Genomic DNA, 57,203 nt, shown 5'->3' on the forward strand with positions numbered 1-57,203 from the left:
TTAAAATAAAATCTTTGACAGAAAATTACCTTCTCCTGGACATGTTTGGGAATCATGATTGTAAACAAGTATTTCCAACTTTCAAATTAATATCTCAAACAGTTCAGTCAAAAAGTAGACTGCGTACTAAAAAAACTTAACCCAAGATTCTAAGTCGCGATAAAAGGCCCTTAATTTTTAAAACAAATCCTTGACAGAGTTACCCTTCTCTTGCGTACAGATGGGGGGGTAATGATGTGAAATAGCATAAAAAGTTTCAAAGCAATATCTCAAAGGGTTAAGGCAATAAGTGGATTTTACCCATATTCAATGTATTTTCTAAGTCAAAAAGGGGCATAATTCTGTCAAAAACCTTGACAGAGTTATGTCCTCTTGTCTGTTGATGAAGGTCGTGATGGTTTAAACAAGTATGGTCAGTTTCAAAGGCAATACCTACAATGGTTTTGAAATAAAAGTGAGGTGGTACAAAAAAACTTAACCCCAAGATTCTAAGTCGATAAAAGGCCTTAATTGTTAAAACAAATCCTTGACAGAGTTACCTTCTCTTGCGTACAGATTGGCTGGTAATGATGTGAAATAGCCATTAAAAGTTTCAAAGCCAATATCTCAAAGGGTTAAGGCAATAAGTGGATTTTACCCATATTTCCAATGTATTTTCTAAGTCAAAAAGGGGCATAATTCTGTCAAAAACCTTGAACAGAGTTATGTCCTCTTGTCTGTTGATGAAGGTCGTGATGGTAAACAAGTATGGTCAGTTTTCAAAGCCAATACCTCCAATTGGTTTTGAAATAAAGTGAGGTGGCTTTACAAAAAACTTAACCAAGCTCAATACACTTTCTAAGTCAAAAAAGGGCCATAATTCTGTCAAAAAACCTTTGACAGAGTTATGTACTCTTGTCTGTAGATGGAGGTTATTTTTTTGATGCAAAATATGGTGAACAAAGTATGGTAAGTTTCAAAGCCATACTTGTAATACTTCTTGAAATAAAGTGGGGTTGGTACGAAAAAAACTTAACCAAGGTTGTTGACGCCAACGCTAACGCTAACGCTAACGCCGACGCCGACGCCGACGCCGGGCTTGCGAGTAGGATAGCTCCCCTTTTCATAGAAAAGATCGAGCTAAAAATCTATAATTATCTCATATTTCACAGTGAAAAGTTAAGAATCATAGTCACAATTTTAAAAACAATCTTTTTAATAACTTACCATTATTTGATGAGTTCGCACTCGTAAAAGTTCTCTTGAACAGCATCTTCACAATTTTTATCTAATTTAAGCACACTTGGGTAAAAGCTTGCTCTGCTTCTGGGAAACATCTGAAAAAAATAAACAAACCACCATTAGCAATTTCAAACTATAATTTTTTTTTATTTAAAAGGTGAATGAGGAATGATTGTAAGGCTGAACATTCTTACATATTGTCTGTGTTATATGAAAATGTTACAGGAGAGATAATAATGACTGAAATAGAAAAAATAGTCCATTAGTTCATATAAATATTCCTTCTCTTTTGATTATTTGTTTAGTATTGTACTATTAAAGGAAAGCCAGAAAGATATGTTTTTGTTTGCAACAAACATAATGAATGACTTTGCATTATCACATGTACAGGGCTTTTTCATTAGTAATAAAATTTGTTGGTTTCAAACTTTAAAACATTAAACTTTAAAACATTAAGAACTCACTTTTAATCCAGCCAGAGCTCGGCCTTGTCTAAAATAGCCTTTCGGCCAATCTTTTGCTAATGATATTGCTTTTTCTGCATCTTTTAATGCCCTGAAAAAAGAGTAAACATTTTAAAACCTAACTTCTTTCATTTAAATAGTTTTATAAACATACATGCAGTTATACTGATGAGTTAATACCGATGACTGTGAAATTTCTCATTTTATATAGAAATCCCTTAAACTCACAAAAGAAAGTTTCAACTTAAAAGCTACATAAGAAGCACATAGTACAAATTTAACTTAGCATTTACTATTTAACATAATGTTAAAAGGAATTCAAAACACATCCATAAGACACAGTTGCCCCGTTCATTCTGGTGTTTTTGTTAGTCTACAGACTAACAGCATTACATGACAGACAGACAAGAACAAAGCTATGTCCCCCAGTTCCCAAAGTTGGGGCAATATAAATCATATCCAGTACTATATAGTTTAAATGGTATAACATACTCTCTATTATCTTTCATCAAATGTCAGTACTTAGTACATGTATATCATTTTTCATCAGTATGACCTTGTAATAACATTCAAATACAATATTTTACTTACTTTTCATATTGTTGTATTCTATCATAGCAGTAAGATCTATTACCAAAAAATCTGCAATTCAACATTAAAATGTCATTAAGATTATAGTGATAAAAAAGATATTTTAAATCGGTCACAAGCTAACTGTAAATTAAACATATAACCCCAAATTTTGATTGATTTTCACCAAGTGCAGGATATCATTACATAAATTATCTTATTAACATACTCATACCAATTTTTACCAATCAGTAAAAAAAAAATATTTGTGTTATACAAACAGGGTGTAAAAACATGCCAACTGTTACAGTGACACTATAAGCATGTCAATGAAAAAGCATTTTTTTCTGTGGACAGTTGTTATTTTGGATATGATTCATTGAATATTATATTCGTGTAGCTTCATCACTAAATAAATCATGCTTGCCAGAGGCTCGCATAGTATAATTTCATTCATGTGTTCAATACTTTCAGTATTGAACCTAAACTTACTCAATATAACAAGTCACTTATCCTACATAATATCTAACCACCATAGGTGCAATACCTGTAACTGTCTTATGCTCCAATAACAGAATTATCTATTAACTTCAAGATACCGTTTTCAAGATTGGAGCTTTTGGCCATATTTGATTGCATACATATTTCAAAACTAGTCTTGACTTGACATTGTATCATAGTTCAAGAAATTCTTTAGACACAGAAGCAGTAGAACCGACAAGAAAATACACAATTATCAGGAATTTTTTCAATTGTTCTGAATTACTCTCAGCTCAATAAATAAATTCTTCTTACATTCTTCTTAATAACGACTTTAAATGTGTATTTTTAGACAGTCTTTATTTTAAAGCAATAATTGGGGAAAAAGCTAAGTTTATCAAATACAAGGTTAATACATCTGAATAACCTACCTAAAATCCTTAGGATCTAATTTTATAGCTTCGCTAAACAATTCTATTGCAGCATTATAGTGACCTAAATGAGCCATCTCGTTGCCTTTTACTGAAAAAGTAAAAATGAACATATTTGAAACAATAAATTTAAAATATCTTTTATTTCAATCATTTTTACTTGTGAACATATATGATAATTTAAATATTTAATTACATTTAACTGTAACAGATTAATCAAAGGCCCATTTATCCTAAAATAATGTACTCACTGGCAATATAGCTGCACCTGCTTTTGCTTATTTTGCTTTCAGGCAATTAGTACAGTAAATCAGAAATTTGTATAGAAGGTAAAATACTGAATATGTTTACGTTTTTGCTTCTTTTTTTGACAGATAATTTCCCATTACTTCTAGTAATAAGCATCTAATATACTTCAATTATTGAAATATAACTAAGACATGTCTGCCCCATTTAAAAAAGTAAAATATTTATTCATTGCTGAGGAATAATGTGCCTTTCAAATTCTTACAATCTGATTACAATTGGAATACACCTTTCTATGGTGTACATTCCCTTATGTGCAAAATTCCAATATTTTTTTTCCACAAATACACATTACCTATGCACAGAACATTTACAAAATGGAATATATATCACTGTATACTGAAGAAACTTACTTGCAAGTTGTCTACTACGTAGAGTTTTTGGATCTAATTCTTCGGATTCTTCATCGCTTTTATCTCCCTTTTCTTTCCTCTGCCTTGAAGGTGGAGTTTCCACGGATAATGGAGATTTCTTCTTTTTGTTCACGACTTTGGTGAAAAATGCTGAATTTGGATCGAAGCCCTGAAATAATCACAAGTATGGTAATAAAACATTAACAGTACAACAGTCCTTGAGTCATAACAGCATGATCAACATCATACAACAACATTTCAACTTCATTTTTATCTGAGGAAAAATATGTGCCAACTAAAACAATCAATTTGGGCAAGGGTCAAGGGGGATATTCAGGGTTTCTATTGACGCACATTTCCTGCGTCCTTGACGCAAAAATAGTAACCTAGGACCCTCAATTACTCTAAGTGTGCGTCCATGGGGACGCAAATTAAATTTTCCTCCGTAAATATCATTTGGAAATTCCTTCCGCTTCTTTAAAGGAAATGACGTAATTTGGTAGACGGGTTCTAATATTGAATACAGCAGAGTTATCTTTCTTTCAATTAATTACAGTTTAATACGGAATAAAACGGCGCACACTAGAATTTAGTCGACCTTAAAAAAGCGTCCCAGTCTATGCGTTTTTTGTTATAAAATAAATCGTAAAACATGTCGGCTGCTCCCCCAATTTTAATGAAAAGTGGCTAAGTTAACTTACCCGTGGCTCGTCCAAAACGAGACAACCACGGATATGAAATGCAGCCATTGCGTCTCAACCAAAAAATGTAATCCATTTGCCTCGGAAAATGGATGTTTGAACTTCCAAAATAGATACATTTGTACGTCATCAAGACGTAGAGCTATATGCAGTTAAACAATTGATAAAATTAGTCGGACCAGATGTGAAAGATCTTGACTTTATGCAAGTTGCACAAACATTCAGCCAAATGAAAAAATAAAAAGTAACAATAAATAATAAATGGTTTATATTTTTTATTTTATTTAACAAGGTCAATAAACAAGAGCTGTCGGAAGGACAGCACGCTCGACTATTCTAAGTGCTTGATAGTAAAAGAGCCTTGATAATGTTAAATTTTTTAAGTTCAAAAAAGGGCTAATTTTTTATATAAATTCATGTTATAGGCCTTAGAGAGAGTCTAATTATACAGTATTGGCTTGACTATTCGGAAGGTAATGTCACAAGGGTGTTTTATTGAGTATAATAATACTAATTACCTATAAAATACATAAATTTGACAGACAAGGTACAAAGGCTTGTTATTAAGATGTTTATCAAGTAAATCACTGCTTTATTATTATGAATGCATAAAATTGTCCCAAAAAAGGCACAAACCCTTCAGTAGTTATTGAGATAACAGCTTACAAACAAAACTTTACCATGAATTTCTAAGTTGAAAAAGGGGAGAAAAATCAGCCTATATGAAAGATAGAATTATGGATCTTTGTCAGTGACCTACAATTATGACCCTAAATGCATATGTGAAGTTTTAAATAAATATCTTTAATAGTTATTGGGATATGTAAAACTTGCATGTAAACATTAACCAAGAGACTAAGTAGAAAAGGGGATATGAATCAGCCTTAATGCAAGATAGAGTTATGGAACTTGGTCAGTGACATACAATTATGACCCTCCAATTATGACCCTAAGTGCATGTGTAAAGTTTCAAGTAAATATCTTTGAAGACCTTTAACCTTTAACCAAAATTACTAAGTTTCAAAGGGGCAAATAATTCTGCAAATATTGCAGACAGAGTTATGCAATTTTGCAAACTGATGTACAATATTACTACAACAAGAGCTGTCCGTAAGACAGCGCGCTCGACTTTTTTATTGCTTGCCAATAAAAAAAGTTTTTGCAGTAAAAGGCAATACAAGAATCTCTGTATTTTTAAAGTGAACAATGGCCATGAGCATTAAGATATTTAGTGAAGAATTATTTTACTGAATTGTGTGATACCCTTGAACACTGCAGCAAAGTTTGAAATGTTTAAGTCAAAAGAGGGCTGGTAAGAAAGAAAAAAAAACTGAGTTGAGCCTTAAATAAATTTAATAGTATTAAACCCACTTTGAGAGAATAAGGTATTTTTTACGTCACTCAGAACACCTTGGTAAATGACATAATAACATAATTTTTCAAGAAATCTATGCCAAGGAAGCAGTATATTTTTGTACAATCAGCATAATATATAGATTTGACTTTGTATGTGAAAGTATTATAGTTACCTTATAATACAAGTAATAGATAAATTTTATCAAGCTTTTTTAGATGTTGTCAGTTGGTCACAAGTGGATCTCTTTCACACAGGCTGTGGGTGACTGGTTACTTTTCGTGGGTCCACTATGTAGATAATGCGTTGTAAACTGATATTTGAATTACATGAAGGAAGTTCAATTCATTATTTAATGCCGGGGCGAGTAGGATAGCTCCCCTTTTCATAGAAAAGTCGAGCTAAAAAGTGGACTGGTACTAAAAACTTAACCAAGATTCTAAGTCGATAAAAGGCCTTAATTTTTTTAAAACAAATCCTTGACAGAGTTACCTTCTCTTGCGTACAGATGGGGGTAATGATGTGAAATAGCATTAAAAGTTTCAAAGCAATATCTCAAAGGGTTAAGGCAATAAGTGGATTTTACCCATATTCAATGTATTTTCTAAGTCAAAAAGGGGCATAATTCTGTCAAAAACCTTGACAGAGTTATGTCCTCTTGTCTGTTGATGAAGGTCGTGATGGTAAACAAGTATGGTCAGTTTCAAAGCAATACCTCCAATGGTTTGGAAATAAAGTGAGGTGGTACAAAAAACTTAACCAAGCTCAATACACTTTCTAAGTCAAAAAAGGGCCATAATTCTGTCAAAAACCTTGACAGAGTTATGTACTCTTGTCTGTAGATGGAGGTTATGATGGTGAACAAGTATGGTAAGTTTCAAAGCCATACTTGTAATACTTCTGAAATAAAGTGGGGTGGTACGAAAAACTTAACCAAGGTGTGACGCCAACGCCAACGCCGACGCCGGGGCGAGTAGGATAGCTCCCCTTTTCATAGAAAAGTCGAGCTAAAAAAGTATTTTAAATTTCAATTGAATATCTCAAGCAATAATTGAGATATTTGACTTTACAAAAAAACTTTAACCAAAATTTCTAAGTTAAAAAGGGGCATAATTCTGTCAATATTGTAGGCAGAGTTATCAAACTTGTCAATCTGATGTACCTTGTTACTATAAATAAGTATTGTAAGTTTAAATTGAATATCTCAAGCAATAATTGAGATATTTGACTTTACAAAAAACTTTAACCAAAATTTCTAAGTTAAAAAGGGGCATAATTCTGTCAATATTGTAGGCAGAGTTATCCAACTTGTCAATCTCATGTACCTTGTTACTATAAATAAGTATTGTAAGTTTAAATTGAATATCTCAAGCAATAATTGAGATATTTGACTTTACAAAAAACTTTAACCAAAATTTCTAAGTTAAAAAGGGGCAAAATTCTGTCAATATTGTAGACAGAGTTATCAAACTTGTCAATCTGATGAACCTTGTTACTATAAATAAGTATTGTAAGTTTCAATTGAATATCTCAAGTAATAATTGAGATATTTGACTTTACAAAAAACTTTAACCAACGCAGACGCCGACGCGGACGCTGACGCCGACGCCGGGGCGACTACAATAGCTCTCATATTCTTCGAATAGTCGAGCTAAAAAGCATATGCAGTTGAACAATGTATATAAATGTAAAGAATTAAACCTAGACAATATATATAAGTAATACCTTACTTTAAAGTAATAATGATTAGGACCCTCATATTTTTCTCTGGGACCCTCATATTTTATGAGCACGAGTCCCTGGGACTCTTAAATAAAAATTCCTAGTAGAAACCCTGGATATTTTAATATACAGGCTGAAAATACAACTCAATGTGCTAAAATGTACTTACTGCTTCGTCCGAGGATGTTGATGCATCACCCCTGGAAAATAGATAATAATGATGTTGACATGCAATACAATTTATATATTCAGAATATCAAGTAACAAATAAACAAGAGGAAACAATTACATTAGACTGATGCCTTATTAGTAACTATATCAAGGAACCTAAACTTTATTTCTAAAATAACCCATTGAAATGCAAAAAGCAATGCACAAATAATGTTATTTTTGGTGTATTTTATATGTGAAAAGAAAACATAGTAATATTGAAATGCAAGTCATAATTATCAAACTTGACACAAGGATTTGCCTTGTTATATGTAGTTTTAAGTTAATAGTTTAACTGTTTTCAGAGATATGAAATGTAAATTTTAAGACACCAAAAAGATGGGGACATCATCAAATGATCAAGTACAATTTTGTTAACTGAATTTTTTTTAGTTACTCAACTATTTAAGATTTGAACAAGTATAGTTTTTTCAATATTAAATATAAACACTTACATCATATCTGTTTTTTTATTTTTCTCTGGAATATTTTCAGAAATTTCTTTTACTTTTTGTTTTGATGATTTCTTTTCCTCCTACAATAACATTCAATAATTGATTAGTTATTTTGTGATGTTTCTCTTGCACTCATCCACAATTGAATTAATATTTTAAGGTAGCACTCAATTCTTACAATTATAAACTCTTCAACAGTAAGAACAAGAGCTGTCCGTAAGACAGCGCGCTCGACTTTTTTATTGCTTGCCAATAAAAAAAGTTTTTGCAGTAAAAGGCAATACAAGAATCTCTGTATTTTTAAAGTGAACAATGGCCATGAGCATTAAGATATTTAGTGAAGAATTATTTTATTATGACATAATTTATGGTAAAGTGAACAAGTGGATAGGAATGAATTTTTTTAGATTTTTTAAGTTTTTTAGTGCTTGCCTATAATACAAAACATTGACAGTTAAGGGCCATAATTCAAATAAAATCTTTGACAGAATTACCTTCTCCTGGACATGTTTGGGAATCATGATTGTAAACAAGTATTCCAACTTTCAAATTAATATCTCAAACAGTTCAGTCAAAAAGTGGACTGGTACTAAAAACTTAACCAAGATTCTAAGTCGATAAAAGGCCTTAATTTTTAAAACAAATCCTTGACAGAGTTACCTTCTCTTGCGTACAGATGGGGGTAATGATGTGAAATAGCATTAAAAGTTTCAAAGCAATATCTCAAAGGGTTAAGGCAATAAGTGGATTTTACCCATATTCAATGTATTTTCTAAGTCAAAAAGGGGCATAATTCTGTCAAAAACCTTGACAGAGTTATGTCCTCTTGTCTGTTGATGAAGGTCGTGATGGTAAACAAGTATGGTCAGTTTCAAAGCAATACCTCCAATGGTTTGGAAATAAAGTGAGGTGGTACAAAAAACTTAACCAAGCTCAATACACTTTCTAAGTCAAAAAAGGGCCATAATTCTGTCAAAAACCTTGACAGAGTTATGTACTCTTGTCTGTAGATGGAGGTTATGATGGTGAACAAGTATGGTAAGTTTCAAAGCCATACTTGTAATACTTCTGAAATAAAGTGGGGTGGTACGAAAAACTTAACCAAGGTGTGACGCCAACGCCGACGCCGGGGCGAGTAGGATAGCTCCCCTTTTCATAGAAAAGTCGAGCTAAAAATGTATATAATTTTATAAAATATTGAATATTCACTATAAGAAGTATTCACACTAGACATATTTTAGAAAACAGTTCTGATTTGTTCATAAAAAACAAATACATTAAGGAGCCTGTAAGTCATTCAGTATAAAACAATACATGTGTCCATGCTGCCCCCAACATTTCCACTGTTTTATCAGTCTATGAACAGCATGACAGTAAGATGAAAAGTATGGACAAGGGAGATATAATACTGCCATGAGAGGAAATGTAAATACAGATATATAGTTTAGACAATAACCACTAAATGATACTTCAACTTATATTATAATGGTTAATAACAACTAGGACCAACACTTAAGAGAATGTCATTTTTTCTACTTTTACTATGATAAAACTGTGAAGGTAATACCTGAGGTTCAAAACTATCGGTGTCTGTTTTTTCTTGTTTCTTCTTTTCTCTTCTTCTCTGAAAAATATACATATATAAACATTACTAGAAATTCTTCTACAAAGAAGACATAGTTTATATATCTATTTTTTTCTCTTATATTCTGAAGTAAGTATAAACTTGTGAATTCTTACATAAAACAAGAGCCGGTTGAATCGGGTGATGCTCCCCGCATAGGTTTTGGACACAGGAAGGTATACCCCTTGTAGTGTCAGAGTTATGTCACAGACAAAGTTCAAAGTGTAAAAACAACCCAAATGTTGTGCACAACACATTGTCTCAATATGGTGTTCATTTCTGTGAAATAGTTTTAAAATCCAACTTCAGATAACAAAGTTATGGGCCGGACACGATTTTGCTCCAAGGTCAAGCTGTGACCTTGACCTTCAAGGTAGTGACCCAAATGTTGCGCGCAACACATCATCTCAATATGGTGATCATTTCTGTGAAATAGTTTTAAAATCCGACTTCAAATAACGAAGTTATGGGCAGGACACAATTTTGCTGCAAGGTCATGCTGTGACCTTGACCTTCCAGGTAGCGACCCAAATGTTGCGCGCAACACGTCGTCTCAATATGGTGATCATTTCTGTGAAATAGTTTTAAAATCTGACTTCCAATAACGAAGTTATGGGCCGGACACGATTTTTGCTGCAAGGTCATGCTGTGACCTTGACCTTCAAGGTAGCGGCCAAATTGTTGCGCATGACACGTCGTCTCAATATGGTGATCATTTCTGTGAAATAGTTTTAAAATCCGACTTCAAATAACAAAGTTATGGGCCGGACACGAATTCGGGACGGATGGACGGACGGACAACCAGACGACTATATGCTCCCCTGAAATTTTTTCGGGGAGCATAACAACCCAATTGTTACTGCCTATGCTGGAATTCACTGTACACTACATATTGACTGTCACTAAATATATTTAAATTAGTAACAAATGATATGATTTAATTTGTTTAAATGTTAAGATATAACCGGATCTAATAGTGTAAATCATATACTCTAATATATATACAGTGAAATAGTTTTAAAATCCAACTTCAGATAACAAAGTTATGGGCCGGACACGATTTTGCTCCAAGGTCAAGCTGTGACCTTGACCTTCAAGGTAGTGACCCAAATGTTGCGCGCAACACATCATCTCAATATGGTGATCATTTCTGTGAAATAGTTTTAAAATCCGACTTCAAATAACGAAGTTATGGGCAGGACACAATTTTGCTGCAAGGTCATGCTGTGACCTTGACCTTCCAGGTAGCGACCCAAATGTTGCGCGCAACACGTCGTCTCAATATGGTGATCATTTCTGTGAAATAGTTTTAAAATCTGACTTCCAATAACGAAGTTATGGGCCGGACACGATTTTTGCTGCAAGGTCATGCTGTGACCTTGACCTTCAAGGTAGCGGCCAAATTGTTGCGCATGACACGTCGTCTCAATATGGTGATCATTTCTGTGAAATAGTTTTAAAATCCGACTTCAAATAACAAAGTTATGGGCCGGACACGAATTCGGGACGGATGGACGGACGGACAACCAGACGACTATATGCTCCCCTGAAATTTTTTCGGGGAGCATAACAACCCAATTGTTACTGCCTATGCTGGAATTCACTGTACACTACATATTGACTGTCACTAAATATATTTAAATTAGTAACAAATGATATGATTTAATTTGTTTAAATGTTAAGATATAACCGGATCTAATAGTGTAAATCATATACTCTAATATATATACAGTAAGAAATCATTTTTATTGTCAACTTTAACAGGTAATTATATACATTTTTCTGGGATTCTATGAATATGAAGGACATAACAGGTACAGACAGGATTATTGTTTTTACGTAGGTCATAGAATGTCTCTCAGGTGTTCATTTGATGTAATTAAGCAACAGCAAGACAACCATGTAATAATTATATAATAAACCTTTTTCTTTGCTCTTCTTTTTTCTGCTCTTCTCTTTTCCTTCTCTTCTTCTGTAATCAATTCTTCAGCATTACGACTGATTTCCTAAATATGATATAAAAATTTTATGTTATGTTTAAGATTAAGCTGTAAAATATTATTTAACAAGTTACAACCAATGTCTTCAAATTATATAAGATGTGAAGTAGATAAGGTAAGGATGTACATAACCATACAGTCTTAACTACATGTACTATTTAAAAGCAATATCATTTTTTCTTTATAACAAACTTCTTTTGTTTTTATTCTGCAAGTACAGGCTAACATCTAACATCAAAATTTAAATCAAATTATTAACTTGTCTAGCAAACCACAACAGAAGAGTCAAAATAACTTAGTAGTGAGTAGGGTATATAGGCATGATTGTGTACCAGGTTGATGGTTATAAAATAATGTTTCTGCTGCTCTTCCAGTTTTTTCAAATCAGTTATGAGAAAGAAAAAAAACAGTGATTTGTACAAACAAATACATAATCCAGAAACACTAGACAGGTCAGGACTGAAATGTCTTTAACTTGGTAAACCTAACATAACTAATCATCTCAACATAATTTATGACAAGGTTATAGTACCTCAGCTGATAATTTTTTGCCCATGATATCTCCCTCTTCCCGAGCTTTTTTCCAATCTTGCTTAAGTTTTATTTTGTCAGGAAATAGGTTAGAGTACTTCACTTCTTCTTCAATATCCTCATCATCGTCATCATCATCCGAGGAGTCATACCCCGAACCATTATAGGAATCTGTCAAACATATACATCATATCTTATAAAACATATCTTTTCAAGTCATGAAAAGTAGTTAAGTACTGGGGGGGGGGGGGGGGGGGGGGGGGGGGGGGGTAAGGGGGTAAACAACAGTGTTTAGCATGTATTTGATAGTCTTCAAACATTTAGTGCACAAAATTATGAAATACTTGGAGGACATATTACAAGCTTTAGAGAAAAAATTGGATGACACTTCACTTAATATTTGTAATTATGAAATATACTTAACCAAATGTAAAGAAAGCATCGTCTTGTTAGTAAAATATTTTCACTTTATATAAATCTACAAAATACTTCAAGGACTGGTCATTATGGTTAAACTTTTTACTTAGAACATAATCATTAATTGTATAATCATTAATTGTATAATAAATAGAGGATATTCAAATTTCCTTATAATTTATAAATACAGTATTTTCATTAAGTGGTATGAAAATAAATCTTTATTGACTAGCAGTAGCCACAAGTGGAACATGGTCATTTTCATATGCTTACTACAAGATGAAAATACATCCTGTAGTCATAGAAAGCACTTGAATTTTTGTTTGTTATATACTTTTTCTCACTCTTGTGCTTACAATTCAAAAGACTTTCCCTTTGTGTGTATTGGCGGAATTTAGAAGAAAGTGGTTCAGCAAGGCACCAGTGAAAATATAGAAAATATGCATTTTATTTCATTTAAATATTTCTCAATATTCCATAAATGCTACTATCCTACACATTGTAATTAAATTTGGGCGTTTTTGAAAAAAAATGTCATTAAAAGAAAAACATGTAAGTACAGTTTTTGCAAGTTCCATGCATATTTAATAACGGTTAACAAATATGTTGATGTTCTTAGGTCCGTTTTGTGTGGGAGAGTAGCTTTAATAAGTATATAATAAAAGATTTGTTAACATAGAATATCACTTTTTTCTATTACTTACTGATTGGTCTGGTAAAGAAAACTTCTTTGAAAAGTGAAAGCATCTGGTCCTGAAACATATATTACATTTATTTTTAATAATAATTTTAGTATTACTTTAAATTCACAGCTTCTTACTTTAATATGTCGGACAAAATACCTTTTCTAGGCCACTTTAAGTACAATTATCAATTAATTCATCAAATGCAAACATCAGTTACTAGCTATCACCAGAAACTAGCACAAAACTATCAATATTTTTAAAAGTGAAATATTTCATCTCAGAAATTGTAAACTTTATTACTAATCTTCTTTATAAAAAGATGGGTTTACTATACATGCTATATTAACATGTTCCAAAATGCTAAATATATTTATTTCTCAAAGTATTTGACAACTAATTATTTTCCCACATTTACTTAATATATGACAATTCAAAAATGCACAAATTAGATAGACACAGATCAGTTCAGAAAAAGGAAGAAAAACCTCTCATGTAGGACAAGTTCATTTATAAGCAGGGTTAAGTTCAACAAAAGCAACTGCATATTGGGGTCATGCTGAGTTTTTTTCCCCCTTTTTCTAAAGACAAATTCATGGAATGAAGCATATTTCAGTGGAGAATATCATTTACTCAAAGAAATTTCAGACTGATCTTGACCATGGCTCAAGTATTACTCATACATATAAGTGGGTTTGTCTATCAAATAACATTTATTGAAAATTCAACAATATGACCTTGATAGTCGAGATCATTTAAAGGTCAAATTCAATAAATTACCCAGATTGTCAAGGTAACATCAAGTTCAAGGTCATACATCAGTTATCAAGGTATCAGTTCTGTTATAAGATTTGATTTGTCAACATATGAATCATCTTCATTGACAAATAAAACAACATTAATAACTATAACTGAACCATTATATACTTTAGGATAATTGTAAAATGATAAAGTCTTACTAGTGTCATGTCATCTGTACTTTCTCCTGTAGTCAATCTTTTGTAACTCTTACTGACAAGCTTAAATTTCTGTAAAATATTCAAACATACATGTTTCATTAATAACTATGTATGGAACCACAATAACTTAACCTATTAAAACTTCTGCCTTTATCTTATCCCTTGTGCTCTAACAAGAAATATACAATATATATGACAAACTTGTAATGATAATGTATTAACATTAAATTAACACTAGAAATAGCTTGTAAAACAATTCTTTGAATTCAGTTTAAGATATCTTCAGTCAGTTTAATCTTACAAATGTATAAAGACTAAGTTATTCTAAATATTAATGAATTGTGTTAACAGATCAACATCCAAGGTGAATATCGTCTGGGAAATTATCCTTCATTTTTTAAATTTTTTCCTCAAAAAAAAGAATAATTACTTCTGAATCATGATAATCATTAGTGTGTGACTTGTACTCACAAGAAGATTAACAACACATCTTTAAATGGTCCTGTTTTGTTTTGCTAAAAAAAACTACACTTTATCTTGTTTGTAAAGTTTTAAACAGAACATTGCAAGCTTTAAGATAAACAACTTACTGTAAGAGCATCTTGTGAACCACTGTGTTTATCTGGGTGCCATTTTAATGCCAGTCGTTTGTAACTTGTTCTGATAGAATCCTGATCCACTCCTGAATTACAAAAACAATACTAAATATAATACAGTACAACACTTGCCTACCTGAGTAGTTTCAGCAAAAACAATCTTGTCAAGTAAAGAACATAATTATCACTGCATCATAATGATTAAAGAATGATTAAATATTGAATTAAAGCAACCAATGTCTATATAAGTAAATTACCAAGCATATTCATATGAACTGAATTCAAAACATTGTAAGATAAGATCTCAAACCATCTAGTTAGAAGTAGGTTATCTCTTTCATGTTCAAAACATTGCAAAAAATGATGAAAAGTCTGTGACAAACACGAGTTTCATTCTACTTTTGTTGTACTTTAGTCACAATCTAAAACAATTTAGGTCACATTGACATCATGATACTAAATTGAGACCCCTTCGGCTGGATTTCAGGACCAATTGACACCTTGGTTTAACCACAAAAATTCCTCACTTAAAGAATTTGATGTATCAAACATTAAGCAGTAAGGAAGAAACATGGATGTAAACCAGTTTAATTATATCAAATTGGAGGTATGCTTAAAATCTCTCAATAAAGTTTTAAGTTATTAAAATTGATGAAATTTCAGAATATGTCTATGCCTTTTCTTCCCCTTTAGAAATAGTTACTGTTTTCTCCTGAAAATAATTTTAAAAATCCTGTATTAGTGACCAGTTTAATCCTAGTGTGCCTTATTACAAAATTTAATGATTTCCTAATTTGAATTACCTTTACCAATGCTAAAAGCACAAGAAAGTCACCCAATGACTGCCAACATTTTTTAAAATAAGTCAATCATGTATTCTGTTAAAAATAGTATCATTTATCATGCAACTTCTATGGCAAATGCTTGATAACACTTGTCTGATAATTATTTGTTATTAAGTTATTACAAAAACAAGACCCATCAATTATAAGACTTAACACAAAGGTTCCCATTTTACTTTTATCAGGTAAGTATTTCTTATAGTATATCACTGACTCTCATCTAGTCATTATCTAGATTTTAAATCAAAATGAAACTCATGTTTCAATTTAATTGTGAATACATTAGATAGTGAACAAGCACCAACACAGCAAATATACGGAAATTTTCCAGCTTAACCCATTACTTCATGAGCATTTTGTGAAAAATGGCTGTTTTCATCGAAAAGTCTCCTGTTACAAGTTCAAATTGCTATAAAGCTATAAAAACTGCTTCACTACTAATCAAACTTGGCACAAATGTTGACTGGACCATTGCCTTCGCAACATGCTCAGGCTTAAATTTCCTGTTACCATGGCAACGAGAGGACATCTCAAAATTGCCAAAGATCACTATTTTGCTTTGATTTTTCCCATCAAAATTGATTTCAAAGTGCTGCAACTTCTCAAGGGATTGAGATAGAGTCAAATGCTTTTCAGCGTTGGTTACACGTTACCTTACCTTATGATCGATCTGGGGTCATTTTTAGCCTCTCACAAGTCCAAAATTTTCTTGGCGATGAGGGGGACTTCAAACCCCCCAAACAGAAGGGGGCACATCCCCCTTCTGGCAACCCCCTGATGCAGTGTTCGAAATTAGCAGTAGTCCTATAGCCCCTGACTACTAAATTTCTCCTCGGGCTACCAAAGTTTCAAAGTAACAAGCCCGACCAGGCTACTGTATTTTCAGAGGCAATATAAACAACTGTTTTGAACAAATGAATCGTGCTAGTGAAATGTCTTTTGGGCTAGAGAATTTTCCCATCTGATAGTCAGACCAGCCTAGTGGTTTCAAATCAGAGTTTCTTACACTGACTGATGTATGTTTTTGTTGGGGGGCCGCGCCGAAAAAGTGGTCACTTTTTTAACAACATTTCTCAAACAGAAACAAGTGTTGGGGGCCTAAATAAGGCATTTTTTCACCATTTGAGACAACAAAAGGGGGGGGGGAGGCTTTAAAAGTCGTGTATATCGCGTAATGGGTTAACTTATGCAGAAAGACCTCTGGTGTCTCTCCATGCATGATTTCAGGCATGAAGGGGCACATAAGTAGAACCACTAACTTTCCCTAAGCAGTGTCTGTGAGCAGGTGTTAAATTTAGATGTGTCTACTGTCAATGCAATACTGCGCCTTTGGCTTTATAAAATACAAACTGGTGAAATTTATATACAATATTATAGGGCCCAGTATTTAGTCCAGTTTTCGCTTATAACATGTTTTTTTCTTCCAGTTATGAAAAATAATCGGTATATTTATAATGTAAGAAGGGAAGAGGGCAGCAACTATGGGTGAGTACATGTAGCATTGCACAAGTACAGTAGAACTTCGGTAAGTCGAAGTTGAAGGGACTTGCGTAAAAACTTCGACACATCGGGACTTCGACTCATGAATCGCTCTCAATTTCATGACAAAATTTCGACCCGTGACTAGTCCTAATTATAAGCTCTATAACGAAACATATTTCATGTTTTTCCATCATTAATCTTATCTTTAAATTTTACAATGATAAATATAGCATGTCAAATTACGTTTTTCACGACTACCCAAAGAGTTACAAAAGGCGTATGATTACGAAAGGGCGATAACTAAACCAGCTTATAGTAAATATTTCGTGTGTTATTTTCACGCGACACCGGGTCAAGGATGTTTTCAAATGAAAGTAGTGAAGTAGTGCTTACTGTTTACTTTCAAATACCACTACGGCAATTAAAAAAGTTACGATTAACGCATTTTATCACACATTTTATCGCAAACAAAGGCTGTTTGAACACACGGCTGTGTTATTAACACCTATCACACAAGTTGATTGGAAATCGTCTTCGCAGCCAGATAAGGTGTGAAAAATGTCTCGAGGTCAAAGGTGTCAAAACAATCCAACGACTTCGACTTATTTGTGGTAAATTGCACTAGATTTACTTTATACGGACCACGAAAAAACCTCGACACATCGAAAAATTCGACACATAAAATTTCGACTCAAAAATAGGTTTTTATAAGGAATATATAGGGGGGAAAGTCGGGACTTTCATTTTTATTCGACACATCGAGAAAATCGACTAATCGAAGTTCGACTCATAGAAGTTCTACTGTATTACATATTCCAGGACTAGTATATATCAGAGGTTAAGGGCAGCCACGGCTTGTTATAGTTTATGATAGTCAAGCTTGACATAGATGTCATGTACACCTGTACCTGCAAGCAAAAAAAGGCCTACATAAGGAACTATTGAATTCTGATGACTTCATCAGTCCAAGGCATGCATAATTTGTTTGACAATTTATTGATTTTAACTGCGTTTCTGATGCATTTATGCAATGTGTTTGTCCAGTATTTTTTTTCAATTTTTAAAACAACCTGTGGCTTTCTGAAGGGGAAAATATTGCATGAAAAATGCAGAAATGGAACAACTCTGATTAACTAAACACCTGCTATTTTTCCTAAATGATGTAAACAATGTACATAGATGTTGGTGTTTAACCACAGGCACGAGTATCATACCTGGGAAGAAAAAATATGACCAGATTGATAAAAAAACAGTGATTTTGACCCGTACTCAGCTGACATACATGTATTAGTCTATGTTTATGTACCGAATTGTTGTGCAGCAATTCTGTCTACCAAGGATTTTTAGCACGATTTCGCTCGTTTCCTGATAGATATTTCATGAACGGGAAGGGCTAGAGACTTGGGGTCGGTCTCATTTTGAAGCTTAATACAAACGTGAAATAGTGATAAGTTTTTTTAATTGTCTGGCCAATTGTTTTCACAACGGCCCGGGAAATGAATCCCTTGCTCGTAGGCTCGAATCTGGAGTTTCCGGCCTTCTCTTAACTTATAGTATATTTTTAAAGGGGGTCATTATTTACATTTTTTTGGGGTTTTTTTGGACACTTTTAAGATGACCACAGGTTTTTTTTTATCAATCTGGTCATATTTTTTCTTCCCAGGTCCGATACTCGTGTCTGTGTGTTTAACAAGAATAAATACGATCTGCTGCGCCATTTTACTTTCATTTTGGATATAGGAAAAAAGGTATGTTATAGTTTCATATGATGCTTCGATTGAGCAATTATTACAAATAATAATTTAATTTTATCATATTTAAATACGCCATACAAAGAAATGTTCATTCACTGTGAATTTAGTGTTTTACAGTGCAATCAGATCTCTTCCTAGTTTCATTTGTTGACAGTTTGGGCTTGAATATATCTTGCTACATATAATCAGTGAAGGTGCCAGTGTTGTTTTCTTAAAGAGTATTTATTTATCTAAGATTTGACACTAGTAGTATTGTTAAGATCGGTGAAAAAATTATGAATATATGCGCTGATAATTGAGATGCTAGTGATATTTCTATGCAAAATGAAAGTAGAGTAAAATACCTTTATAATTTTTTTAGTCATAAAAAAAAACTTTTCATAAAATTTATTTTTGTCAATACTTATTAAAAAATAATGAAAATAAATAAAAACATTATCTTGAATAAAAATATTGAAATAATGTCAACAAATAGTACACGACTCTATTCTAATAGGTTCCCGCGAATAATGTCATACGAGGTCTCGCGTGACACCTAAATTGTCATGGCCGACTGTAGTCGGCGTAATTGATGTTGAATTCTGCTTAAGCCAGAGCTAGGGGGCATGGACGGTAGTTTGCACTTGACAGTACCTTCCATGAACAGGCTCAATCAAACCGAGCCTGCAATATTTTCAATTTTGTTGTGTTGGGCTTTCTTTAGGGATTCTTCTTTCTCTCTATTTAATCGTCACATCAGCGTTGTTTGTGCCATGTGGAGGCCGTAAAAAGTCGACCCGTACATTCAATCAGGGATGTTATATTTCCGATCCTTAAAGATCGTTCAGCACTACATAATTGTTGTGCTTGTGGCATTTCAGTTCTTTCTATTCGGCATCTTTCTTGTTGGGTGGTTCCAGTATTCCTCACTTGAATACTGTTGAATCACCCTTAGGGTATGTAGCCTGCTTTTTAAATTTGTCTTTTGATGTCATATCTGTGATATGCAGGCCTCATAACCTCAGATCCCCTTTCAAAATTCCATTTTATTTAGTTCCGCCCATTGTTTTCTCGTTTAGGGCACATGCATTTTCTTACTTGGGGACCATATGCCGCTTTTCATGGAATGGCACTAACGTGTCACATTGAAGGTTCAATGATAACCGCCATATGAACACATCTGCGGATGTTTCAAAATTCTAAATTTTACCAGTTCATGTTAAATTCTGCTTGAGCCGGTGCTAGGGGGCATGGACGGTAGTTTGCACTTGACAATTCCATCCATGAACAGGCTCTTCTTCTTCTTCTTCTTCCAGTATAAGAGCCGGGATCCAAACGGAACGTAATGAGGCTCTGCGAAAACTATGTACATGGTGAGATGGAACACTCTTCCGCTCAGCGATAAAAGTTGTAAAAACTGATAAAAACTTTATTTACAGAGACGTTGTGAAGTGAATTTAGACGGAGGCCGGCAGGCGCGTGCGGAAAGCATCCAATGTTTCCTCGGCGGTGACTGTTGATGCCAGGCCATTCCAATCAACAATTGTCCTGGGGAAGAAGGTATTTGTATACATCCTGCCAGTGGTGCGTTCTTGGTAGAAACGTATACGTGTTCTACTGTCACTGGTGTTCTTCTTGGATTGGTTACTCAGTGGTAGGTACTTGTCCTTGGGGATGTCTACTAGGTCATGTTGAATGCGGTAGAGCATGCCTAACCTTGCTTCCTTCCTTCTCTGTTGGAGGGTATTCCAATCCAGGCTCCTCAGCATTTCTGTCATACATCCGGGTGTTCTGGATTTATAGTCATTTTTGACAAACCTGGCTGCCCTTTTCTGGATCTGCTCAAGTGAATCTATGTGTGTCTGAAGATGAGGATCCCAGACTGTTGCTGCATATTCAAGACCTGGGCGTACAAAAGTGCAGTAACTTGCTGCTTTCAGTTGTGGTGTACAATCCTTCAAGTTTCTCCTCACAAATCCCAGTGTTCTGTTTCCTTTGGCAGCTACATTCTGTATGTGCTTGTCCCATGAGAGGTTGTTGGAGACAGTTACACCAAGGTATTTGCTGTGGTCCACTGATTGCAGGACTTGGCCATGAAGTATATACTGGTGTTGGTGATCTATCTTTCTGTTTGATGATATGTGTAATACATAGCACTTGGAAGCATTGAAGCGCATAAGCCAGGTTCGTTCCCATTGTTCCAAAGCTTCAAGATCCTGTTGCAGCCTTGTCTTGTCATTTGTACTCTTGATGACTCTGAACATGAGGCTGTCGTCCGCAAAGAGTCGGATGTCTCAATCAAACCGAGCCTGCAACATTTTCAATTTTGCCGTGTTGGGCTTTCTTTAGGGATTCTTATTTCTCTCTATTTTACAGTTAAATAGGCAATTTTAATGACAGTATTATTATTTTGATAATTTAATCGGTATAGAACAATGTTAAAATAATTGTTTTATCGTAAAATGCACAAGAATTGATTGGGTCAAGTGTATTTGCAAGTGAAAATAAGGTTAAATCAACTTATGTTATTCTGGTTAGGTTTCGTAACGGGTCTAATCCAAAACTTTAATGCCGCATCAGATGAAAAACAAAAATATTAAAAAGCCGCTTATAAAGTTTTGGAAGCTAGAACTATGTGCAGTTCTAAATATGTTGCAATCATATTCACGAATTCGAAAACCTAGCTAAACGCCGTTTTCCGGTACTTTCTGTACATAGCTCTGGGGAATTCACCTAATGGAGTGTAATAGCGAACTCGTTGTTTTCGGCCTTTTTTAAAATTAAATTGAAATAAAACAGTTATTTCTTTGTAAGAAAATAATTAAATATCATTGTATGAATAATTCCATACAAAAAATAAAGGAAATACACAAGTTTATGCAGAAAATAACTTTATTTATTATGGAAGATTCCACTACGTCTGTTTGAATTTTATTGATTTTCATTATATATAATTTATTTTTTTGAATACTTTGCAATAGATATGAAAGAAATATTGACAATTTTCAAAAACATCAATTTTTTTAACCTTAAACGGTTAAATAATGATAGAAAAATAGAAATATCACGTAACTGTGTTATGTACTTCATTGGGTGTAATTCCCCAGAGCTAAAACGGTAACGTACCGGAAAACGGTGTTTAGCTAGGTTTTCGAAAAGGTCAATTGTGTAGTATTAGTAAGTATAGTGTGCAGCTTGCCTATGGGTTTAATTACTATGGTTTTAATAGTTGAAAGATATCATTTCTGTCAAAAAGCTCAGTTTAATGCTTTGCAATATTCACACTGAAAATAAATATATTTTTAACACATGACCTACAAACAGCACAAGCTAGAATCGTAACTTTGCATAAAATGATTAATAAATCAGCACAAATGCAAGTGCCACCAAATGCCATCACTTTACAAACATAGGCAGACTCATCAGGTATGTGTTCCAAATGTAAGAGACAAGTTTGAATCATTAATCCAAGTTTCTACAAACCACAAATATGTTTCAATACGTTAACTTTTCGGAATCTGAAAATCCATTTTCGGTTAGATGTTTTTTAGCTTTCCTACAAATTTAACTTAAGTATTTTACTAACCGACTGGTAACTCTAATATTTCGTAAGACTCTTCTCGAGTTAAACCCATGTTGTTTTGCAAAGTTAGGCCAGAAATGAATAAAATCAGCAAATTTTGAATTTTTTGTGATGACTGTCGTCCATGTTAAATCTCCTTGCATGTGCGATATTCACGTGACCTTAAACGAGAACCTACGAGAAGCCACGACATAAACACAACTTGACAGTTGGCGGGAAAAGTTACGCATTTTTTAAACCGAAAACACAAAACGATTTTCTCCATATAGAGTAGATCCGGCAATTATCGGACACCTCCGGACGAAGCGGGCTATAATTGAGTTGATAGTAATCTCCTCTTTGTTCCGTTTCACCCGGTACATAAACCGTGCTTGCAGAAAGCATTCTACCGCTTCTTATCTACATATCTCGATGTTATGCGTATAGTAATAGGGTTAAAGTGTTCTGAATTAAAAACGTCTTGAATCGGACAGAAGAGCTTTGTATCGGACACTGAAGGCGGGGATCATCGGTCATACAATTTCTGTTCGGGGATTATCGGACAGGGTTAAGTTTTTTAAAATAATTAAGGTTTCAGACAAAAAAATAAATAAAAAATACACAATTTGCTCCAAGTCCATGACAGGATGTGTTATATCCAACTTAAATTTACTTTATACTCAATTTACACTGTTCTGTCGGACTCCTTTCCAACCTGTGTGTTTTGAATTTTGTTTTAAGTTTTGACACCTGTCACATCAAAGGCACTCACCGCATGCAGTGCTCATGCAGTTCAGAACACTGATTGACTCAAAGAACTGTCAGATGAAATATACGTCACTTTGGTACATGTTTCACCTAAGGAGTTTTTTTAAGTTGATGTCGGTAAATTATGCGTGGCCTAGATTGACCTCAGAGAACTTTAAACAGTTATACCCCGGTCACATATTCACGGAATACGCCCACGGAAGAGCCACGGATTAATTCCGGCATCGTCCGTAGCTACCCGTACTGGTCAGTAGCTCTCCGTATTGTAACCGTAATCAATCGTATTAGTCCTTGTATATCCGTAGCGATCCTTGACAATTTTTGAACATGCACAAAAATTTGCTACGGAAAAATCAACCGTAGCGTATCCCTACTAGTCCGTATTAATCCGTACTGATACGTACTGGTCCGTACGAAAACCGTACTAGTCCGTACTGATTCGTAGTCCACCAACTTGTCAAGGATTTCCACGGTTTTGTACGGAGAACTACGTATTTGTACGGTTACCCTACGTATAAGCTACGTTTTTAATACGGATTATTACGGCATTGTCACGGAAAGCCACGATCGTAATACGTTGTACTACGGAGAGGCAAGGATTAGCACGGTCTTATACGGTTTATTGCGTTGCAACACGAAACGGTACGGAATAGTACGGTCCACCACTGTTTAGTACGGATGAATTAAGTATCATGTACTTTTTCAAGGGTATAAATACTACTTTCTTGTTAAAAACAGACATATTTGCGGAAACATTTAATAAATGATAATTGCCATTTACTGGCTGCAACTTTATACTGAAATGGCTCAGAATGCAGAGGCAGTGTTCGAGCTGCTTGATGACATACATAGAAGTAAATTTATATTAATATCGTACTACAATTCATAAGTAATGGAATAACATTTAATGTTAAATATTTTACAAACATTGGATCGTGAAATTGGAGTAAATATGTACATGAAACGAAGTGTCTCATAAGCCTCGGAGGCTGGCCCTTGAGTGATAATAAGATTAATTAACAAGCTTAAAACATAAACATCACGATAATTAATGTAATTGTAAGATGAACAGCAAATCTCTAATCTGGTAAGAGAAGACAGACGAGATGGTGGACTCGAGATGGGCTTTTACGAAGACCGCTTCAAGTTTAGTATGAGGCTCTCATGGCCGAACTTGTTGAGGATCCAGCGTCCTTCAAGAAATACACTTTAATCGGACCTGATGTGTCTCGGGGGTCGGAGGCGATTAGGCCAAGTCCTCTCCGCCAAAATTATTGAACTCTGCAATTCGTTTTCAAGGTGTTCTTTTCTTTTAAGGCATTTTGAAAATGAGCAAGCAAGAGGTTGTGGACGGTTGTATTGGGTCCGTATAGATCCGTGGCAATTCGTTATTCTCCGTATCAATACGTTCTTCTCCGTATCAGACCGTACTTATTCGTACTAACCCGTGCTTATACCGTATTAGACCGTAGTGTATCCGTAGTGCGTCCGTATTGATTCGTGTCGCTCCGTATCAAACCGTGGTGGTCCGTAACAATCCGTGTCTCTCCGGGGGCTTTTGGTGGTAAATCCGTTGGACTCCGTACTCATACCGTTGTGTGTCCGTACTGGAACCGTAGTGGACTACGAAATTTCACATTTCCGTAGTAATCCGTGAACGATTAGACCGTAGCTCTTCCGTGGCATTATCCGTGAATATGTGACCGGGGCATTACACAATATTTTTCAGCATTAAAACTGTGAGTTATCAAAAAGGAGTATGAATTATTTTAATTCTGTTTATGAATCACACCTTTTAACTTCGCTCTAAGGTGAAAAAATTAAATTTATAACAGAACTTTCAAGACTATAATGGTGAATTTTCGTAAAAAAATTGCGAGAAAAAATTACTGTTGCTGAATTTCTGCACCAAAAACAAACTTTATAAACACTGGATAGAGTATGCATGAAATTTAAATAACCTAAACTTCTGAAAACCCGTTTCGTAGTTATACGGCCCGCAATTCTGATCAGCACGTGTTTGAAGTACACCACTTGTGAAATAAGTTGGCGATTCTACTTTCAAACCTTAATATAATGAAGTCATTGCATGACATAAACTTATTCTAGATTGTTTTTTTAGCCAAAACATTTTTGAAACAATATATATTATATCACAAACGAGTTGATGGACTGACCGTACAAAGAAAGAGTACTAGTTAATTAGCGTTTGGAGTAGATTTAATTGCCGCCACTTTTCTTTTCTTTCTTGAACCTTGCTTTACTGACATGTCGTTTCTTGAATATTTGTGACTTTATGTTATCAATTAAGAATATTTTTTAAAAATTCCCACTCCCAATTTTTTTTGGGGACCCCAAAGGGAATCCCCGGGTATTCCTTCCGGTTTTTTTTAAATTTAGGAATACAAAAATCCCTTTAAATCGTTCACCAAAAAAATATACGTAAATGCATAGAGGTTTACTAAATTTGAGTGTATGTTTAGTAAAGAAAAAGCACCAAAACACGAGGTTATCTGATTTGTACGGGGGGCGAAACCCCCCGAATAATAAAGATTCCGAGTTGTTTTGGGGTTCCTTTCCCTTCTTTTGATAAAGGGGCCCAAAAAAAAAATTGTTATCATAGTTTGGAGCCCTTTCCTTTTTGAAAAAGTTCAGGGTTAAAATCTTTTTCAAATAAACCCCCCCCAAAGTCCCTTTAACGGGGGAGTGCATTTATTAGTTACCCGCACCCCTGGGAAGCCAAGGGGCCCATTAAATTGGAATTTTTGCTGGGGTTTAAAAACTTTGTGACGACACTGAAAGTGAAATCAACAGAAATGTCATATTTAGATGCTCGGTCATTAGTTCATTTTTGCCGGGGTTTCATATTGTAACAACAGGGAACGTGTTTTTATGTTTGACTATGATACAAAAGAGAAAGAACACCAAAACACTCGGTAATCTGATTAATACTCGGGGGGCTACGCCCCCTCGTACAAATCAGATAACCTCGTGTTTCGGTGCTCTTTTTATTACTAAATTCATAAAAATAGCGTGGTAGGCAGTCTTTCATGGCCTGTGACCGATTTTTTTTTTGCCGCTTGAATTTTATTTTAGGCGGACAAATGGGCCGCTGGCTGCCTCGTAATGAAATTCAGATCGAGCTAGGTTTTTTTTTAAAGAATTGATTTGTGTTAAAAGTTTTTTAAATGCGTTTTGGGCAAAACAAAAAGCTCGTACACAAAAAATTAAAATTTTAAATTTTTTAAAAAAAGTCCGTTTTGGCTAGAAAAAAAAAATTTTAAAAAAAAAAAAATGTCTTAAGTTTTAAAAGGGGTATTCAGCCCTTTAAAAAAGAAAATTTAAAACTGAGTTTAAAATTAAAAGGGGGCCGATGTAACCGGGGAAAAAATTAAAAGTCCCTTTTTCTGAAAAAAAAAAGGTAATATCGGACGATTTAAAGGCAAAATTTATAAAAAAAACACCCCCAAATTTTTTATTGATTTTTCCCCAAACCAAAAAGGAAAAAAATTTAAATGCATATTTAAAATGGCTATAAAGTATTTCAAATTAAAAATTTTAAAGTGAAAAAACAAAAAAAAAAAGGGGAAGAAAAAAATCCCAAAAAGGTTCCCCCGAATTTTAAGGTATGAAATAATTAGCCATCCCAAATATCGAGCCAAAGGAAGACCGTTGGTCTCTTCTTGGCTCACTAATGACATCGAAAGGGACTGCAAACTATAATGAAAAATTTAATATGAACTTCCCTTCAAAATAAGGGGGGCACCAAAAAGTATCACATTTGGGGAAAAAATGAGAAAAAATACGGAAATGCTAAATAATTAAATTAATAAAAAACCAAAGTTAAACCTGCTAACATTTGGGACGTTAACAATGATATGAAAAAAATAACATCTATAATATTACTAGAGGGTTTTGGTAAAATAAATGTTTTGCGAAATGTCACCTCGTAAAATTTTTTTATACTAAAATCTGAGACGGAAGATAGTTATAATTTAATTATACTGGACCACAGCAAATTTTGCAAAACACAAAAAACAACCCGGCCCCCAGGCCCATGTTTTAGATCTGATTATTTGAAATGTAGTTCTGATATATGAGACCAGACTGTCCTTGGTGAAGTGCGACTCAACTGGTCTCATGTACCACATCTGATATATGAGACCAGACTTTCCTAGGTGAAGTTGGTCTCAACTGGTCTCATGCACCACATCTGATATATGACTCTTTATGAGACAAGACTGTCCTAGTTGAACAGGTGAACTGGGTCTCTACTGGTCTCATGTGAACATCTGATATATGAGACCAGACTGTCCTAGGTGAAGTGTGGTCTCAACTGGTCTCATGCACCACATCTGATATATGAGACCAGACTGTTCTAGCTAAAGTGGGTCTCAACTGGTCTCATGCACCACATCTGATATATGAGACAAGACTGTCCTAGCTGAACAGGTGAAGTGGGTCCTCTACTGGTCTCATGTGAACATCTGATATATGAGACCAGACTGTTCTAATTGAAGTGGGACTCAACTGGTCTCATGTACCACATCTGATATATGAGACCAGACCGTTCTAGGTGAAGTGGAACTCAACTGGTCTCATGTACCACATCTGATATATGAGACCAGACTGTTCTAGCTAAAGTGGGACTCAACTGGTCTCATATACCACATCTGATATATGAGACCAGACTGTTCTAGCTAAAGTGGGTCTCAACTGGTCTCATGCATCGCATCTGACATATGAGACCAGACTGTTCTAGGTGAAGTGGGACTCAACTGGTCTCATGTTACACATTTGATTTATGAGACCAGACTGTTCTAGCTAAAGTGGAACTCTACTGGTCTCATGTTCTGCATCTGATATATGAAACCAGACTGTCCTAGGTGAAGTGGGACTCAACTGGTCTCATGTACCACATCTGATATATGAGACCAGACTGTTCTAGGTGAAGTGGAACTCAACTGGTCTCATGTACCACATCTGATATATGAGACCAGATTGTCCTAGGTGAAATGGGTCTCAACTGGTCTCATGTTACACATCTGATACATGAGACCAGACTGTTCTAGCTAAAGTGGGACTCAACTGGTCTCATGTACCACATCTGATACATGAGACCAGACTGCCCTAGGTGAAATGGGTCTCAACTGGTCTCATGTTACACATCTGATATATGAGACCAGACTGTCCTAGGTGAAGTTGGTCTCAACTGGTCTCATGCACCACATCTGATATATGACTCTTTATGAGACAAGACTGTCCTAGTTTGAACAGGTGAACTGGGTCTCTACTGGTCTCATGTGAACATCTGATATATGAGACCAGACTGTCCTAGGTGAAGTGGGTCTCAACTGGTCTCATGCATCACATCTGATATATGAGACCAGACTGTTCTAGCTAAAGTTGGTCTCAACTGGTCTCATACACCACATCTGATATATGAGACAAGACTGTCCTAGTTGAACAGGTGAAGTGGGTCTCTACTGGTCTCATGTGAACGTCTGATATATGAGACCAGACTGTTCTAATTGAAGTGGGACTCAACTGGTCTCATGTTACACATCTGATATATGAGACCAGACTGTGTTCTAGCTAAAGTGGGACTCAACTGGTCTCATGTACCACATCTGATATATGAGACCAGACTGTTGTAGCTAAAGTGGGACTCAACTGGTCTCATATACCACATCTGATATATGAGACCAGACTGTTCTAGCTAAAGTGGGTCTCAACTGGTCTCATGCATCGCATCTGACATATGAGACCAGACTGTTCTAGGTGAAGTGGGACTCAACTGGTCTCATGCTCCGCATCTGATTTATGAGACCAGACTGTTCTAGGTGAAGTGGGACTCAACTGGTCTCATGTTACACATTTGATTTATGAGACCAGACTGTTCTAGCTAAAGTGGATCTCAACTGGTCTCATGTTCTGCATCTGATATATGAAACCAGACTGTCCTACGTGAAGTGGGACTCAACTGGTCTCATGTACCACATCTGATATATGAGACCAGACCGTTCTAGGTGAAGTGGAACTCAACTGGTCTCATGTACCACATCTGATATATGAGACCAGACTGCCCTAGGTGAAATGGGTCTCAACTGGTCTCATGTTACACATCTGATATATGAGACCAGACTGTTCTAGCTAAAGTGGGACTCAACTGGTCTCATGTACCATATCTGATATATGAGACCAGACTGTTTCTAGGTGAAGTGGGACTCAACTGGTCTCGTGCTCCGCATCTGATTTATGAGACCAGACTGTTCTAGGTGAAGTGGGACTCAACTGGTCTCATGTTACACATTTGATTTATGAGACCAGACTGTTCTAGCTAAAGTGGATTCTCAACTGGTCTCATGTTCTGCATCTGATATATGAAAAGACTGTCCTACGTGAAGTGGGACTCAACTGGTCTCATGTACCACATCTGATATATGAGACCAGACCGTTCTAGGTGAAGTGGAACTCAACTGGTCTCATGTACCACATCTGATATATGAGACCAGACTGCCCTAGGTGAAATGGGTCTCAACTGGTCTCATGTTACACATCTGATATATGAGACCAGACTGTTCTAGCTAAAGTGGGACTCAACTGGTCTCATGTACCATATCTGATATATGAGACCAGACTGTTCTAGCTAAAGTGGGATTCAACTGGTCTCATGCACCACATCTGATATATGAGACCAGACTGTTCTAGGTGAAGTGGGACTCAACTGGTCTAATGTTTCGCATATGATTTATGAGACCAGACTGTCCTAGGTGAAGAGGGTCTCATGTACCACATCTGATTTATGAGACCAGACTGTTCTAGGTGAAGTTGGACTCAACTGGTCTCATGTTCTGCATCTGATATATGAGACCAGACTGTCCTAGGTGAAGTGGGACTCAACTGGTCTCCTGTACCACATCTGATATATGAGACCAGACTGTTCTAGGTGAAGAGGGTCTCAACGGGTCTCATGTACCACATCTGATACATGAGACCAGACTGTTCTAGATGAAGAGGGTCTCAACTGGTCTCATGTACCACATCTGATATATGAGACCAGACTGTTGTAGGTGAAGAGGGTCTGAACTGGTCTCATGTACCACATCTGATTTATATGACCAGACTGTCCTAGGTGAAGTGGGACTCAACTGGTCTCATGTACCACATCTGATATATGACACTTATGTTCATAGTATGGAACTGTAGCAGTGCTCTGTATTAGCCGCTGCCAGACCTTATGGAAAAATTTGAAATTAATAAAATTTTCTGAAATAGCAAATACTGTTCTTAAAATGAATAATCATTTTCTTGAAGGTAAAACATACTCTTAGCAAATGATTTCATAGCTATACTTTTTGTTATATATTACTTGTATATTATTTATAATTTAATCTTGTTTTTTACAATCCCTCATCATAAGGTGAGGGAGTTTTATACAATTTCCATGTTTTAATTATCCCAGGTCACTCTGTATACTTACAAACAGTGCGATAAGGGGGAGGGGGGAGTATCCATGTACTCTGGGCACATTTGTACCTCTAACTATATTAATTTATGTAATTATCATGTATTTATTTCAGATTGCTAAGTACAATGAAAAATACAAGTCAATGAACCTTTTGTGTTTTGGGGTACTGGATAAAGATATACAAGTTACAGGTAACCACTGATTATTCCATGTTTTAAAATCTTTAAACGTTTATTCAGTAAGTGTGTACTTACAATCATATTATCAAAAAATAATACAACGTACCTATTTTTTTTGTGTATTTATCATTTAAGATAACAATCATATCCAATACTAAATTTTAAGATGTCATTCAGCAAATTTCATAAAGTGTATATTTACCAACTTCAGGTCCTACAGAGGTAAGGACTAACTTCGCTTTAAAGACTGAAGTTCAGACTGCCTACAAAGAAGCTGTTTTGAATCACAGCTATGGTGAGACTGAAGGTTGGTTGTCTTGTACAGATTAAATTGAAATAAGTTTATGAGTTGAATGTGAGCATCCATGAAAGTTAAAATACACTTTTTGTTTGCTTTCTTGAAGAGGAAGCATATAGGTGTGGATTTGTCCATCCCTCTGTTTGTTGAAACATATACACATATGAAGGTTCTACAAGTGCTATGGCACTATTGGTGACTGTTAATTTCTTTTGATGGTATTATGGAAAAAAAATCTTATTTGGCTGTAAGTTTTCTTAAAGGATGTCATTCCTACCAACTGGCTTTATTAGTGATGCTCAAAATTTTATTATTAAAGTGACCAAGGTAATATTGAATTGATGTATATTTCAGAGGGCACATCTGAAGACTGTTCATACAAGGAATGTCTTGATAAACATGTTTTTGATCTAAATGTTGACATGATGAGATCAATATTGTCAACTGTTGCTGGTCCATCAAATTCATTATCAAGTTTGTATATTGAATTAGTACTTAGTATCATTAGATTTCTTATGTATCTACTAAGTAAAATTGGGTTTGCTTAAGGTACATGTATTTATAATATCTATAATGTACTGAAAAATGTAATTGTGAAGTATTGCATGTGTACTGTGTTATGAATGTGCAGTAGTTTAAATATGTAAATTTTAAACTACTTGGAGGTGAACTTTTGTAATGGCATGATGTTTGTCAATCTGCCTTTTTATAATGTGTTAATAAACAACATCCTTCTTAAAACACTTTGTGGATTTTGACTATCTTCACAGGAATGATCCTTACATGGCACTCTGTGAAAGTTACATGAATGATTCTAGTCTGATACATTAAAAGATTTTAAAATGAAATGTTTCAAGATCCTGTTATTTCTACAATGTCTAGAGCTTATATAGTTTTCCTGTAGCAGGTAAGCAATCCAGGACCATAATGCCCCTTGTTTTAAATCCTACAGCTGAGGTTAAGTATGATTGACCAATTTCAACTTAATTGATTAATTTTTGAGCAATGTATGTCAGTTGTTGATACAGGACCATCTATGCCCACTTGTTTCTAACTTCAGATAAAAGTGGAAGGCGAAATTGGTATCAGGACAGAAATTGCCCTGCATGGTGGAGACGTACTGGCATAGCTTTCCAATCAGTGAATCAAAGAGGTCCAGGTAGATGTATTCATAAAAACCCAAAATCAATTACTATTATGTTAAAGCAGCATACATCATTTAGCAATTGTGACACATTTGGATATATATGGTATTGTATTGGCTCAAGAAAATTGATGATTAATGATGACAATTTTAATTATTCTTGATTGCAATCATTATATTTTATGTCATACCTTACAAATGGTAAGCTTCTTGTGTTTCCTGCATTTGATCTTAGGATATTGATCTTTATCACACACCCGTGCTGATTTTTTGACTCCATAAATATGGAATTGCACGGCCGCGCATATATTTTGACGTGACGTCATAAGCGTTATACAAAAATAGTGTAAAGAAGCGCTAACTGTTAGCGTTATAACATAGGCCCATTGTATAAGCAATGTAACATAACCTGATGATGCTTTAACATGTATATGAAAGGTTTTTTCATAAATGTTTTGCTTTTCTTTTTTAATGTTATGTAGATGGTAAGAAGCTGGGTACAAATTCTCTAATGAAGCTGATTGAGAGCCTTCAACAACAATATGGCATTGTGCCAGGATGTCCAAAGTGTGCAAATAAAACTGGATACATTTCAGTTTTTGTAAGTTTTCTAGTCACTCAGATGAATTTTTCTCCAATTTTTGTTTTACTTATATCAGTGCTCTTTTGTTTGCCTTAATTCTACTGAGATACCTATATCACCTATATAACCCTTAGCAGATATTTGTTATTTCATTAATTGAACAAAAATTATTTTATGCCTTCTGAACATTTAAATAAATTAGAAAAAAAGGAATATACTATTTTAGCTTGACTGCACGAAGTATATGGAGAGCTGTCCTACTTGCCCAGCGTAGGAACTAGATTTCATATTAAAGTTATGGTGCAGTAAAATATTTTTTAATATAACTTTGTCATTTCTTCATACTTCATTATCTTCATACTTCAAATATGCATTATTCATTATCAACCACATTTTTTGTGACAAGGTTCATAACTTGAGAAGAAATGCTTTTTGAATTATCCCTCATTGAACTTTAATTTCCTAAAAAATATATTATTTTTTACTCTTTCTGCTTTTTTTCATCAGTGATCAACTTCAAACTTCAAACATATGTTTCTTATCATCAAGCACATCTTATTAACTCTGGCACCAATATTTCAAGAATTATTTCCTCATGAACTGACATTTTTTCCATAAAAAATGTTATTTTTAACTATTACTTCTTTAATAAATGCTTTTATTTTATTTCTCTAAAGTTTTTTATTTTTGGTTTATTTTAAAGTTTCGAAAAAAGTAACTCATCAGCCAATTGGCCAATTACGTGAACAATCTGTTTCTTCTTTTGCTTGTTCGCAATAATACAGATATAGCGATTTAGTATTTTGTATGGAAGTCAAATTACTACTTTCTTTACATTTTGCTACTTTTATGACATATTATTTCACATTTCTCGCTTCTTTCTTCAGATAGCAATCATCGAATAGCTTTAAAACCATTATTCAAATATATGTACCTTTTATTTCATGCTTTTCAGTGTTTTTTTGTAATATATCAGATGATTATATTCTGATAAACCACTAGTGAAATTTATAAAATATAATTTTCACTGTAGCCGGACTATATCTGAATGCGGATGAAAAGAAAATCAAACTAAATGGATTAACAGGCAGAAAAAATGCCGTCATACGTAAATGTTGCTTCTTTATGAAAAGAAAGTCCATGTCCCCATACATCATGTTAAAGATGTAACAAAATTAGAGAAATTTAACAGAACTATATTTCAAAATTGATGATGTGACGTCATAATGTGATGACGTCACAAAGGATAATGCGCGACGTTACGCGGCAAAATCAGTTACAATACCTAAAATCACTTTAAAAAGCATGAAATAAAAAGAAAATTTATTTGTGTTACATATAAGATTGCAATATATTTCATTCGTGAACACCAGCTATTAAATTTTCACTCGTGGCTACGTCACTCATGAAAATATTGCATCTGGTGTTCACTCAGTGAAATTATATTTCAATCTTACATGTAAAACAAACAAATATCCTCTATATCATCATCCTCATCTTATGTGACAAGGTTCATAACTCTAGCACCAATATTTTCAGATTTATCTCCCCTTGAACTTAGAATTTTCCTCAAAAAATATTATTTTTTACTGTTACTTATTTATTTCTAAAGGGATCAACTTCATACTTCAAATATATTTACGTTATCATCATCCACATCTTGTGTGACAAGGTTCATAACTCTAGCACCAATATTGCAAGAATTATCTCCCCATAAACTTAGATTTTTTTACTAGAAAAATGTTATTTTTTATTATAACTTTTTTATTTTTAAAGGTATCTACCTCAAACTTCAAATACTTATTCCTTATCATCAATTACATTTTATGTGACAATGTTCATAACTCTTGAAGCAATATTTACAGATTTATCTCTCTTTGAACTTAGGATTTTCTTTAAGAAATATAATAACTTCTTTACTTTTTAAGGTATCTACTTCAAACTTCAAATATATATTTCTTATCATTACACAAATGTTGTGTGACAAGGTCCATAACTCTAGCATGACTATTTCTAGAATTATTCCCCTTGATCTTGGAATTTATGTTAACAAATATTATAGCTTAGTATCTTACAACATTTTATATCTTTCTACTTGCAAAGATCTTCATGTGCCATGTTTAATCACTGTTTCATATTAGTCCATTTATTTTCCATTTTCTAAATCTTTTCTTTTGTATTCTTTTATTGATAGGTGCTGTTAAAAGTATTGATGATGAAAGAAGACATAAACCAACTTCTTGCTGAAATGGTTTTAATGAACCATATTTATATACCACATGGACAACAAAAGGTGTGCTGAGTCCATTGTACAATTTGTGGGCCTATGTTTGCTTATTCTCAAAAGTTGCTCAATCATTAAGTCAACTTGTGGATGTTGACTCAAAAATGACCTTGAATTTTCAGGTTTATTGTGCTTGAATGATCTTATTTTATATATTCAAAGTCTGAAAATGTATTTTTGAGTTATAACCCATTGTTTCTTTAAAAAAAAACAATTTAAATTTTAGAAAAATGTCTTTAGACATATAATTTACGTTTCAAAATTGCTGTAGTTAGTTAGTAATGAAAGTTATGAATGTATAAAAATGGAGATGTACAGTCATTTTATTTGAAAAAAAGGAGTGACAGATCGAATTAAAAATATGATGTTAAATATTAAGCAATTTATCACAAGTTTTCTTTTAAGAGTTATTATTTGTCTACTGTGAAATAGCTTCATTGACTCTAAGAAACAAATGTTTAATAAATGATAGGTTCAGAATCTTAATGATTGATATTAAAGATGGAGAGAAAATTTCAATTCTTATTTTACATTAGAAAATGTTAAGACAAAAATACATGGTAAATAAGTTTTGAAATACATTTAGTTTTACAAACACTTTTAATTCTTTTCAAATATAGATAACTTTGTGTGTGTATTGTTAATTGTTGTTGTTTTTTTAATTATTATTTTTATAGGCTTGTTTTAAGTTGTTTATTTTTTTCCCTATTATTAGTGTGTCTATTATTATATTATTGTGCATTTACTGTGATAATTGAAATATTGTTTACTTTCTTGGATCATTATCTACCTATGTCATACCGTGTTACTACTAAAGAAGCACAAAGTAAATATCATTTTATTTCAACTCATTTTGTGAAGTTGTTGATACATTTGACATGGTTATTTATAATTTCGTAAATCCTGTTCCTTTTTTATTATGTAGTGCCATGTTTAAACGTTTGGAAATGAAAGATAAAAACTTCCAAGAAAAGAATGTTCTACACTTTTTATAAAATGAACGATTATATGTAAATTCTGATTAATAGATTTAGATTTTTTCTCGGGTCAATAACAAAGTCCTTCGTACGAAGTTAATTATAAAATTAAAAGAATTATGCCATAGTGTAAATTTATTTTCTCCTTTTCCTGTTCACTCACTATTTACCCTTTGATCAGCATAATGTCACATTCATTGTAAGGAAATAATTATCAATTATTATTGAAATCAATGTGATTTTTGTTTCACCTCTACGGTGTAGTGGCGACATATAGGGATCACTTCTCCGTCATCTGTCTGTCTGTCCGTCTGTCATTCAATTTTGGAGTTTGTTTTTTTCTGTGTGTTGCCAGATACACAAAAGCTTGTCCGGACTACTCCTCATTAACTACTTTTGCAATTTCATCCAAACTTTACAGGAATGATCAGTACCAAGTCTAGTTGTGCATATTGTCAGCATTTTCCGGTTCAATGATTTTTGTCAGAGTTATGGCCCTTTAATAATTTTTATTTTTAAAGTTTGTCCAGACTGCTTCTCTTATACCACTAATGCAATTTCAATGAAACTTTACAGGATTGATCTGTAGCTCAATTCCTTGCGCATATTGCATGGGTGTTCTGGTTGAATGATTTTTGGCCGAGATATGGCCCTTTGATAAAAATGTGTTTTTTTTCTGTGTGTTGCCAGATACACAAAAGCTTGTCCGGACTACTCATCATAAACTACTGGTGCAATTTTATCCAAACTTTACAGGAATGATCAGTACAAAGTCTAGTTGTGCACTGTCTGTCCGTCTGTCACAAAACTTGTCCCAACATGAAATTGGCCATCATGAGGCGACACAAGTGATCACTGATCGCTCTTGTTTTCAATATGGTCTTTTGTAAATTGGAGAGAGGCACTATTTTTTATGCTGCCCAAAAGGAGAGCGTATAGTCGCAGCCTTGTCTGTCTGTCTTGCCCCACCGTTGTCTTGTCCGAAACATAACTTAAACACTCTAAGAGATAATTTGTTTAAACTTCATGCAGTGGTAGAGGACATCAAGGCAGAGTGCAGTGCACAAGAACTGTAACTCTGCCATACCTAATATTGCAGTTTGTTTTTTTTTACACTTAGAACTTTGGCAGGAACATTACTCTAAAATTGTAAAAAATAGCATAAAACTTTGTGAGATAGATCTCATTGGGTGGAAGTGCATGAAAAAGAATCATAACTCTTCTCACCCCTGTTTTTAAATTTAAATTTTTCCTTTTAGAAAAATTTTTGAAACTGGACATAACTTTAAAACTTTGTAGTTTTCCAGTGGGAAGGGGGGCGTACACAAAAAACTTACTCTGCCATCCCTTTAAATTTTGGATTTTTCCCTTTTCGTTCTTTTTTAAACACTTTTTCCAAAAAAACCTCAAAAATTATTGGGGATTTTCAAAATAAATTTTTGATGTAGATCTCTTTGGGGTTTAAAGTGCATTGAAAAAAAACCCTAACGGGTTTACCCATGAAATTTGGGGAATTATCCCCCCTTTTTAAAAAAGGTATGCTAGCATAAATAAATTTAAAAGGGAAAATTTCAACTTTGAAATTTTGAGGTACATGATCTCAATAGGTTTTTCGCAGTGCAAAAAGAACTGCCTTCCCTTTTTTTGGGGTTTTTTCCCTTTGTTAAATTTTTACATTTTAAACTTTGTCATGTACATAACTCCATAACGGAAGTCAACAAGAAACAGTGTAGATCAATAGGTCTCATTTATTTGAAGAACAGTTACTCTGCCTTGCCTTATTCTGGAATTAATGCACTTTGAACTTTGTCCAGGGACATAACTCTGTAACTACAAGAGGTGTACTTTCCTGTGTCAAAAACCTATTCGGGAAGCATCCCCAGGTTTCAAACCGGGCTCTTTATTTTAAAGATCCTGTAACACATTTTTTCATGGTTTTATTTCATAAATATGATGCTCAAATTAAAGATTTGTCAATATTGTAAGTTCCAATAAGCATTATTTATAAAGATATTTCCCAATTTAACATTTCGTGTAAATAAAGGGAGGTAAATTAGAAATTTATTTTCTATCAATTTTAAGTCAAATTTTCCAAAAAGAAATGAATGCATGTAATTTATGGATTAAAATATAATGTTCACACATATTTGCAGTACACATTTTAAATATTCTTCACTGTTTGAAAATTGTTTTTTATTTGCATAAACTATATACATATATAACTTTTTGCAAGTGTGGTTTACACACAGTAACAATATCAATCACAAAACAAACAGGATCTTTAATAAGAAGAAATTGATATTGTTGGGGCAGAATAAAAACCGACATAAAACTAAATCAAATGTTTGTAAGGGTCGATTGATTATATTTTGATGCATTGAATACCTGTTGATAATTGTTAGCTTAGTAATAAAATTTCAGTGTTTACGAAACTGTTTTTGTTTTTTGTTTGGTTTGTGTTAATTTTGTAGCTAAGTTCTAGAGCATAAATCATGTTATACATGTAAAAATATAATCTGTTGTCCATGAAGATGAGAAGTGATACTGGAATAGTATCCTATGGATTGCATTTGATTTGCTATACACAAGTGTGTCGTTCTGTCTGTATCGCAGAAAATGCTTCACTTTTCGTAGCCTTTCACATAGTTGGTAGGGGCGTACGTGGCCGAGTGGCTAAGGTCGTTGAATTCAAACCACTTGCCCCTCACCGCTGTGGGTTCGAATCCCGATAGGGACTTTGGATTCTTTCATGTGAGGAAGCTATCCAGCTAGCTTACGGAACGTCGGTGGTTCTACTCAGGTGCCCGTTCGTGCCTGAAATAATGCACGGAAGGGCACCTGAGGTCTTCCTCCACCAGTAAAGCTGGAACGTCGCGATATGACCTATACTGTGTCGATGTGACGTAATACCCCCCCCCCCCCAAAAAAAAAAAAAAAAAAAAACAACATTTGAAATCGGATAAAACCATCAAAGAAGTGTGGTTCTGCTTGGTTATGATAGATATGTCATGTAATTGGAAACTCCTGGATTTGTGTTTCTGGTTTAATACGCAAAACTATCTGTATCATTCATTATAATAGGGCCGTACCTTATCTTTACTAACTATCTTACGGTGTGAATACTGAAGACACAAAGAAGGCAGGGACTACGAAAGGTATGTTGGCCGTAAAACTCGCTTAAGCTTGAAAAGACAGACTGTTTGTTGACACAACAGCTTTAAGGGTTACAACAAGTAAGCATCATTGCCTCGGGTAACTCAGGAAAAGGTAAAATCTGTTGTTCAGCTATTTCAAAGCACCATAAATGTCAGCTGAGGAAATCAAAAAAAATTGTCATGATTATCGTGAGAATTCTATTGAATTGTAGACACGGCTGCTGTCAATTTATGAAGGAATCTCACTTTCTTTTCTTAAAAAGATGCTGGCTGTATCACAGATTTATATTACGTAATATAAATCCGTGGCTGTATTATAAAATCCGCCTAGCTGGTCGGTCATCGTATCCAAACAACCGTTATATAGGACCATAATGACCTGTCATTTTTTATAACTAATAATATATATGACTACACGCGGCCAGTTAACAGATGACCGAAGAGGAATCGAATAAATATTGCTCTTTTCAAAGGAAAATACTTTCCCTTTTTTTTTTGGACAAAGATTTTTTTTGCATTTAATTTATAATACTTTCAGTGGCTATTTAAAACGTATCAAAAGATTGTTTATGACGAAAAACGATTGATAATCACATCATACAGACGAACGAAAAACGTCGATTTTCTTTTTGACAAAATATGTGTGTATTTTATAATATCAGAGTACTTCACCCTAATCAATCAGACATACTAGTATTTTGGTTTAAGCACGTTAGAACGAGTAATATTTTTACATCATTAAACACGTACAAAGGACATTTTTACTCTCAAACATATGATCGTTGCAATTATTTAAAGAGGAAAAACATTAACTTGGCTTTTGCCATAACAGTTTCAATTTTCTTTTGTTTGTATTTCTAACATATTTTTATCATACTGACTTCAATTTATTGTGACTTTTTCGGCGAACGGTATCTTCGAACGAAAACAACATTAATTAATCAGTTGTAATTCTATTTTTTCTTACGTATTTTAACGTATTTTTTATTATACAGGTATAAAATGTATACTGACATTTTTATACTATGTAGCACACTGTCTCTTCCTGAAGAGACCATTATAAAAGTGACTGAAGAGACCAGACTTTATGTTTTGAACGAATACATCAATTTGTCTTTTCAAAATACTTGAACTATAATTTTGGTTTGTTTTTTCTTACGTATTTTTTGTTAATTTTCATCATAGTGATATAAATGTAAACTGATTTTTTTTTATTTTTTGGCACATGGTCTCTTCATGTAAAAAAGTGACTGAAGAGACCAGACTTATGTTTTGAACGAAACATCAATTTGTCTTTTCAAAATAGTTGAACTATAATTTTGGTTTGTTTTTCTTACGTATTTTTTGTAATTTTCATCATAGTGGTATAAATGTAAACTGAATTTTTATATTTTTTGGCACATGTGGTCTCTCATTGTAAAAAGTGGGACTGAAGAGACCAGACTTATGTTTTGAATGAATACATCAATTTGTCTTTCCAAAATAGTTAACTATAATTTGGTTTGTTTTTCTTACGCATTTTTTGTAATTTTCATCATAGTGGTATAAAAATGTAAACTGAATTTTATATTTTTTGGCACATGGTCTCTTCATGTAAAAAGTGACTTAAGAGACCATGCAGACTTATGTTTTGAACGAATACGATCAATTTGTCTTTTCAAAATAGTTGAAACTATAATGTTTTTTTTTGTATTCTTACGTATTTTTTGTAATTTTCATCATAGTGGTATAAATGTAAATGTAAATTATATATTTTTTGGCACCACAGTCTCTTCATGTAAAAAGTGACTGAAGAGACCAGACTTATGTTTTGAACGAATACATCAATTTGTCTTTTCAAAAATAGTTGAACTATAATTTGGTTTGTATTTCTTACGTATTTTTTGTAATTTTCATCATTTGTGGTATAAATGTAAATGTAAATTATATATTTTTTGGCACACGCGTGTCTCTTCAAGTAAAAAGTGACTGAAGAGACCAGATTATGTTTTGAAACGAATACATCAATTTGTCTTTTCAAAATAGTTAAACTATAATTTGGTTTGTTTTTCTTACGTATTTTTTTTGTAATTTTCATCATAGTGGTATAAATGTAAACTGAATTTTTATATTTTTTGGCACATGGTCTCTTCATGTAAAAAGTGACTGAAGAAGACCAGACTTATGTTTTGAACGAATACATCAATTTGTCTTTTCAAAATAGTTGAACTATAATTTGTTTTGTATTTCTTACGTATTTTTTTGTAATTTTCATCATAGTGGTATAAATGTAAATGTAAAATTAATATATTTTTTGGCACACAGTTTCTTCAAGTAAAAAGTGACTGAAGAGACCAGAACTTATGTTTTTGAACGAATACATCAATTTGTCTTTTCAAAATAGTTGAACTATAATTTGGTTTGTATTTCTTACGTATTTTTTTTGTAATTTTCATCATTGTGGTATAAATGTAAATGTAAATTATATATTTTTTGGCACACGGTTCTTCATGTAAAAAAGTGACTGAAGAGACCAGACTTATGTTTTGAACGAATACATCAATTTGGTTTTTTTCAAAATAGTTGAACTATAAATTTGGTTTGTATTTTTCTTACGTTATTTTTTGTAATTTCATTCATTGTGGTATAAATGTAAATGTAAATTATTATATTTTTTGGCAGCACGGTCTCTTCAAGTAAAAAGTGACTGAAGAGACCCAGACTTATGTTTTGAACGAATACATCAATTTGTCTTTTCAAAATAGTTAAACTATAATTTGGTTTGTTTTTCTTACGTATTTTTTGTAATTTTCATCATAGTGGGATAAATGTAAACTGAATTATATATTTTTTGGCACATGGTCTCTTCATAAAAAAGTACTGAAGAGACATGCAGACTTATGTTTTTGAACGAATACATCAATTTGTCTTTCCAAAATTAGTTGAAAACTATAATTTGGTTTGTATGTATTGCGGTTATTTTGTAATTTTCATCATAGTGGTATAAATGTAAACTGAATTTTTATATTTTTTGGCACATGGTCTCTTCCATGTAAAAAGTGGACTTAAAAAAAAGACCAGATTTTATGTTTTGAACAAATAACATTTAATTTGTCTTTAAAAAAAAGTTTTAACCTTTAATTTTGTTTGTTTTCTTTGCGTATTTTTTTGTAATTTTCATCAATAGTGGAATATATGTTAACTGAAATTTTTTATATTTTTTGGCAGCATGGTCTCTTCATGTAAAAAGCGACTGAAGAGGACCAGAACTTATGTTTTGAACGAATACATCAATTTGTCTTTTTTTCAAAATAGTTGAACTATAATTTGGTTTGTATTTCTTGCGGAATTTTACCTTTTACACACCCGTACTGTCTGATCATAGTCACCCGTGTTTGCTATTCAATCAGTGCATATTTATTTTATGGAAAGGCACAATCAATTTTTTATCATTCAATAACTGTTAAATTGAAATTTTGAGTATGTTTACACACCAAATATAAAAGTAATATATATGTAAAAACTATGTCCCTTGAATAGCCTAAGGATTTAGTTTGATGCAACAATGTCTTTTATTTTGAAAGATGCGCGTGTATAAAAAGCATTTTTTTTACCTTGTATTCATTTACTTACTTATGCTCGTCTTTTTTGTAACATTGATATAAAGCGTAAAATTAAATTCTTAAAAAAGTCATGTCTATAGTATGCTTTAAAGATACTGCCTATTACTTTTCTGGAAAGCCTGGGCTAAAATTAAAAACGTTTTGGAAAAATATGAAAACCCATACGATAAAATTAAATTTTAAAAAATTTACGGCCCACCCCCGGTGATAGAACAAAACTTCGAAATACTTCTAAAAGCCGGGTAAAAACTAACAGATTTACATTCAAGAAGATGGCATTGATATTTCAAAATAGTATATATATTTATACAACAACAACAACACTTTGTAGTCAAGGCATATATTTATTGGTACAGAGAAATGAGCAAATACGCATGCAACTATCCAGTAAACGGCATCACTCATAAAACAATAATATAAATACTTCCAAATAAAGGGCTCCAAGACATACATTAACAAGGCACATACGATATTGAGACTTATATGTCTATGGTGGTATTTTAATCACCTTCACTTATATATAAGCGAAATTCTTAGCACAAAAACGGAAATAAATATTTAACTATAAATGCTACACAAAGCCAAAATCATGTTAATTTTAATCACTTGACATCAACATGAGGACCATGATGGCCCTGAAATCGCTTACCTGAATAGGGATATTGATCTCTTTTCTTGTAAGTTAATGTGTATAAACATTGTTGTAATGAAGTTCACATTCAAATACAAGAAAACAGGAAAATTGTCCATTACAAATTGTAATCACATTTATAAAGAAACTTAGAAACTTTCTCCACTGATGACAGAAGCTTATGTTTATCGGATTCACTCAGAGGTGTTAACTTAACCCCACGAGCTGAATCTGCTGTGAAACGCTTCAGGAGATGTCTTGTGGTAGCATCTTCAAAAAAAGTTCGCTCAGAGTAGCTGAAATGAAGAAGGCATATCACCATATTATCATATTACCACCACACAGTAAACCTTTTGACATAATAAGTAGCCCTGAATTCGCAGTTGCTAATGAAGCGTACAAGGCAGCACAGTCAGAAATTAAAAGATCTGGAAAAGGGTCTGTCGACCATTATCCTAAAATTGAAAGACATTTTAAATCTGTAAATTTTTACCCACAGTGTTTTTCCTCCAAATACTCAGACAGGATTATTTGAATGGGGTTTTAAAAATAACTTTCCCCCTTTTAAACTTTTGGAAAACTAAATGAAAACTGTATTTCAATGACCAAAAGATACTTTAAAAAATAAAAATTTATCCCAAGGGGAAAAAAGGGTTAACATCTGCAAGGAAGGGGAAATAAAATTAAAAAAAAAATTAAATAAAGATGACATTTTAAGCTCTCTCGGGCCATATCCCCGGGAAACACGACGGGTTTTTTGATCTTCCCTTTTAAAGGGTAGATACTTTTATATGATAATATTTTTTTTTTAAAGGGAACCAAATTTGAAAAATTTTAAATGAATGACTTTTTTACTTGCTAAAATCTACTTTGGGCCCCATTTAAATTTGGTTTTCTAAACCATTGCAATTATCATTACTCCATTTAAAACTATAAAGTTATTTTGAATAATTAGTTCAATTACATAAAAAGTTCAATTAAAACATTGTATATTAAAGCTGCACGCCTCCAGATGAGCCAAAAAAATCAATATTTAGAAAAAATATGGTACACTAAAATTTCAAAAAAAAGGTGAAAACATTCAAGATCTAAAGGATATTTACATGCTATAGGCTGTTTTAAAACTGCTTTTGCAGTATTTTATCATATATTTGATTTCTACTGCGTTACTTTTGCAGTAAAGGTTGTTTTTGCATTTTTGGTAGTTTCCTTGGATTGTAAGTGCCGATTGTAATATGTAAATTGCTTTACTTGTTCACCTCACAATATTTTACTTTTAAATACAATTCCAAAATTTTTTATGAAAATTAACATGAATCTGGAGGCGTGTTGCTTTAAAATTAACTTAAAGAGTTTTTGGTTCCTGGTCCCCCTTCATGCAAGGAGAAAAGATATCTATAAATCATTTTCATGGCATGAAGTATTATCTGCTTAATTGCAGGGGTATCATTGGATGCCATCCAACTCATTGTCGCCAGGTTTAATCTAAGATGTCTATAACTAAGCAACACTACTTAAACCTACCAAATAAAAAATAACCATAGCCAAAGCAAACAATTGCATATATATATATTAAAGGCTCTACGTATTTTACGTTTGGGTTGAATAAAATGAAATCAAGTTCACAAATATTTTAAAGATACAGACATTTATTTATTACACAATGCACTGCACTTAGTCACTCACCTCCCATGAAGAAAGCTATGCATGTAGGACCTCAAAACATCATAACCAACAAGATATGTGCCAAGATTGAGCAGACATTTTGATTGTCCTTCAAATACTGCTGCAGCACCACAATCTTGGCAGGGTCTGTAGAACACTGGAAAACAAGAGATATTTGTAAGAAAAAATGATTGACTATATGGTAAACATGGATGATTTAAGAATAAAGCAATTATCATAGAATTGCAAGCAATCCATAAGTACTCTTCCAGTCAAAACCCAAAGAACATTCTGAAGGGCCACTGACCATTCAATTTTACCAGTAAATGAATGACATGAATGAACTTAAATCTCTTGAGTTCTTTGTTTGTTTGTATCATAGTAATGTGTTCAGTTTCCCTACTTAGAAGGAAATGTTGTATCTACAACAGATAATCAAATGATCCAATTTTCTCAGGATGAATATGTATTACTAATATTTAAAATTTTCTATATTTTAAGTAAATTTTTTGGAAAAGTTACAAGTTTAAAAGTGATCTCAGAAAACAGTTTTTAGGACGGAACAGACAGACTGACTAAAAGACACTCTGAAGGTAAATCTTTAAACAACCAATATAAATTTTTTTCACTTTTTTCTAAAAGCAAACAAGGTATATCCAAAAAGATTATTGTGTTAAACAGAACAAAAAAGTTAAAGCCACAAATAGCAAAAATAAAGCAAAATTTATACATTTTACCTAAAAGGCCTACTTAAATGTCTTGTCCTACAGATTGTTGTTGCCAAGTATGAAGGTAATACATCAACAACTTGGAAATTTATTATCAAGGTTAAAGTTTGCAGACAGCCACAGCAACGTAAACACCGCCATGACTGTAAAAAATACCTCTATTTTTTAATTTGAAAAAAAGTAAAGGACTTTCATTACATTTGTAGAAAAAAGGCAATTAAAACGGTTGAAAATTCAGTCATGTCTGTGAAAAGTACAAATTTAGTTCAAAACAATATTTTTCCTAAAAAATGATTAATGGAATACCATAACCATGAATAGCCCTGACATAAGATGATTTTGCTTTAATTTCTCTATTTGAATAATTAAAATTAATAATAATAATTTTAAAGAGGAAATCCTGAAAATAACTACAGTATGACCTCTTTAGAGACATCCTCTGTAGAGCAAATACTCTCAGCAACAAACAAAGTATTTGTTTCCCCAAGAGGTTTTACAGCAAAAGTATGTAAAAGTTACTGATAATAGAAGAAATACCTTTAATTGACATGTTCACATTAGTATTCAAAGAGGAAATCTGTCTAGAACTATTGCTGTCACAACTACACCAGAACACCCAATGACACTCTTCATTGAAATCAGTCATGGCCTGTCTTTGGACTAAAACATATTTCTCAGGCTGAAAACAAAAGATTTTATAATTAAACTTTACTTTGTTCTTTTTTTAAACTTCTGCATTAGAGTTTAGCATTATTTAAGTGTCATGTTCTTGTGGTAATACATTTCACATTACCCTCAGTTAGAAGATACAATGTATATTTGTATGGTGTCTAGTTGATGATAAACAAGAGACATTTTAAATAAATGTAATAGGTGTATGAATTAAAGTTCATTTGAATAATACATGAACATTATTTATCTGTTAATTATCAATTGAGTTGTTAAAAAAAGTTCAACTGAAGCAAAATAGCAAAGAACTGCACATGAAATGCAGTTATTATTTCATTTTTGTAATTTATGCAATTTTACTGGACCATAAGTTCAGACATGCATATAAATTTAGGATTGCTTACATGTAGTTTATTTTCAGAAATATGGTAATCTTTCAGGATCATTACACATCCAGATTCACCAAAAACAGATATTTCATTGCCTGCTTTAAGTAAGAGCAGGTATGCTTCAGCAGAATCAAGTGTACATGCTGTCTGTGCTAGGCTGCAGCTCTGTTACAAACAAATAAACATTAATTCATTGACATAAGCACATTCTTAACAAATGTACACAAAGTATTCTTATTTACAAGTTGAAAAATTTTACATGTAATATCAAAATCATTTGATGCAGTTCAGTTAAATGCATTACAGTATATATTATCTTTACATAGTGCAGTATTCCATTATAATAAATCTTATTATATAGCCTGTACCTCATATATAAGCGAAACAACGCACTTTCTACCCCTCCCCCTTCTTTAAGGCCTCAAATAGTGAAAAAATGTCCTGTTTGGGCCCCTAGAACAATTTACCTAGAACAATCTGGTCTCATATATCAGATGTGAAACATGAGACCAGTTGAGACCCACTTCACCTAGAACAGTCTGGTCTTATATATCAGATGTGGTACATGAGGCCAGTTGAGTCCCACTGCACCTAGAACAGTCTGGTCAAATATATCAGATGTGGTACATGAGACCAGTTGAGTCCCACTTCACCTAGAACAGTCTGGTCTCATAAATCAGATGTGGTACATGAGACCAGATGAGTTCGACTTTACCTAGAACAATCTGGTCTCATATATCAGATGTGGAATATGAGACCAGTTGAGACCCACTTCACCTAGAACAGTCTGGTCTTATATATCAGATGTGGTACATGAGGCCAGTGAGTCCCACTGCACCTAGAACAGTCTGGTCTCATATATCAGATGTGGTTCATGAGACCAGTTGAGTCCCACTTTAGCTAGAACAGTCTGGTCTCATATATAAGATGTGGTGCATGAGACCAGTTGAGTCCCACTTTAGCTAGAACAGTCTGGTCTCATATATCATATGTGGTACATGAGACCAGTTTAGTTACCCTTCACCTAGAACAGTCTGGTCTCATATATCAGATGTGGTACATGAGACCAGTTGAGTCCCACTTAACCTAGGACAGTCTGGTCTCATATATCAGATGCAGAACATGAGACCAGTTGAGTCTTACTTTAGCTAGAACAGTCTGGTCTCATATATCAGATGTGGTACATGAGACCAGTTGAGTCCCACTTAACCTAGACAGTCTGGTCTCATATATCAGATGTGTAACATGAGACCAGTCGAGTCCCACTTCAACTAGAACAGTCTGGTCGTTATATATCAGATGTGGTACATGAGACCAGTTGAGTTCCACTTTAGCTAGAACAGTCTGGTCTCATATATCAGATGTGGTAACATGAGACCAGTTGAGTCCCACTTCAACTAGAACAGTCTGGTCGCATATATCAGATGTGGTACATGAGACCAGTTGAGTCCACTTTAGCTAGAACAGTCTGGTCTCATATATCAGATGTGGTACATGAGACCAGTTGAGTCCCACCTCACCTAGAACAGTCTGGTCTCATATATCAGATGTGGTACATGAGACCAGTTGAGTCCCACTTTAGCTAGAACAGTCTGGTCTCATAAATCAGATGCGGTACATGAGACCAGTTGAGACCCACTTTAGCTAGAACAGTCTGGTCTCATATATCAGATGTGTAACATGAGACCAGTTGAGTCTTACTTTAGCTAGAACAGTCTGGTCTCATATATTAGATGTGGTACATGAGACCAGTTGAGTCCCACTTAACCTAGGACAGTCTGGTCTCATATATCAGATGCAGAACAAGAGACCAGTTGAGTCCCACTTTAGCTAGAACAGTCTGGTCTCATATATCAGATGTGGTACATAAGACCAGTTGAGTCCCACTTAACCTAGGACAGTCTGGTCTCATATATCAGATGCAGAACATGAGACCAGTTGAGTCTTACTTTAGCTAGAACAGTATGGTCTCATATATCAGATGTGGAACATGAGACCAAATGAGTCCCACTTAACCTAGGACAGTCTGGTCTCATATATCAGATGTGTAACATGAGACCAGTTGAGTCCCACTTCAACTAGAACAGTCTGGTTGTATATATCAGATGTGGTACATGAGACCAGTTGAGTTCCACTTTAGCTAGAACAGTCTGGTCTCATATATCAGATGTGTAACATGAGACCAGTCGAGTCTTACTTTAGATAGAACAGTCTGGTCTCATATATCAGATGTGGTACATGAGACCAGTTGAGACCCTCTTCACCTAGGACAGTCTGGTCTCATATATCAGATGTGGTACATGAGACCAGTTGAGTCTTACTTTAGCTAGAACAATCTGGTCTCATATATCAGATGTGGTACATAAGACCAGTTGAGTCCCACTTCAACTAGAACAGTCTGGTCGCATATATCAGATGTGGTACATGAGACCAGTTGAGTCCCACTTTAGCTAGAACAGTCTGGTCTCATATATCAGATGTTTAACATGAGACCAGTTGAGTCTTACTTTAGATAGAACAGTCTGGTCTCATATATCAGATGTGGTACATGAGACCAGTTGAGACCCTCTTCACCTAGGACAGTCTGGTCTCATATATCAGATGCGAACATGAGACCAGTTGAGTCCGACTTCACCTAAAACAGTCTGGTCTCATATATCAGATGTGTAACATGAGACCAGTTGAGTTACACTTCACCTAGAACAGTCTGGTCTCATAAATCAGATGTGGTACATGATACCAGTTGAGTCCCACTTTAGCTAGAACAGTCTGGTCTCATATATCAGATGTGGTTCATGAGACCAGTATGGTCCGACTTCACCTAGAACTGTCTGGTTTAATATATCAGATGTGGTACATGAGACCAGTTGAGTCCCACTTAAGCTAGAACAGTCTGGTCTCATATATCAGATGTGGTTCATGAGACCAGTTGAGTCCGCCTTCACCTAGAACAGTCTGGTCCCATATATCAGATGTGGTACATGAGACCAGTTGCGTCCGCCTTCACCTAGAACAGTCTGGTCCCATATATCAGATGTTGTACATGAGACCAGTTGAGACCCTCTTCACCTAGAACAGTCTGGTCTCATATATCAGATGTGGTGCATGAGACCAGTTGACACCCTCTTCACCTAGGACAGTCTGGTCTCATAAATCAGATGTGTAACATGAGATTAGTTGAGTCCCACTTTAGCTAGAACAGTCTGGTCTCATATATCAGATGTGGTGCATGAGACCTGTTGACACCCTCTTCACCTAGGACAGTCTGGTCTCATATATCAGATGTGGTGCATGAGACCTGTTGACACCCTCTTCACCTAGAACAGTCTGGTCTCATAAATCAGATGTTGTACATGAGACCAGTTGAGTCCTACTTCACCTAGAACAGTCTGGTCTCATATATCAGATGTGTAACATGAGACCAGTTGAGTCCCACTTTAGCTAGAACAGTCTGGTCTCATATATCAGATGTGGTACATGAGACCAGTTGAGTCCCACTTTACCTAGAACAGTCTGGTCTCATAAATCAGATGTGGTACATGAGACCAGTTTAGTCCAACTTCACCTAGGACAGTCTGGTCTCATATATCAGATGTGGTACATGAGACCAGTTGAGTCCCACTTTAGCTAGAACAGTCTGGTCTCATATATCAGATGTGGAACATGAGACCAGTTGAGTCCACTTTTGCTAGAACAGTCTGGTCTCATATATCAGATGTGGGACATGAGACCAGTTGAGACCCTCTTCACCTAGAACAATCTGGTCTCATATATCAGATGTGGTACATGAGACCAGTTGAGTCCCACCTCACCTAGAACAGTCTGGTCTCATATATCAGATGTGGGACATGAGACCAGTTGAGTCCCACTTTAGCTAGAACAGTCTGGTCTCATAAATCAGATGCGGTACATGAGACCAGTTGAGTCCCACTTTAGCTAGAACAGTCTGGTCTCATATATCAGATGTGGTACATGAGACCAGTTGAGTCTTACTTAACCTAGGACAGTCTGGTCTCATATATCAGATGCAGAACATGAGACCAGTTGAGTTCCACTTCACCTAGAACAGTCTGGTCGCATATATCAGATGTGGTTCATGAGGCCAGTTGAGTCCCACTTCAACTAAAACAGTCTGGTCTCATATATCAGATGTGGTACATGAGACCAGTTGAGTCCCACTTAACCTAGGACAGTCTGGTCTCATATATCAGATGCAGAACATGAGACCAGTTGAGTTCCACTTCACCTAGAACAGTCTGGTCTCATATATCAGATGTGTAACATGAGACCAGTTGAGTCCCACTTCAACTAGAACAGTCTGGTCTCATATATCAGATGCAGAACATGAGACCAGTTGAGTCCCACTTTAGCTAGAACAGTCTGGCCTCATAAATCAGATGTGGTACATGAGACCAGTTGACACCTTTTTCACCTTGGACAGTCTGGTCTCATAAATCAGATTAGTCCTATAACATAAGACGTTTCCGTTCATACTACGGAGTGTACGTAGTATGAACGGAAACGTCTTATGTTATAGGACTAAGTTGAAGGTGGCCAGTGGGGTATATTGGAAGAAGAAGAAAGAAGGGACTATCTTCCGTCTCAGATTAAGTATTAAAAAATACGAGTACACGCAAAACATTATTTACCAGATGTTATTTCATATCATGTAACGTCAAATATTAAAAACTGGTTCTTAATTATTTATATTTACATTTTCAAATGTGAACTCCTCCTATTTGAAGAGTAGCTTTACATCGGTTGCGTCCCTTCGATGTCATGTGACCAAGAAGAGACCACGGTCTCTTGCACGATATTGGAGACTAAATATACCTCGTACCAGAAGAAACCAGCTATTGGTTCTCATTCTCGTCATTACGCCGCAAAAAGCTAGAAACCAGTCTATTAATTACCAATCAGAGTGACTAACAGCATTTTTACCTAAACTATTAAAAATGGCGCTCGCCGACGTTTGTGGATTCCGTGATACATCATTTCAAACTAAAATATTTGGTGGAAACAGAGGAACAGATGCATCGCAATTGTTTCAAGACGTAGAATGTTTATCTCAAAATTTTTCGATGCCATACAACTTTGATGTAAGCCTTTCCTTTTCTCTTTAACTGGACCCGTTTCGAAAGTGCAACTCATTTCACGTTAAAAACCGATGGGTGGGGTAAATGTTACATTATATATGTTTTAACTTATACAACTGTATGTTTTCTCAGTGTTGTTATACTTTTTCTTGACCTTCATGGTCATTGCGCTCAATGCAGTTTTTCTTAATGAAATAGATTATATTTTGAATGATTAGCAGTCCTTAACAGGTTGATTATTTCTGCTAAGGACCCCCTACTAACGGTACAAGTCAACCCGGCCCCAAGTCAACCCGGCCTCAAGTCAGCCCGGCCCCAAATTGGTCAACCCGGCCCCAAACCAATGTTATTTCTGGTCAACCCGGCCCCATTTTTTTAAAAATTGATTTTGCTTTAAAATATAAACACTTATCAAGAAATAAATAAAAATTAACAACTAAAACAACAACAAAAGTTTAACGTGATATCTTTTATTATTTATTTTATATAAAAACTATCAATAATATGAAATTAGGTGCTACCTATGGCGCGGAAAGCTCTTATGTATTATGATTTTAGCATAACATGTTTAGTTTACATGTAAACAAGATCTTTTTTGCAGGTTTTTTGTAGCATAAACAAAACGAATAAATTGGTGGTGTTCAACCTATCATTCGGAACTTAAAGGGGGGCCACTGCGCATGCGTCGGCGTTTGGAAAATCCCGTCCGCCATTTTTGTTAATCTCTAATCACAGTTGTTGTTTAAACGTTATTTTTAATGTGCTAATTTATCAAAAAGGATATGTTGAAGTAATTTTTAATTTTTATAATCGTTACTTTAATTCTAATCAATGAAATGCAGGTTTATTATCTGATTCTGTACATCATTCTTTCACCGGAAGTTTTTACTTAGCATGCGTCTGCTAGCAATAGTCTGAATAATGTAGACGCTCATTAAAAGCACTCTGATATCTATATTTAGCTCAAAAGGATTTCAAAATGGCGGCGCCCATTAACTAAGGATTTTTTCACAGCTCATTAGGTATAGGATATATATATTTTTTCAAATTTTCAGTTAGTTTTAATTTGATTTCATTTGAATTGATACGCGTCATACATGTTATCTAAGAGCGCTACAGCCCTCGCGGGGCCTTCGCGGGGCCTTTGGCCCCGCTCGGACTTTTCGCGTATTAACAAACAAGCAACACATGCATAGTTTACTGTTTTTACCGTCGCGAAAATAAGGTGACGTCTGTCTTCAACCTTAACCCTTCTACAATAGAAGTATTAAGAAAAAACTAAACTTTTTTATTGACAAATCATGGAAAAGAAACCTTAATGAGTTCAAATCTGACATTACTATGTTATTGTATGTTAAAAAAAGAAATGACCAAAAGCACACTAAAGTGTTTCCATTAACAGTTTTTAAGTAAGATTAATTATAGAGATGCTGTCATCTACCACAGGTATCGCAGGTCACTGCCTCCTGTCTGTCACGCACAATATATCCACAATCAATACAGTTATCAGTCATAATGACATAAAATGATTTAACACAAACCACTATCAATTTTTCAAAACACTTAGTAATATGAAATTAGGTGCTACCTATGGCGCGGAAAGCTCTTATGAATTATGATTTTAGCATAACATATTTAGTGTACATGTAAACCAGATCTTTTTTGAATAAACAAAACGAATAAATTGGTGGTGTTCAACCTATCATCGGAACGCTCGGACTATTCCGAAAAACTCCAGACCTCTGCGCATGCGTCGGCGTTTGGAAAATCCCGTCCGCCATTTTTGTTAATCTCTAATCACTGTTGTTGTTTTTACGTTATTTTTAATGTGCTAATTTATCAAAAAGGATATGTTTGAATAACTTTTTATATTTATAATCGTTACTATAATTCTTATCAATGAAATGCAGGTTTATTTTCTGATTTTGTAAATCATTCTTTCACCGGAAGTGTTACTTAGCATGCGTCTGCAATAGTCTGAATTATGTAGACGCTCATTAAAAGCGCTCAAAAGGATTTCAAAATGGCGGCGCCCAGTTAACTAAGGATTTTTTCACAGCTCATTAGATATAGGATATATATTTTTTTGAAATTTTCATTTAGTTTGAATTTGATTCATTTGAACTGATACGCGTCATACATGTTATCTAAGAGCGCTAAAGCCCTCGCGGGGCCTTCGGCCCCGCTCGGACTTTCCGCGTAATATTCCAATACTTTTTTACACAGTAAATATTCTTTGAAAATAAGTTAATAAAATACGAAACAAATATTAATTATACTGATGAACGTATTCAATAAAAACATTCAAATGAACTGAAAAAAAGATTGTTGTAAACTTAATTTATACAAACCTTTTAACTTGAAATTCTATGCATTTCTTCCTAATTATCGCATGAACACTTATGAAACCATCTTTAATTTACATCGAATTTAAAGGATTTGTTTTCACAGCTATACCTTTTTTGTTAATTGATTGCTTTAAACTGTTTCATTATCACATCTGAAATAATGTTGAGTTAAATATAATTGTTGATGTTATATAATTATTCATTATCACTATTGCGTATTAAAGTCTTAATCGGCGCAATTTAATTTACCTACACTTTTATGCCAATTCGCGTTTTTTTACTATTGTTCTGTATTGTTCTATAGTTAATAATATTCAATTTATAATTTTATTCCATCATACAACAAAATGACCTGAATAGTTTTCTTTAAAAAAAATAAATATTTTGGGGCCGGAATGACCTATTTTGGGGCCGCACTGACCAATTTTGGGGCCGCATTGACCAAATAGAAATACTGTGGGGCCGGATTGACCAATTATGGGGCCGGGTTGACCAATTTTGAGGCCGGGTTGACTTGGGGCCGGGTTAACTTGGGGCCGGGTTGACTGTAATTCCCTACTAAAGGTATTCATAAGCGGGGGCACGAAATACCCAAATATACCCAAATATAGCAATATTTATCTTTGTTTGTATAATATATAGATTATGATGAGAAATAGATAAATATTTATAAAATAAAATGACTTAGCCTGCAATACCTTTCATTCATTCCGTTGAAAAGGGCAGTTCTATCTGTATCTGTGTGAATACGTAGGAGGACCACTTCTGGTATATGTCCTACGGGGAGTGGAGGAACTCTAGTCGAGTTTCTGGAGGGCTGATTTTAAGCCCCCTATTGTAACTGCATGCACCACTGAATCTTCCAGATGGTTCCAATCCTCAAGTGTTTTCACAAAGAAGGAGTTTTTAAATTGATTTGTTTGTGCGTTTATGGTTTTAAATGATCTAGTGTTATTGGCTACTCTTATAATGTTTTTGGTTTCACAGTCACTGAATCTCTTTGGTTTAATTAAGCGTCCTTCAACTTTCTGAGTCAGGTATTTATCAGGGTCCACTGCTGGCACCATACCCCCTGCTATCTTGTAGAGCATTACAAGGCGGCTGTAGGTCCTACGGTCTTGTAGTGAGTCGAGTTTCAAGCTGGTCAGCATATCTGTAACACATCCTGGTTTTCTTGACTTGTAGTCGTTCATAATGAATCTTGCTCCTAGTCTTTGTATATTTTCCAGTTTATCAATATCTTTTTTCAAGAACGGGTCCCAGATAATTGAAGCGTATTCTATTTTCGAACGTACAAGGGCTATAAAGGCTGTTTTTCTACAATCTAGAGGGCAATGTTTCAAATTTCTTCTAAGAAAGCCCAAGGTTGAACTTGCTTTTTTACATATATTTGTAATATGGTTGGTCCATGTCAGATCATTGGAGATAAGTACACCGAGATAAGGATTTGAGTCCACGTGTTTTAAGATAGTATTATTGAGTTCATAGAAGTGTGATATCTTGTTTTTGATGCTCAGTATATAGCATTTACCAGCGTTGAACCTCAATCCCCACTCTGACGCCCAGTTCTCAAGACTTTTAAGGTCTTTTTGTAAAGTTATGTGATCTTTATGGTTTTTAATTTCTCTATAGAGGAGGCAGTCGTCTGCGAACAGTCTGACTTGTGATTTAACGGTTAATGGCAAGTCATTTATATGGCAAAGGAACATCAGTGGCCCTAGTACGGTACCTTGGGGCACGCCCGATTCAACATGGGTGCTCTTGGAATGTTCTCCCTCGACTACTATATTCATTGTTCTCTCTTTCAAAAAGGACGACAGCCAGGTCAGCAGTTCTCCTTTTATTCCATAGTTCTCTATTTTCCAAAGCAGACGATCGTGGGGGACGGTATCGAATGCCTTGGAGAAGTCCAGAATGGCGACGTCTACTTGCTGTTTTCTTTCGAAAGATGAAAGTAGGTCATGCATAGTTACTAGTAGTTGTGTTTCTGTTGAAAAACCGGAGCGAAAACCGTGGTTAAGTGACGTTAATATACGATGTTTTTCCAGGTGTTTAAGTAAGTGGCTGCATATGATGTGTTCTAAGATCTTACTTGGAACTGATGTAAGACTCACTGGTCGATAGTTTTCAGCTGAGTGTCTGTCGCCTTTCTTGAAGACTGGGGTTACGTTTGCATCCCTCCAATCCCTGGGGAGTTCACCCGTGTCAATAGAGAGCTGGAAAATGCAACTTAGGCCATTCGCTAGTTCATTTGCACAGTTTTTGAGAATAATATTTGGTAGTTAAGATGTTGTAAGAAAATAAAGTTGTGACATTTGCTTATCTACTAGTCTATATAGGTTCTTCATGAATGTACTTGCAATTTTAACTCAAGATATGGTATTTGTTGTCTATAGTACACTAACATTGTTAAGGTTTTATTTTGTTGAAATTTCATATCATATAGAAAAAATACAAGTGTTCATGTTATTCAAAAAAATAGCTTTAATGGAGTACATTGTATATACAGTATTTTGGTTC

General features: G+C 34.3%; 4 protein-coding genes across 9 annotated transcripts in view; 2 read left to right on the forward strand and 2 right to left on the reverse strand.

Moving 5' to 3' along the window:
• Positions 1-1,208: 1,208 nt before the first annotated feature.
• LOC132722715 (stress-induced-phosphoprotein 1-like) lies at positions 1,209-22,873 on the reverse strand. The gene is made up of 14 exons (XM_060707245.1): positions 22,721-22,873; positions 15,072-15,163; positions 14,482-14,550; positions 13,544-13,592; positions 12,424-12,593; positions 11,814-11,897; positions 9,835-9,891; positions 8,268-8,347; positions 7,772-7,802; positions 3,826-3,994; positions 3,167-3,257; positions 2,277-2,327; positions 1,686-1,776; positions 1,209-1,316 (listed from the first exon to the last, which is right to left on the reverse strand). Exons 1-14 carry the CDS (start codon positions 22,767-22,769, stop codon positions 1,209-1,211), a joined length of 1,191 nt encoding a protein of 396 aa, XP_060563228.1. The 5' UTR covers positions 22,770-22,873.
• A 7,053-nt stretch (positions 22,874-29,926) lies between these two features.
• On the forward strand, positions 29,927-35,613 carry LOC132722716 (uncharacterized). Of its 4 annotated transcripts, none has more exons than XM_060707247.1 (6): positions 29,927-31,126; positions 31,326-31,421; positions 31,767-31,886; positions 32,473-32,565; positions 33,039-33,157; positions 35,334-35,613. In XM_060707247.1, the coding sequence occupies exons 1-6, from the start codon at positions 31,033-31,035 to the stop codon at positions 35,439-35,441; spliced, it is 630 nt and encodes a 209-aa protein (XP_060563230.1). In that variant the 5' UTR covers positions 29,927-31,032; the 3' UTR covers positions 35,442-35,613. The 4 variants fall into 4 exon arrangements, with proteins under 4 accessions (XP_060563230.1, XP_060563232.1, XP_060563231.1 ...); XM_060707248.1 differs by having other exon boundaries at positions 29,937-31,126; positions 31,326-31,409; positions 32,473-32,571; XM_060707246.1 differs by having other exon boundaries at positions 29,945-31,126; positions 32,473-32,571.
• Positions 35,614-43,481: 7,868 nt separating this feature from the next.
• Positions 43,482-52,039, reverse strand: LOC132722713 (uncharacterized). 3 transcript variants are annotated; one of them, XM_060707243.1, is made up of 5 exons: positions 51,954-52,039; positions 47,255-47,404; positions 46,719-46,860; positions 45,475-45,610; positions 43,482-44,084 (listed from the first exon to the last, which is right to left on the reverse strand). In XM_060707243.1, the coding sequence occupies exons 2-5, from the start codon at positions 47,294-47,296 to the stop codon at positions 43,907-43,909; spliced, it is 498 nt and encodes a 165-aa protein (XP_060563226.1). In that variant the 5' UTR covers positions 47,297-47,404; positions 51,954-52,039; the 3' UTR covers positions 43,482-43,906. The 3 variants fall into 3 exon arrangements, with proteins under 3 accessions (XP_060563226.1, XP_060563224.1, XP_060563225.1); XM_060707241.1 differs by having other exon boundaries at positions 51,889-51,992; XM_060707242.1 differs by lacking the exon at positions 51,954-52,039 and having other exon boundaries at positions 47,255-47,748.
• A 125-nt stretch (positions 52,040-52,164) lies between these two features.
• Positions 52,165-57,203, forward strand: part of LOC132722718 (proteasome subunit beta type-5-like) — an 11,072-nt gene continuing 6,033 nt past the window's right edge. The window contains exon 1 of the mRNA XM_060707250.1: positions 52,165-52,338. Coding sequence (XP_060563233.1) covers positions 52,195-52,338 — 144 coding nt within the window. The 5' untranslated portion in view covers positions 52,165-52,194. The remainder of the gene's footprint in view (positions 52,339-57,203) is intronic.

This window comes from Ruditapes philippinarum, unplaced genomic scaffold (assembly GCF_026571515.1).
Source record: "Ruditapes philippinarum isolate M1 unplaced genomic scaffold, ASM2657151v2 ctg147_1_1_1_1, whole genome shotgun sequence".
Lineage (NCBI taxonomy): Eukaryota > Metazoa > Mollusca > Bivalvia > Venerida > Veneridae > Ruditapes > Ruditapes philippinarum.

Bases quoted from the DNA above. Each gene is read 5' to 3' on its own strand.
- LOC132722715 (XM_060707245.1), bottom strand. From the start codon at position 22,769: ATGGGTTTAACTCGAGAAGAGTCTTACGAAATATTAGAGTTACCAGTC. The intron at 12,594-13,543 runs GTAAGTAATAGA...TATGTTTGACAG, and splicing joins TTTCTTTACCAGACCAATCA to ATTCCTATAATGGTTCGGGG. The intron at 8,348-9,834 runs GTATTACCTTCA...ATGTTATTGTAG, and splicing joins CCGATAGTTTTGAACCTCAG to GAGGAAAAGAAATCATCAAA.
- LOC132722716 (XM_060707246.1), top strand. From the start codon at position 31,033: ATGTATTTATTTCAGATTGCTAAGTACAATGAAAAATACAAGTCAATG. The intron at 31,422-31,766 runs GTTGGTTGTCTT...TGTATATTTCAG, and splicing joins CAGCTATGGTGAGACTGAAG to AGGGCACATCTGAAGACTGT. The intron at 33,158-35,333 runs GTAAGTTTTCTA...TTTTATTGATAG, and splicing joins CTGGATACATTTCAGTTTTT to GTGCTGTTAAAAGTATTGAT.
- LOC132722713 (XM_060707243.1), bottom strand. From the start codon at position 47,296: ATGATCCTGAAAGATTACCATATTTCTGAAAATAAACTACAT. The intron at 46,861-47,254 runs GTAAGCAATCCT...TTTTGTTTTCAG, and splicing joins TTTCTGAAAATAAACTACAT to CCTGAGAAATATGTTTTAGT. The intron at 45,611-46,718 runs GTATTTCTTCTA...CTTGTTTTCCAG, and splicing joins TGTGAACATGTCAATTAAAG to TGTTCTACAGACCCTGCCAA.